Source organism: Ipomoea nil, unplaced genomic scaffold, assembly GCF_001879475.1.
Source record: "Ipomoea nil cultivar Tokyo-kokei standard unplaced genomic scaffold, Asagao_1.1 scaffold3142, whole genome shotgun sequence".
NCBI classification, from domain to species: Eukaryota; Viridiplantae; Streptophyta; class Magnoliopsida; order Solanales; family Convolvulaceae; genus Ipomoea; species Ipomoea nil.
Window position 1 is genome coordinate 487,480 of NW_017619570.1, and position 65,301 is coordinate 552,780.

The 65,301-nt window shown below is 37.5% G+C and overlaps 3 protein-coding genes across 3 annotated transcripts; all 3 read right to left on the bottom strand.

Moving 5' to 3' along the window:
* Positions 1-9,507: 9,507 nt before the first annotated feature.
* Positions 9,508-11,287, bottom strand: LOC109166974 (uncharacterized mitochondrial protein AtMg00810-like). Its single transcript, XM_019315873.1, has 3 exons — positions 11,183-11,287; positions 10,074-11,038; positions 9,508-9,763 (listed from the first exon to the last, which is right to left on the bottom strand). The coding sequence occupies exons 1-3, from the start codon at positions 11,285-11,287 to the stop codon at positions 9,508-9,510; spliced, it is 1,326 nt and encodes a 441-aa protein (XP_019171418.1).
* Positions 11,288-26,762: 15,475 nt separating this feature from the next.
* LOC109166975 lies at positions 26,763-28,397 on the bottom strand. The gene has a single exon (XM_019315874.1). It carries the CDS (start codon positions 28,395-28,397, stop codon positions 26,763-26,765), a length of 1,635 nt encoding a protein of 544 aa, XP_019171419.1.
* Positions 28,398-34,739: 6,342 nt separating this feature from the next.
* Positions 34,740-44,148, bottom strand: LOC109166954 (beta-galactosidase 10). Its single transcript, XM_019315857.1, has 19 exons — positions 43,860-44,148; positions 42,809-42,904; positions 42,592-42,704; positions 42,241-42,307; positions 42,030-42,122; positions 41,563-41,706; positions 41,000-41,088; positions 40,515-40,620; positions 40,277-40,364; positions 40,056-40,174; positions 39,627-39,794; positions 38,991-39,199; positions 38,378-38,487; positions 37,963-38,072; positions 36,824-36,931; positions 36,363-36,473; positions 36,051-36,262; positions 35,605-35,941; positions 34,740-35,107 (listed from the first exon to the last, which is right to left on the bottom strand). The coding sequence occupies exons 1-19, from the start codon at positions 44,130-44,132 to the stop codon at positions 34,997-34,999; spliced, it is 2,664 nt and encodes an 887-aa protein (XP_019171402.1). The 5' UTR covers positions 44,133-44,148; the 3' UTR covers positions 34,740-34,996.
* Between the last annotated feature and the right edge of the window lie 21,153 nt (positions 44,149-65,301).

Sequence of the window (65,301 nt, forward strand, 5' to 3'; positions counted from 1 at the left end):
ATTTCAGAATGCAAAGTTCAAAGATGATTTCTTCAAGCTCAGAGAACATGTCAAGGAAATTTTGAAGAAAGACTTTGGTGTGAAGAAACCCAGAAGGTAATCTGAAAATTCTCTTAAGCTGATATTCTCTATTTTCGAACCTCTGTTGCGTTTTTCTATAAATTCGAAATATATCAATAATAATTTCTCATGGTCTATTTTGAGTCTTTAATTTTATTTGTTTAATGTAATTAGACTTTCGTGAATTAAAAGACAAGAAATATGTCAAACGCATGACAAAATTAAAAATTGATGATGATTAAAATAAAAATAATTCAAGATGCGTTTAGGAGCTTGTCTAAAAATTTAATTCACAAGTTTCTTTTGATTGTGTCTAGAAAACCATTTGTTAAACTCATCTTGGCTTTGTCAAATAAAATTGAGCAAAAAGATTATTTTTCAAAGACTTAAAGCCAATGACTAAGTATAGGTTTTGACATTATCAAAAGGGGGGAAATTGTTAGGAATAAAGTGTAATGGTTTTGATATGCCAAATTTGTATTTGTAGATCCCCCAATTTTATTTCATAGGTCTAGTAGAGTCTTAGACCATGATCGGGAAATTATTTAATTATGAAAAGAGAAAAACAAAGGAAAATGGATGAAAATAGAAGAAGAAGATATAAAGCCGAAAATCAAGAATTTGTCTGGAGAAAATGACAAATTGAAGAAGAAGATGAATGATACAATAATTCACGTCAATGCTACTCAAAGAAGATATCCCAGAAGAATTTTCGTGAAGAAAATTAATGTTGGAAGAATGCATGAAATTGACTTGGAGATCAAGCATCTATGGAAAGAAAGAAGTACATCAAATGTGATTGGAGATTTAATCAAAAGCTGTACGGACGAAGTGGATGATGTTTGATATATTATTTGAAATGGCTCAAGTTCGAAATTCACCATCAACAATTTTACAAGGTAAAATTTGAGAAGTCAAATTAAATTAATCTAATCAATTGAAATTGGGAGCAAGTTTCACATGGGAATCAATTTAAGATGGGAGCCAATGTAGAATTGAAATTGGCTCGGGGATGCAATTTCAAAATTGGGGACTGATTCAAAGAAGACATGGATTTCAAATTGAATTGAGATTGGGAGCCAATTTCAAAGTCAAAGTCAACAATTCAAATTGGGAAGCAATTGAAAGCACCGGGAGCAGTTGAGGTTGTAGTATTGAAAGCACCGGGAGCAGTTGAGGTTGTAGTATGGGATGCAATTTCAAAATTGTTGCACCGGGAGCAGTTGAGGTTTCAAAATTGTCAACAATTGAAAGCACCGGGAGCAGTTGAGGTTGTAGTATGGGATGCAATTTCAAAATTGGGGACCGATTCAAAGAAGACAAGACATGGAGATCAAATTGAATTGAGATTGGGAGCCAATTTCAAAGTCAAAGTCAAGAAGAGCAGTTGAGGTTGTAGTATGGGATGCAATTTCAAAATTGGGGACCGATGGAGATCAAATTGAATTGAGATTGGGAGCCAATTTCAAAGTCAAAGTCAAGAAGAGCAGTTGAGGTTGTAGTATGGGATGCAATTTCAAAATTGGGGACCGATTCAAAGAAGACATGGAGATCAAATTGAATTGAGATTGGGAGCCAATTTCAAAGTCAAAGTCAAGAAGACATGGAGATCAAATTGAATTGAGATTGGGAGCCAATTTCAAAGTCAAAGTCAATTGAAAGCACCGGAGCACCGGGAGCAGTTGAGGTTGTAGTATGGGATGCAATTTCAAAATTGGGGACCGATTCAAAGAAGACATGGAGATCAAATTGAATTGAGATTGGGAGCCAATTTCAAAGTCAAAGTCAACAATTCAAATTGGGAAGCAATTGAAAGCACCGGGAGCAGTTGAGGTTGTAGTATGGGATGCAATTTCAAAATTGGGGACCGATTCAAAGAAGACATGGAGATCAAATTGGGATGCAATTTCAAAATTGGGGACCGATTCAAAGAAGACATGGAGATCAAATTGGGATGCAATTTCAAAATTGGGGACCGATTCAAAGAAGACATGGAGATCAAATTGAAAATTGGGGACCGATAAAAAGAAGACATGGAGATCAAATTGAATGAAAGCACCAGGAGCAATTCAAAGAAAACATGGAGATCAAATTGAATTGAGATTGGGAGCCAATTTCAAAGTCAAAGTCAACAATTCAAATTGTGAAGCAATTGAAAGCACCAGGAGCAGTTTGGGAGCCAATTGCAAGTCAAAGTCAATTAGGAGCAGTTTGGGAGCCAATTGCAAGTCAAAGTCAATTAGGAAGTCAAAGTCAATTAGGAGCAGTTTGGGAGTCAAAGTCAATTAGGAGCAGTTTGGGAGCCAATTGCAAGTCAAAGTTAATTAGGAGCCAATTACAATGGAGAAATTCAAATTGGGTGCCAATTACAAGCCAATTGAATTGGGTGTCAATTACAAATGAGAAATTCAAATTGGGTGGAAGTTCAAAGCCAGTTTGAAGTCTGAGAACACCCAGACGTGAGAATGAAGAAGATGAAGCAAAACTTACAGTGAAAAATATTCTCACAAGGAAAATACTAGTCTAACTAGTATGGGATTAAAATAAAGATTATTTTTGAATCCCAGAGATACAAGGACCACTTCAGAGCTAATCAGAGAAGTCATTCTATACCAAAACTGAGACCCAGATATTTCCATTAAAACAGAGGAATATCAGATGAAGTTTGGGAGCTCATTTACATGGAGATGAAACTCCATCAACGGCTAGCTTATCTCCTTCTGACATTTTTGCAGAAGATAAGATAAGATCTCTGACAAAAGATACAAGATTTCAAAAATGAGAGCGTCTCTTTCCAACGGACAGATTCTCATTACCAGCTATAAAATGATGAAGATATGAAGACTTGAAGAAGCACGGAGCAGAGAAAAATATACAAGAGCAGAAAATTCGAATCCATCAAAGGATCGAATAGAGCAATTAAGCTTAAAAGAGCAGAGAGCTAAAATTCTAAGAGCTAAAATCTTCAAGTGTGAGAAAAAGAACTCAGAGAACTTCAAAAGAGAAATATTCTGAGAGTTCTTAAACAGAGCAAAGCAGAGCAAAAATATCAAGTGCTTTACTTGATATATTCAAAGAGAGAAAACACTCAGAGCTATCAAGAGAAATCATTCCAGAGTGTTTATCTTCATCAAAGAGACCTGCGCATCATTGAAGATCATCTACAGAGTCTCAGAAGTTGGAAGCTAGACAACACTTGTTTTGGAGCAAAACAAGAGAAGGGAGGAAAGTAGCACGGAGCTGTGAAATCCTGGATTGTCACACGGAGCTGTGAGATCCGAAGCAGCAGTGTCGAAGGCACTGGGCGTGATTGGTGTGGGCTTGGTGATCAAAGCACCAGATCACGGATACGTTTCTACCGGAGTGTGGAAGACGGGGGGAAAGTAACGCGGAGTCGTGAAATCCTGGGATAGTAGCGCGGCGACGTGAAACCCGAAGTAGCAGTGTGGTGTCACTGGGCGTGATTAGTGCGGGCTTTGTGATCAAAGCACTAGATCACGGAAATTCATTGTATCTTGGAACCAAGGAGTGGTAGATATAGTGAATTGGCTCTTGGAGAAAAGAGCAAGTGGAGTAGGAGGATTACACCACCTCGCGAACCACTATAATTGTCTTGTGTTCTTTACTGCTTTCTTTACTTACCGCTCTTTATATATTCGCTCTACACGAAGATATTCTGCTCACAATCTCACACACACTTTATCGTTATTTAATTTCCGCTGTGCACCATACTCTAACAATCTAGTTATGAGTTTTGGTTTATCTCTGTCTTAGCAATTGTTGTGCTGTGCGAAAAAAGTTTGAAAGTCTATTCACCCCCCCCCCCCCCCCCCTCTAGACTTTCACCTTACCTCTTTTGGGACCAAAACCCAGCATTAGAGAGCATACAACGAGCTCTTCCCAATAGAGTCCTATTCAAACGTTCGGCAACACCATTCTGCTGGTGTTTCCAGGAAAGGTCTTGTGCCTGGCGATTCCATTTGCCGCACAAAAGTCATTGAAATCTGACTCGCAGAACTCCAAGTCATTGTCTGTCCTGAGCTTCTTGACTTTTTTACCTGTCTGAGTCTCAACAAGTATTTTCCACTTCTTGAAAATAGAAAATTCCTGATTTTTATGTTTCAGGAAATAGACCCAGACTTTACGAGAAAAGTCATCAATAATAGACATAAAATATCTACAGCCTCCCATAGATTGGAATTTAGTTGGTCCCCATAAATCGGAATGTATGTATTCCAATACATCTTTGGTACGGTGTGTAGCAGTAGAGAAACTAACCCTCTTTTGTTTCCCAAAAACACAATGTTTCCCAAAAACCCTCTTCTGGAACGAGAAGCTTTCATGAGAACAAGAGAGCCTTTGATGACTTTCAGAACTCCACCTTCAACTATGTACTTGCACCCCAGACTTTCCAAGGTTCCCAAGGATATCAGATTGCGTTTCAAATCAGGAATATACCGAACATTGGTAAGAGTCTTGATAACGTTATCATGAGTTTTAATCTGAACACTTCCAATTCCACTAACCTTGCATTGGGTATCATTACCCAGCAAGACAACATCACCATCAACCGGTTCCAGATACAGTCTTCGTGAGGACACATGTGGAATGCACAACCAGAGTCCAGAATCCACTCGGTTTCACTCTGTTTGCAACCGGAGCTGACAGATAACATAACATCGCCTTCTGAATCACTTTCAACAACACTAGCTTCAGCGGACTTTTCTCTCTCTTGCTTGTTTTTCAACTTAAAGCATTCAGTCACATCATGACCATGATTCTTGCAGTACTTGCAGGATTTGTTGGACTTACGTCCTTTGGACTTGGATCTAGAATTTTTATTGCTACTCCCTGATTCAAGTGAACGTCCCCTTACAGTCAAGCATTCACCTTTATCCTCAGACTTAATTTCAAAGTCAAACTTTTCTTTGGACAATAGGTTTGACTTAACACTGTCGAAAGTAAGGGTATCACTACTATTACCATATAGCATAATTTCTTTGAAATGCTTGTATGATTTAGGCAGAGACACAAGCAATAAAACAGCACGATCCTCATCGTCAATTATGACATCAATATTTTCCAAGTCCAATAAAATAGAATTGAATTCATCCAAGTGAGATTTAATAGAAGTACCTTCCGTCATACGGATTGTGTACAGACGCTCCTTCAGACATAGCGTGTTCGCCAGAGTCTTGGCCATGTAAAGTGTATCCAACTTGGACCATAAATCTGACGCAGTCGTCTCACTTACTACCTCACGAGAACCTCTTTAGACAGGCACAAAAGAATGGTTGAATGTGCCTTGTCATCCAAATCTTCCCAAGTTTCATCTGTCATCCTCACAATAATTATTTAATAACTTGAATTATTTTGAATCTTGGCTTCTTGTTGCTTTAAAGCCTTCTTTTAGTTAAGCCTAATGCTTCGTAACCTAACAATTAAACCTTGCTTTCACATGTTCAGAAAAATGTTTTACCCCCCATTCAGTATTGATCCTGAGCTCCACTTTATATAATTCGCAACCTAAGCTCATAGTTTTGTTTTCATCTTGATTCTCACATGTGTCAATCATTACAGGGTGTTTGGTTGAATGTAATTGAGTTGTAATTAAATTGCAATTCAATGAAGACCTCAATATTTACATTGTTTGGTTGGACGGAATTGCAATTTCACTGAATTGCAATTCTCTCCTTTTGTTGAATTGTAATTCATGATTCCCGTGAATTGCAATTCAAATGCTTGTGGGAAAGGAAAAAATATAAGAAATGACAAAAGTATCATTGGTTATTATTATTATTGTTATTATTATTGTTATTATTATTATTATTATTATTATTATTATTATTATTATTATTATTATTATTATTATTATTATTATTATTACTATTATTACTATTATTACTATTATTACTATTATTATTATTATTATTATTATTATTATTATTTGGTACGTAGGGAATACCCCGACCGACATACCTTCGTCTCTTATTCTTGTTTATGTAGGTTACAGGTCGGACTTTCTTAGAAGAACCCGGTCGGTTCCCGACCGAGCATCACCCGACCGAGGTCCTCGAATCCCGATCGATAGCCCTTAGGCGAGAGAGCCGAGAAGAGACACGTGGCAGCACTACGCGTTAACAGGCAGGGCTCCCGGGAGGACGACACGTGGTTGCTACGTGGGTGACATGCCGAACGGCCGGACTTGTGTCTCCGGCATAGTGGCTATAAATACCCGCAGTTGCAACAGTGTGAGGGACTTTTGGACGATCGATAGGCTATTCTCAGAGCATCCCGACCGCAGTCAGTCGGCCCTCGAAATAGCCATTGTAGATTGTATTTAGGTCCTTACCCTTGATCAATAAAAGAGTTTATTTGCTTTGATTGGTCATGAGTTAGTATATTTACCGCTTACGTGGGAATTAACACTATTATTATTATTATTATTATTATTATTATTATTATTATTATTATTATTATTATTATTATTATTATTATTAGTATTATTAATTGTTGTTATTGTTGTTATTGTTATTATTGTTGTTATTGTTGTTATAGTTGTTGTTGTTGTTGTTGTTATTGTTGTTGTTGTTGTTGTTGTTATTGTTGTTGTTGTTATTGTTGTTATTGTTGTTGTTATTATTATTATTATTATTATTATTATTATTATTACTATTATTATTATTATTATTATTGTTATTATTATTATTATTATTATTGTTGTTGTTGTTATTATTATTATTATTATTATTATTATTATTGTTATTATTATTATTATTGTTATTATTATTATTATTATTATTGTTGTTATTATTGTTTTTATTGTTGTTGTTGTTGTTGTTATTGTTATTATTGTTATTATTGTTATTATTATTATTATTATTATTATTAGTATTATTATTATTATTATTATTATTATTATTATTATTTGGTACGTAGGGAATACCCCGACCGACAAGAACTCTCTGATTGCAACCTTATCCCGAACAAAATGGTAATCAATCTCAACATGCTTGTACCAATAATATAATACTACTAACATTTACAACCTACTTAAACTCAAATGCAGAATTGGATATCATTCCCCTCACAAATTTAAACATATATTCTTCCAAGTTTCTTTCTTAGAATACATTCTCTAAACCACTAACTTCCTCTCTTTGTTTTTTTTTTTTAATTATTTTATTTTTATTTTTATTTTTTATGAAAGAAAACACTTCCGCCTCTAAGTCATCCGAGTTCACCAAACTCCTTTAAACTTCTTCACAATGTACACAATCAACTTCAATAACATCCTGAATATTAAATAGCCATCCAACTTCTACTCCGTTTGTGGTGGGATGTGAAATTTCAAAAAAAGCCACATAATAAACAGATGTTTAATGCCAAAGTTACTGAAAGTTTGAATTGTCTACGTTTAAAACAATTGAATGACAAAATTTCTTAAAATTGACAATTGAGGACAAAATTGCATAACAATACATAAGTGAAGGATTAAAAGTCTGATTTTCCATAATAACAACAACAACAACAACAACAACAAGAGGACATTTTATTTTGAGTTAATCACCATTTTACTCCCTCAATTGTTTCCCAATTATGAATATAGTTCATAGTTTTCAATTTCAATCAATTTAATCATTGAATTGTTTAAAATTTCGTCAATTAAACCCTTTTAGGAACCAAAATGGTAATTTCCACATTTGTAAAATTTCGTCAATTTGGTCATTGAAAGGGTTTAATTGACAAAATTTTAAACAATTCTAGAATCAAATTAATTTAAATTGAAAACTATGAACTATATTGACAATTGAGAAACAATTGAGGGACTAAAATGTTGATTTTTCCTTTTATTTTTATATATCATTATTATAACAATCAAATTAGTGTAAACAAAAGAAACTGATGGCATTTCTTTATATTCTTTGTTTTTTTTTCTTTTTAAAAAAACAAAATTTTTACAACTCTTTTCTCTTTTGTGGTAAGAAATACTCGTAAAATATAATAAGATTTACTTAATTTGATTTTTTTTTCTTCTTTTCAATCATTAAAAAAATTTGATAATATTATTTTTTGATCATCACCCTAAAAAATATGGATGTCATATTAGAATTGTCCTAATAATGACTTTGCTTCATTTTGCTTAAATCAAACATTGTCCTATGTAGCACACATTTTAATTTTCGATTCGAAAACTATATTGCTCCCATTAGAATACATTTTTTTGTTTTTTGGGAAGAAATGGGAGGGGATGACCATGAAAATCTAGTTACTACTCTTAAGAGTAGTCAACAAAACACTATCATTCACCAGAAAATCTCTAATGCTATCTGGGGGAGCATTAAACTCGATTTAGTCGCACTGCCCTCGAGGAGCAGCCTTGGCCAACCAGTCAACTGCGCTATTGAACTCGCGAGGTGAATAGTCAATCTTAGCCACCCAGTCCTTAGTGAGCCATTCCTTGCACAACATCGTGATATGGTCACACGAACCCAATGGCTCAGGGCCCTTATTGAGCCCGTTCACAACTTGAAGAGAATCGCTGAAGATATGCAGCTTCTTCGTACCAGTAGCCCACGCCCATTGAAGACCCATATATTCCATTGCACTGTTCGTCTTCGTTGTGCAGCTGAAGCCCCCAATCTAGGTAAATTATGCCGTGGAAACGTGTTCACCATGCTTGGTGAACACGGTCCCAAACGGCATCGTTTTTACCGGAAAAAAAAAATTTAGTTAATGTGCTGTTAACGACGTTTTGCATTCTATGTTCAGATTATGAATTTACATTTATTAAATTATGAATTTTTTGTTATGAGCTTATAAATTTATAGTTATGTAATTATGAATTTTCTGTACATTCATAATCTCATAACAGAAAATTCATAATCTCATAACAGAAAATTCATAATTTTATAACAGAAAATTCATAATCTGATAAAAGAAAATTCATAATTTCATAACTGCACATTCATAAATCCACGCATGCACATTCATAATTTATGAGTGTTGAAGAAACTTGCGCGAAGAGGAAGTGAAACCCCAAAATGTTAATATGAAGAAGAAAAGTCGCGTTGTTAATTAAAAAAAAAAATAGTGGAAGATAACTGTGCCGGTAGACACCGTTACTGTTTGGGACTGTGTTCACCATGGATGGTGAACACGGTTCCATGGCATAACGATTGCCCAATATAGTAGTCGCCATCATGAGTGCGCGTGACACACCACCACATCCCGTAAAAAAAATTATTTTTGGCCCCTTGAGGTAAAAGAACTACCCAGATTTTAGTCGCTTGATGCAACCTCTGATGCAGTGTTCAACATCTTCTTCCGGCTCGTTGCAGTTGGGACATTATATTGCGAAGAACTGGTGAATCCTCTACGTCGCCTTTCATAGTTTGTTATTAGTCTTTTATGTTTAACAAGCCAGATGAATTGAATGCACAGATTCTATTGGGGACCTTCAGTCTCCAAATCGCACTCCAACTCTCCACAAGCAGATGAAACGGAAAAGCGCCCATTGCTCTCCGGGCTCCAGAAGATATTATCATTCACTCCATCGCTTCTCCGAACCCCTTCAAGCATAATTGGGTTTGGCATCGCAAATTCCTTTCCAAAGATTAGATCCTTCAAGCAGAATTGTGTCCACTTTTCAATCAAAGACGTAAACAAGTTCTGAGTCACTCTACCGTGGATGGACGGAACACTGTGGAAAACTCAATTGCTCATGAGTGTAAAAGTGATAATCAGAGAAAGGAGGATGGTGTGCATTATTGATGAATTGAGAAGAGTACAAAGCTTAGCTTGAAAAGGAAAGAGAACCACTGTTATATACAAACTGCAGTGGCAGTTATAACAGAAATGGGAAGGGGAGAAAAGACAATAAAGTCCTCCTTGATTGAGAGCATCCATCATCAACTAAGTATGCTGAGTATGCTTCATCACCCCCCCCCCCCCCCCCGTAAGCTGGAGCATGAACATCTTGAAGGCCCAGCTTAGAGTGGAAGTTGTCAAACAGCAATATTGGCAGTGCCTTGGTGAAGCCATCAGCAAGCTGTTTTTGTGAAGGAACTGACATTAGCTTTATAATCCCTTCATACACTTTCTGCTTAACAACATGACAATCTATCTCAATATGTTTAGTTATTTCATGAAAGACATGATTCTCCCCAATAGCAATTGCAGATTTGTTATCACAAAATAGAGTAGCGGGGCTGTTAGGCTTGACTTTCAGATCTGCAAGCAAATATAAGAGCCATTGGACCTCACAAACAGTGGATGCTAGGGCCCTATACTCAGCTTCAGAAGATGATCTAGAGACAGTAGCTTGTTTCTTTGTCTTCCAAGAGATTAAGGACTTGCCAAGATAAATGGAATAGCCTGTAACAGACTTTCTGGTTTCTGCACAAGTAGCCCAATCAGAATCAGAGAACCCTTGTAGCTTTATTTGAGAGTTTGCTGGATAAAACATCCCTTTTCTAGGAGACCCTTTCAAGTACCTCAACACTCTGTGAGCAGCCATAAGATGAGTGTTTCTAGGCTTGTCAACATACTGGCTTAACTGCTGAACTGCATATGTGATTTCAGGTCTGGTGTTTGTCAAGTATAACAGCTTCCCAACCAGTGTTCTATAAACTTCTGGCTTATCAAGTGGTGTTCCCTCAAGAGAACTGAGTTTCTGGCCTGCAGTAATGGGAGTCTTTGCAGGTTTAGCATCCATGAAGCCATACTCCTTTAGGATTTCTAAGGTGTATTTTCTTTGGCAAATGTTGAGACCATTAGTAGATCTGAATGCTTCAATCCCCAGAAAGTAATTCAGATGTCCAAGATCTTTGATCTTGAATGTCTTATCCAAGAACTGTTTCAATCTATCAATCTGTGATGAGTCTGTCCCTGCAACCAATATGTCATCTACATAGATGAGAAGAGCCATAAATGAAGTGTCTGATGCTTTGGTAAACAGAGATGGATCTGCTGTGGACTGTTGGAAACCATTATCTTGCAATGCCTTAGTCAATTTAGCATTCCACTACCTGCTAGCCTGTTTTAGGCCATATAAAGATCTAAGCAACTTGCAAACTTGGTGCTTATTATTTTGAAAACCATGGGGTGAAATCATGTATACTTCCTCATCTAGATCTCCATGCAAAAATGCATTATTGATGTCTAATTGTTGGATGTCCCATCCTTTTGCAACTGCCACAGCTAGGAAGGTTCTAATTGTTGTCATTCTAGCCACAGGAGAAAATGTTTCAACATAGTCCACTCCTAGCTGCTGAGTGTCCCTTTGCCACCAATCTAGCCTTGTGTCTTTCTATGGAACCATCAGCTCTATGTTTCACCTTGTACACCCATTTGCAACCAATTGGGGTTTTTCCTGGTGGTAGGTCTGTAAGCACCCAAGTTTTATTTTCAACCAATGCATTTATTTCACATTGCATTGCTTTCCTCCATGCCTCTTCTTTAACTGCTTCATTATATGACTGTGGCTCTTGTGCGGTCAGAATGGAGGTTGCACAGACCCTATGGCTTGGGATAGGCCCTCATAGGATATCACCTTGTTGATTGAGTGTGGCGATGACCTGCTGTGGTAACTGCCTGTACTCAATGAATGGCAATAGTAATCTTGCAACCTTGCAGGTATGTGTCTTGTTCTTTCTGATCTTCTTGGTTCTGAGTGTAACCTTGCAGGTACATCTATTTGAACTGCTCCATCTTGTATCATTGTGTTACCATGTTAGGAATATATTGTATAAGTTTTGATGAGCCAAATGTATTTTGTAGACCCCAATTTTATTTCATTTGAGTCAGTTCTGGTTCACAAAGTATAGTGCACCACTGCCATGAAGCTTACATGAAGTCTACGTGAAAGCAGTTTGAAGGAAGAATAAATGAAAGCGGGATCATAGCTTAACACATTTATGAAGCATCAAGTCACCAAAGGTTGAGATGGTAGAAGACTTGTTGAAGCATGCCTAATGTGAGATGATCTACAGTTTGATTCCTATTGGAAGCACATTTGGTGTAAAGATGAATTGCTATCGTGAAGTAGCAATATCATGATAGTATTACTATCATGAAAGAACAATTTTATATCATGATAGTTAAAATTATCGGATGATGATGTCACTACTATCGGGTGATGACGTCACAGTGTGGTATGGCTAGTGGAGAACACGTCGAAGAGACAAGACAAAAGAATTTAAGTCTTGGATTATATCAATGGGTTACTTAGCCGAGATGGAAGAAGCCTTACCAAGCAAAGCAAATGGTCCACAATTCGATTCCCACCTGAAGCAATTTTATGAAAACATGATATTGGTCCATGATATAAAATGAAACATGATATCTGGTCCATGATACAAGGTGGAACATAATAGCTAGCTCATGATATGAAATGGAACATGATATATATAGTCCATGATACAAGGTGGAACATGATATATACTCCATGATACACTATTGGGACATGACATCATCAAAAGGAGCTATGACATCATGATAGAATTAGACAGAAACATTTTTTTGAAGCTCTGTTTCTGCAGAAGAAGTCGAAGGAGAAGAAGAAGCTGATATACGAAGGAAATCTTTTTAATACTCAAGCAAGAATCAGCAGATAAATTATTTGATCAACTTGGCACATCAGATCAATAATTCAACAAAAGTCATGCCAGAGAAATTCAAATTTGGAGGCTACCCATTCCAAGGAAAAGCTTTGTCAGATTAAAGAGGAGCAACGACAAATTTATTCAAATCTTCTGACAGACGGCGAAATGACTTTGCAGACCAAGTTGGCAAAATTATTTGATCAACTACAATTCAAAATGGACGATCAAGATCGAAAGTTGATCAACGGGCAAATAGTTTTCATTGGCTATAAAATGCCCAAGCAGACTTGAAAACAAGCACGGATTTACAAAAAACGAATTCTACAATCATCAAGTGGTATATTGAGCTATATAAGATAGAATTCAAGTCTGAGAGAAGAAATCTTTGTATTTCATTGTAAATCTTCTACTGAGTGTAGAAAAGGGGTAGAGTAACTGGAGAGAGTGAAAAACCCAGTTGGAGTGTAGCTTTGTGCATAACACTCAGTTGTAAAGGGTAGAGTAACAAGGGGAACTTGTGAAAACCCGGTGAGAGCGTAGCTTTGTGCGTAGTTCTCGTGGTGTAGGAGTACAGCTTGGTGCGAAGTACTCGGGAAGGCGAAGTAACAAGAGGAGCTTGCGAAAAACCTTGGTGGAGTGTAGCTTTGTGCGAAGCACTCGGAGAAGTGTCGTTGGGCACTTATTCACTATTGTATCTGGGTTGATCGAAGAATAGTGAATTTCCTCCTTGAAGTGAAAGGAGAAGAGTGGACTAGGAGGATTACACCACCTCTGAACCACTATAAATCTCTCTCTCTCTATTTACTTACTGCTCATTTAATTTCGTGCATGCTTATACCAACTGTGAACTAACCCGTTACGGTTTATTGCGTATCTTTATCTGTCTGGGTTTGATAGTTTCCTCGTTTGCATGCAAGTGAAATTTTATATACATCATCCTACATCTATATTAAGTGTTTCTAACGTGATGCATGTATAGAATCTCTCTTTGAGCACTACACAATTAAAGCATAACACTTTGCTGTTACATTTTCCGCTGTGCACACTCTAAGTTGTTATACTTGTTTATGCTTGTTACTTAGAGTTGAAGTTACCAAAGTGTTGTTTGCAAAAGAAGTTGAAAAAGCGAGAGAAGTCTATTCACCCCCCCCCCCCCTCTAGACTTCTCGCCACCCTTTCGGGACCAACAAGTGGTATCAGAGCCAGGTTGTCTATTTGAGTCATTTCTTGACTGCTAGGCAGATCTCGAAACTTCAAGATGAAGGGAGATATGGTTCTCGCTCAAAATTTGCTTTTCTCACTTGATAAATTTGATGATTGGAAAATACGTATGCAGGTGCACTTATCTGCTTTAAATGACGAAATGTGGGAAGTCATCACAAATGGCCCTATCCAAATTATGGAAGCTAATACCGCTACCCCACGTGATCCAAATGCTCCACGATATATTCCAAAGCCAAAAATGGAGTGGACAAAGGAAGATAGAGGACGAAATAACTTGGACAATATTGCCAAGGACATTTTGTTCAAAACGGTCGATGACACCATATTCCCAAAGATTCGAAAGTGCACCACAGCAAAAGAAATATGGGATACTCTGATTAGTATCGGTGAACGCGACGAACAAGAAAAAGACAACAAACTAACCATTGCCATGAAGAGGTTCGAAGATTTCAAAATGCTACCAAACGAAAGCATCACCGACATGGAAGCTCGATTGATCAAAATACTTGGAGAAATCACGGATCTGGGAAAGACCATTACCCAGAAGGAAATATCGCTCAAAGTGTTACGCGGACTACCTACAAATTGGGATATGAAGGTGACCGCAATGCGCGATCATAGAGATCTAAGGACATTATCTACGGATAAACTCTTTAGTGATCTAAAGGCGTATGAGTTCGAGATGAAGACACGAAATGAAGAAGAACGTGATGAACGAACATCCGCACTGATGGCCGAACAACCTTCCTCATCAAGGTCAGTCGTAAATAAAGATTTTTTATCTGACGAACAATTTTCCTTATTTGTTAGGAAATTCAAGAAGTTCATGCGAAAGAACAAAGGATCACGACAAGGAAATTCTTTTCGAGAGAATAGAAGATCAAGAAGGGAACCGGTCGAAGATAACACAAATGTGTGTTACAATTGTAGAAAGCCTGGACATTTTATGGCCGAATGTCCACATCCCAAGGTGAACAAAAATTCGAATACTTCTAACTCTCCACAGGTTGAGTACAAGTCGAAAGAGAAGAAATTCAAAAAGGACAAATGGAAGGCACTAATAAGCGATCCGTTAGAAGCAAGTGAATCCGAAGAGTCATCTAGTGACAAGAGTGATTCATCACAAGAAGATACGGCGCTACTATGTCTAGTGGGCAAAACATCCGAACATGAGGAATGCTATATGGCGCGTGAAACCGACGAAGAGGTATCTTCTAGTTCTTTTAGTTCCTTTAGTTCCGTTGACACTTTTTTCGAGACTCAAGAATCATTTCAAAGTCTTATGGAAGATTGTCAAAAGGTCATGGACACTCATACTCAAATCAAAGAGCGCAATAATACGTTAATTCTTGAAAATGAAGAAATGTCACAAAAATTGCAAAATGCTCTAAATGAAATGAGTAATTTGAAAGCCGAAAATGTTCGACTTCAAGAAGAGTGTAAAGCTAGAGAGGTTAGAGAACATAACCTTCGGGAAGTAATCGCATCATTTACGCATTCATCCAAAATAATGGATAAAATGGTAAGCATGCAAAAACCCGCTGGAGATAAAGCCGGACTAGGCTATGATCCATCATGTTCTAAAACCCCTCAAAAGTTGACTAATTCTACTACTACTTTAATCAATAAAGTTCCAGTGGTAAAATTTGTGAAAAGTCAACATAGCACAATGAGACAAGGAGTTGGAAACAAAATTAATGCCCAGAAAATTGTTGCAAGGCCGAATCAACACAATGATATCTTGGCAAGACAACAAAATTTTAAAAGGCAAAAATTTGTATCTCAAAAGAGAACCAACGAGTCTAGTGCAATAAAACCTCATAGGAATATGGGAAGAATTCCGAGAATTGGGGCTGGGAGATTATATCCCTCAGAAGACGATTGGTCGCTTGAAGACAAACCATGGACCAAGTCCAGATTTGCTCTATTTCATAGAATCAAGCAACTATCAGCTTCCCAACCCGCACCGAATCATTATTCGAAAGTGCATTATGATTATAAAGTTTTCAATGGTTACAAATCACCTACCTACTCTTGGATCAGTGGGATCTAGGTGGATTTGGATGCCAAAAATTACTAACACAAAATGACCCAATCAAGCATGGGTACCTAAAAGTAATTAATCTTTTTTGCAGGAAGTTTGGTATTTCGATAGCGGATGCTCTCGACATATGACCGGCAATAAAGCTAGTCTAGTTGAGTTCAAAAGTATCGAAGGATCAAAAGTAGTTTTCGGTGGAAACGATCGATATGGAATGACAAAAAGGAACCGGCGCAATTGTGAAAAATGGTCTACGAATTGATGACGTATCTTATGTCGAAGGATTAAAATTTAACTTGTTTAGTACAAGTCAATTTTGCGACAAAGGATATCTCGTAGAATTCTACAAAGGCAAATGTCAAGTCAAAGACGAATCCACGAAAGAAGTCGTACTCGCCGGATCAAGAAAGAAAAACATGTATGTTGTAGTTGGGAATGGCACAGAAGGCTAAATCATTTGAATTTCAAAACCATCAACAAGCTTGCCAAAAAGAAGTTAGTCGAAGGACTACCCAATATTGTGTTCAAGAAAGATCAAGTATGTGACGCATGCCAGAAAGGAAAACAAATCAAAGCATCATTCAAAGCCAAAGCTCAAGAGTCAACATCAAGACCCTTAAGTCTACTGCACATGGATTTATTTGGTCCAGTAGACCCAGTAAGTATAAGTGGTAAGAAATATACTTTGGTTGTTGTTGATGATTTTTCTAGGTACACATGGACAATATTCATAAAGAAAAAGAGTGAAGTTGAATCAAAGTTGCCGGAGCTGCTAAAGCAACTACAAGTCGAAAAAGATATGAAGATTGCAACAATTCGAACCGATCGAGGAACCGAATTTGTGAATGGCGTGATTCAATCCTATTGCAATTCACAAGGGATTCTACACCAACTATCTGCCGCACGAACGCCGCAACAAAATGGAGTAGCTGAAAGAAGAAACAGGACACTCAAAGAAGCTGGACGTGTCATGATATCAGCCGCCGAACTACCAAAGAGATTTTGGGCAGAAGCTATCAATACGGCGTGCTATACTCAAAATCGAAGTCTAATCCACAAGTCATATAACAAAACACCATACGAATTATGGAAAGGGAGGAAACCCAACCTCACATATTTTCATACATTTGGGTGTAAATGTTTTGTACTTGTTAATGGAAAGTCCTATTTAAAGACTTTTGACGAACGTGCGAACGAAGGAATATTCTTAGGATATTCATCCACCAGCAAGGCGTATAGAATATTCAACAAATAAACCATGGTGGTAGAAGAATCGATTCACGTTGTGTTCGATGAAAATCACAACAAAAATGGCAAAGATAGTGAAGGTAATTGTGATTTAATTATTTCTAACGATATGTTGGAAGATAATGTGTTGCAGGAAGAAGAATCAAGTGATATGGGTACTCACCAAATTGAGGCAATATCCTATGTGATACCCGAAATATTACGCACACCTACAACCGAAATTGCACCCAGAATTCAAGAAGAAGGAACTCCAGTAGATGAACCCGAAGATGCAACCGTCAATAATTCACAACAAGTGGAATCACAACAAGTATTCCAACAAGAAGGAAACTCTGAGAATCCAACAAGTTTCCAACCAAATCGAAAATGGCTAAGAAGTCACACACATGACTTAGTCATTGGAAATCCAAGTGACGGAGTAAAGACGCGATCATCTACTAGGAACCAACAACAAGATGCAATGTTCTCATGCTTTCTATCACAACTGGAGCAGTGGAGCCAAAGGAAATTGACGAAGCATTAGCCGATCCAAGTTGGATAGATGCCATGCAAGAAGAATTAGATTAATTCAAGCGCAACGACGTATGGAAACTTGTTCCAAGACCAACACACCAAAATGTAATTGGCACTAAATGGGTCTTTAGGAACAAAGCAAACGAAGACGGCATCATTGTTAGGAATAAAGCAAGATTAGTTGCGAAGGGGTATTCACAAGAAGAAGGCATTGATTTTGATGAGACATTCGCCCCTGTCGCACGACTCGAAGCAATCCGGATATTCCTAGCATACGCAGCGCACAAGAATTTCATCGTATATCAAATGGACGTAAAGAGCGCATTTCCTAATGGCTTACTTGAAGAAGAAGTTTACGTCGAACAACCACCCGGTTTTGAGGTAAAAGACGTTGGTGATCAAGTCTACAAACTAAAGAAGGCATTATATGGGTTAAAACAAGCTCCGCGAGCTTGGTACGACACCTTGTCAATGTTCTTAATTAGTTGTGGATTCACCAAAGGTCTAGTCGATAAAACCCTCTTTAGAATTCAAGAAAATAATCACATTTTATTAGTACAAATTTATGTGGATGATATTATCTTTGGAAGTACTGATAAATCTTTATGTGAGAAATTTTCTAAGCACATGCAGAACAGGTTCGAGATGAGTATGATGGGAGAATTAAACTACTTTTTGGGACTGCAAGTCAAGCAACTTGAAGAAGGAATTTTCATAAATCAAGCCAAGTACACAAGAGATCTTATCAAGAAATTTGGCATAGATGGGAAATCCTCAGTCAAAATTCCCATGAGTACATCTCAAAAATTGGATAAAGATGATGAAGGAAAAGACGTCGATCAAACAATGTATCGAGGGATGATTGGATCGTTACTATACTTAACCGCAAGCAGACCAGACATATCCTACTCGGTTGGCGTATGTGCAAGATTCCAATCAAAGCCCAAAGAAAGTCATCTGATTGCAACCAAGAAGATAATTTGATATCTCAAAGGAACAATCAATGTGGGATTATGGTATCCCAAAGAAGGAGATTTTACACTAACTGGTTATTCAGATGCAGATTTTGCATGGTGTAAAATAGACCGAAAAAGTACCTCAGGGACATGCCAGTTCTTAGGGGGAAGATTGGTCTCTTGGTTCAGCAAGAAACAAAACTCCATAGCTACGAGCACAGCCGAGGCCGAATATATTGCAGCTGGGAGTTGTTGTGCACAAATTTTGTGGATGAAGCAACAATTGTTGGATTATGGGATTAAATGCGAAAATGTTAGTATTTTATGTGATAATACTAGAGCAATTGCAATAACCCAAAATCCTGTGCTCCACTCGCGAACCAAACACATCGACGTCCGACATCACTTTATACGAGACCACGTCGAGAAGAAAGATTTGAAAATCGATCATGTTCCCACAGAAAATCAAATTGCCGACATTCTCACAAAACCGTTGTGTGAATCTCGTTTTGCAACTCTAAGGCACGAAATGGGAATGATCGAAATGAGCTAAGTATTTCGAAACTTTTAAATTCAAAAAATGTGTGTACGTGATTTGCATGAAATTTGTTACCTATGTGTTCAACGTGATTTAATTTAATTAATGTGTTACAATTTTATTTGTGTACATGTTAGTAATTTCATCTTACGAACTTAGGTACGTAGAAATTGATTAATTGTTTAAAAGGGATATAAAAGTTAGGGGGAATGCATCATGATAGTAGAGGGATTATATGACTTAGGGGGAATGACCTGATGATAAGCTATGCTAAAAGTTGATAACAGTGCATGCAAATTGATTTGTCAGTCTGAATGATCAGCAGCTTTATTTTAATTTTCACCTGCTTAAGTCAATCTGATGTAATTTCTTAGAAATGTATCTGGCATCAATTTTGATCTTATCTGTTTAAATTAATTTTATTGGTCGATCAATTTTAATTCTCAGATTTATCAGATGTCGAAATTAAATTGTTAGCATGAACAGATTTATTGCACTAACAATTTTGCGTCGAAGAAATTTTTGCTCCATGAATATCTACAGGTGGCAGCGAATTAAAGCTTAATTTTTTGCGCTATGTACCCACAAATGGAGTATTAAAATCTGAGTTGGCAAATTTAAATCAGTGAAAGTTCGAAGTTGCCCTCAATTGTTCAACAATCTCTTTCTATCCACTAAAGGGTAAGATGGTAATTTTGCTAGGCAATTTATTTTGCCTCCAACAAGAGAGAAGAAGAAGAAAGAAGATCAACTCCTTCTTCCTCATTCTCACCGCCGGCCACATGCAAGAAGAAGAAGAAAAGCTTGAAAATCTCTCAATTCAATCAAACCCATCCCAAATTTCCCACAAAAATCCCTTCTACACACAAATACCCATTACCCACCCTCACCATTAACCTTGAAACCTCTCACAAACAAAAACCCACTCCCCTCAACCATTTTTTTTCGGACTGCCGAAACCCCACCCAAAAACCCCACCTCAAAATAATCCTAATTTGTGTTCTATCAAGATGGAAGGAGCTCAAAATCCAATTGGAGCCGAAGGATCGAGGAAAACAACACGGGTGATTCGCGGGATGATCTTGGACCTTGAAGATTACAACAAGTTTGTCCAAAACAGATACTTGGGGGTAAAAATCTTAACCTCTCTTGAAACTAGTGGGTTGTTGAATTTTTGCTCATTCAAGTATGATGGTTTCTATCTAAATGAAGTAGTAGAATTTTATAAACATGCATATGTCGAAAATGGTGTTATAAAATCTACTGTTGGAGGAATTGTGTTGACAATTGGGTTAGATGATGTGAGAACTAAATTTGGTTTGGAGGAGAAGTTATTGAAAGTTGAAGATCACGGTTTTGACTTGAATGATTTTTGGAGTGAAATTAGACACGAAACCGCACAAGTCGCGGCGTGTAACAATGGATTTAAGGTGATGTTGAAGCATGAATTTGGTATGCTACTAGATATTGTGCATAAGACTATTGAGTGCAAATATTCTAGTAGAAATTATTTTACAAAGAAAAATTTGCCTTTGATGCATGCCATTGTGAAAAATGTTGCCGTAGATTGGGGAAGATTTATATATGGCCGAATGGTTGATCAAGTTAGGCTAGCAAAACCATTGGTGAATGGATGGTTTCCAAATGACATTGGGTATGGTTTTGTTATTGGGGAATTGTTGAAGTCTAAAGGTGTTGCCCTATCCAAATCAAAACCCATACAAAACCAAAATTACCTATTTCGAACCCCAAACCCGGTTGATCCTTCCCTAGCCAATATCCGAAAACGAAAACCGGCAAACACATCAACACATTCCTTAACCAAAAAGCCTCTTTCTATCCGAGCATCTAGCCACGGGGAATCAAATACTCACGGGAGGGCTAGTGATGATGCTTGTAGCCATCTTCTTGTCACCCTTCCCACACCCCAAACCCGAATGAAGAAGTGATTTTACTAAGCAAGGTTGGGAGTGTAGATGACATTCCAACTTATGGGGCAAGTAGTGAGTTGTTGAAGGAATATGAACGTGTGAAAGTTTGGAGGAATTGGAGATTAAGTGATCACAATTCGGTTGCTACATCAATAGGGCCGAATACTCTAGAGTTAGAGGAGTTTGCTCTAACGTGGATTGGAACAAGAAATCTTGCTACCACGACAAGGCTATCGGTGATTAATGAATGCTTTGTTAAGAAAGTTGCCATTAGTCGGGGCAAGAAAGTGGCTCAAGAAGTTCCCGAAAATGCCGTTGAGACAATAGATGGATTTGCTCGTGATGAGATTGCCCGAGCATTGGTTATTTCAAGGGAAGAAGTACACGGCACACATGGGGAAGCATCACATTTGAAGAAGACCGAAGGTGGAAGCTTGCAAGATTTGGATCCATTTCCTTCGAATATTGGGGATGATAATCTTAGTTTTGATGCTATTTCACCTCACACGGCTACGGATGTAACAAATTCCGTGAATGAAAATTTGGAAGAAATTGTTGGTGATGAAAACCGAATGGAGGAACAAGAAAATGTGCTACAAATTGAGGTGTCACCATTGCCATTAAGTCGTGCCGAGCCAATTAATTTAGCCACTACCGAACCAATGGAGCATACACTCTTGTGTCTTGACAATGCACCATACGTGGAACCACCATCCATGCCGAGACAACCACGAGAGGAACCACACAAGGAGGTACATTCTTCATCCATTAATATTGATGCTTTGAAAGAAAATATTATTGGAGATGTACGTAAGGAAATTCAAGAATTGAGAGGAGATGTCTTTCAAGAGTTTGAGAAAGTCCAAAATCAATTTGGTAATGTTGATACCAAATTAGATGACTTTCACAAGAAAGCTTATGAAAGGGCCGAATCCTTGTTACTTGGACAAGGATTAATGCAAGGCGATATGGCCACAATGTCTACTAAGCAAGAAGAGCAAAATAGGGAAGTCTTGAAGATGTTCCTTGACTTTGGAAAGAAAGGAACGGAGTGTGAATCTAGGCTACGATTAGTGGAGAATCAATTGAAAGCTCTACTACACCAAGTTGGCGTGAACAATGATCTCTTAATTGGAGTCCAAAGGAGCCAAGACAAAGCTTCGGCGAGTTTCCAACACTATGTTGATGCTGCCGAAAAGGGGGAAAGAGCTAGAGGAGCCCCAAGCCATTTGGTGAACCACTTGATTGGACCGTCGTCACAACGGCCACTAGTTGAGCTTATTCGACCTCCAGGAGCACCGAGAGGAGCCACACCCACACCGAAGGTTCAAGGCCGAGGAAAAAGGAGGATAATGGATTATCTTGTGACCGCTCAAAGCTCGGACTTTCCTAGCCAACAAGAATGCCAAAAATCATCACCTTCAAGATCAATTTATGAAGAAAACAAATTAAAGCTTATACGAGAGTTGGAGACATTCTTTGGGCACACAAGTAACGAAATGGTGGATGGAAGATCATTTGAAGAATGCGTTGCTTGGTACCAAGCCGGAGTGTTACGGGGTGACAATATTCAAGAAGCTTATGGAAATTATGTTACCGAGCAAGTCACCGCACCATACCAACTCGAAGGAAAAGAACAAGACTTCAAGGAATTAAGGGCACACGTGAATGCCTTAATTGGCAAGAGGTAAAATTTTGAAGCCTCAATTTTTTGGTATACATAATAGCTAGCTTGTTTGAATTATGCCTTTTGGTACATAATATAAATTGCTAGCATATGGTTTATTTCTTTATTGTGTCTAGTATGTTTATTGCTTTAAAGTCTCAAGATTTTAAATTGGACTTAGTAATTGCATGTGAGGTGTATAATTGAGAAATAAAATTGAAAGGGGGAAGAAAAATTAAAAGATAAAAATCAATACGCAACCCCGCGTTATAATCTCAATATACGTTTAGGACCGTCCAAAATTAAAATCTCTAGGTCTTAAATGTGTTAAACCCGTCAAATGGCTAGTCGCAATAAAATTGGACAAAAAGATTATTTTTCAAAATTGACATAGCCAAATGACTTGGGTATAAGTTTCGGCATCATCAAAAAGGGGGAAATTGTTAGGAATATATTGTATAAGTTTTGATGAGCCAAATGTATTTTGTAGACCCCAATTTTATTTCATTTGAGTCAGTTCTGGTTCACAAAGTATAGTGCACCACTGCCATGAAGCCTACATGAAGTCTACGTGAAAGCAGTTTGAAGGAAGAATAAATGAAAACGGGATCATAGCTTAACACATTTATGAAGCATCAAATCACTAAAGGTTGAGATGGACGAGATGGTAGAAGACTTGTTGAAGCATGCCTAATGTGAGATGATCCACAGTTTGATTCTTATTGGAAGCAATTTTGGTGTAAAGATGAATTGCTATCGTGAAGTAGCAATATCAGGAGATGATGTCACAAAGAAAATATCATGATAGTAATACTATCATGAAAGAACAATTTTATATCATGATAGTTAAAATTATCGGATGATGATGTCACTACTATCGGGTGATGACGTCACAGTGTGGTATGGCTAGTGGAGAACACGTGGAAGAGACAAGACAAAAGAATTTAAGTCTTGGATTGTATCAATAGGTTACCCAACTGAGATGGAAGAAACTTTGCCAAGTAAAGCAAATGGTCCATAGTTTGATTCCCATTTGAAGCAATTTTATGAAAACATGATATCTGGTCCATGATACAAGGTGGAACATGATAGTAGTCCATGATACAAGGTGGAACATGATATATAGTCCATGATGCAAGGTGGAACATGATACACTATTGGGACATGACATCATCAAAAGGAGCTATGACATCATGATAGAATTAGACAAAAACATTCTCTTGAAGCTCTGTTTCTGCAGAAGAAGTCGAAGGAGAAGAAGAAGCTAATATACGAAGGAAATCTTTTTAATACTCAATCAAGAATCAGCAGATAAATTATTTGATCAACTTGGCACATCAGATCAATAATTCAACAAAAGTCATGCCAGAGAAATTCAAATTTGGAGGCTACCCATTCCAAGGAAAAGCTTTGTCAGATTAAAGAGGAGCAACGGCAAATTTATTCAAATCTTCTGACAGACGGCGAAATGACTTTGCAGACCAAGTTGGCAAAATTATTTAATCAACTACAATTCAAAATGGACGATCAAGATCGAAAGTTGATCAACGGGCAAATAGCTTTCATTGGCTATAAAATGCCCAAACAGACTTGAAGACAAGCACGGATTTACAAAAAACAAATTCTACAATCATCAAGTGGTATATTGAGCTATATAAGATAGAATTCAAGTCTGAGAGAAGAAATCTTTATATTTCATTGTAAATCTTCTACTGAGTGTAGAAAAGGGGTAGAGTAACTGGAGAGAGTGAAAACCCCAGTTGGAGTGTAGCTTTGTGCGTAGCACTCGGTTGTAAAGGGTAGAGTAACAAGGGGAACTTGTGAAAACCCGGTGACAGCGTAGCTTTGTGCGTAGTTCTCGTGGTGTAGGAGTACAGCTTGGTGCGAAGTACTCGGGAAGGCGGAGTAACAAGAGGAGCTTGCGAAAAACCTTGGTGGAGTGTAGCTTTGTGCGAAGCACTCGGAGAAGTGTCGTTGGGCACTTATTCACTATTGTATCTGGGTGATCGAAGAATAGTGAATTTCCTCCTTGAAGTGAAAGGAGAAGAGTGGACTAGGAGGATTACACCAACTCTGAACCACTATAAATCTCTCTCTCTATTTATTTACTGCTCATTTAATTTCGTGCATGCTTATACCAACTGTGAACTAACCTGTTACGGTTTATTGCGTATCTTTATCTGTCTGGGTTTGATAGTTCCCTCGTTTGCATACAAGTGAAATTTTATATACATCATCCTACATCTATATTAAGTGTTTCTAACGTGATGCATGTATAGAATCTCTCTTTGAGCACTACACAATTAAAGCATAACACTTTGCCGTTACATTTTCCGCTATGCACACTCTAAGTTGTTATACTTGTTTATGCTTGTTACTTAGAGTTGAAGTTACCAAAGTGTTGTTTGCAAAAGAAGTTGAAAAAGCGAGAGAAGTCTATTCACCCCCCCCCCCCTCTAGACTTCTCGCCACCCTTTCGGGACCAATAAGTGGTATCAGAGCCAGGTTGTCTATTTGAGTCATTTCTTGACTGCTAGGCAGATCTCGAAACTTCAAGATGAAGAGAGATATGGTTCTCGCTCAAAATTTGCTTTTCTCACTTGATAAATTTGATGATTGGAAAATACGTATGCAGGTGCACTTATCTGCTTTAAATGACGAAATGTGGGAAGTCATCACAAATGGCCCTATCCAAATTATGGAAGCTAATACCGCTACCCCACGTGATCCAAATGCTCCACGATATATTCCAAAGCCAAAAATGGAGTGGCCTGGACAAAGGAAGATAGAGGACGCAATAACTTGGACAATATTGCAAAGGACATTTTGTTCAAAACGGCCAATGACACCATATTCCCAAAGATTCGAAAGTGCACCACAGCAAAAGAAATATGGGATACTCTGATTAGTATCGGTGAAGGCGACGAACAAGAAAAAGACAACAAACTAACCATTGCCATGAAGAGGTTCGAAGATTTCAAAATGCTACCAAACGAAAGCATCACCGACATGGAAGCTCGATTGATCAAAATACTTGGAGAAATCACGGATCTGGGAAAGACCATTACCCAGAAGGAAATATCGCTCAAAGTGTTACGCGGACTACCTACAAATTGGGATATGAAGGTGACCGCAATGCGCGATCATAGAGATCTAAGGACATTATCTACGGATAAACTCTTTAGTGATCTAAAGGCGTATGAGTTCGAGATGAAGACACAAAATGAAGAAGAACGTGATGAACGAACATCCGCACTGATGGCCGAACAACCTTCCTCATCAAGGTCAGTCGTAAATAATGATTTTTTATCTGACGAACAATTTTCCTTATTTGTTAGGAAATTCAAGAAGTTCATGCAAAAGAACAAAGGATCACCACAAGGAAATTCTTTTCGAGAGAATAGAAGATCAAGAAGGGAACCGGTCGATGGCATGCATAACACAATAATTCCAAAATTCCATAGGTACTCCAAACTGAAATATGAGAGCCCTAGCTACATTCAAGATATGTTGATGCTTTCTTTCTGCCACCCCATTTTGTTGGGGTGTATAGACACAAGATTTCTGATGCACAATTCCCATCTCATTGCAAAAATTATTCATTGAAAACTCAGTCCCATTATCTATCCTTATGGCCTTAACCTTAGTGGAAAATTGAGTCTGAACATAGTTGTAAAAATTCTTGAACAAGGTCTTTACCTCTGATTTATTTCTCATGAGATGCAACCAAGTGAATCTACTATAATCATCCACAATTGTCAAAAAATAGTGTTCTCCATTTATAGATGCAACAGAGAATGACCCCCAGACATCCATATGTAAAAGGTCAAAGCATTTTTTATACCTGGAACTACTGATTGGAAAAACAGATCTTCTTTGTTTTGCATAATGACATGTTTCACAAACAAAATCAGATGGTTTACAGAATTGACCATCATTTGTTCCATTCAAGGATGATATCCTACTCACAGGATAATGTCCTAACCTATAATGCCATAAATGCAAAATACACCATTACATTTCATCATCTCATCAATCTGATAGTTCTTTCTCTTTGGTGGATCAGTGATCACATATAAGCCATTCCTTTGTTCAGCAAAACCATCCATCATCCCAAAAGGACCCTGAATGTTACAGGAATCAGTATTCATTATGATTTTACAGGCCCCTTGTTTGGTTAACTTGCTAGCAGAGATAATATTGAATGTGAATGAAGGAATAAACAACACATTGTTTAACACTAGGTTTAACTGCAGTCTGATATCACCTATATGTGTCACACTTACTATTCCTCCATTGGGCAATTTCACAGAAACTCCACAAACTCTGTGATACCTTTCAAAATAGTCTAATGAGCAAGTAATGTGATCAGTAGCACCTGAATCTAGAATCCATATAGCAGAAGAAGATATGACATTATTAATGTGGGGATCAGAAATGAACATGCCTTCATTAGATCCTGATTTCTTTTCATAGTTGTTCATTGTTATGGCTGCATTTGAGGAGGCTGGTTTCTCTTGGTTCTGACCATGTAATAGACTCACAAGTCTCTGGAATTGCTCAGCAGATAGCCCTATGTCCCCAATCTGATTGACAGCATTGTTCTGAGCATCTTGGCTTTGCCTGTTTCTAGACTTGTATCCTGGTATCCAACCAGGAGGATAACCATGCTTCTTAAAGCATTTCTCAACAGTATGGCCACTCATGTTGCAGTATGTGCACTTGGCCACATTCTTTCCACCATTGTTGCCAAATTTCTTCTTGTTATTTGAAGCAGAGAAGGCCACAGTTCCACTGTCTTCTGTGGACTGTCCTTGAGTGTTCTGGACTGCATTGGATTGAACCACTTCAGTGTTCCTTTGATTGAGAGATCCATTTATTTTCCTTTCCACTTTCAGAGCCATATTAAGGACTTTCTCCATGGTTGGGATTGGATCCATGATTAGGACTCCTGATTTTATAGATTCAAACTCATCATTCAATCCCTCTAAGAACCTGATAACCTGATCATCCTCTTTCTCCTTTTGTATCTTGCTTAGCAGCTTGCATGAACATCTAGGGTTACATTCACACACTGGCAGAGGCCTCATTGCCTTCATCTGCTCCCATAGAGCATTGCACTTTATAAAATATTCATTTATAGAGTTGTTACCTTGAGTATTCTTGTATATTTCATTCTGCAGTTCAGCTATCCTATGTGGATCAGTTTGTGAGTATCTATCTCTGAGCTTGATCCAAATATCTTCTGCCTTCTCATAATAGAGGACTGTCTCAGCGATGGTGGAGTTAACGGATCTAAGGATCCACGGACACACAATTTTGTTGCATCTGGTCCAGGTAGCAAATCTGGAGTCTGACTGTTCTGGACAAGGTACTGAGCCATCAACTAGACCAAACTTGTTCTTCACTTGCAAGGCTATCTTCATAGATCTGCTCCATGAAGCATAGTTGAGCTCCGTCAGAGGAGGAGAAACGAGAATCAGGTTAGGATTCTCAGTCACGTGAAGGTAGATTGGATCATTGACTTCATCTCCTCGCAGATTCGGACCTTGACTCGCCGTGTTCTGATTTGGAGATGTGTTTCCGATTCCGGCTGAATTAGTTCCGGTGTTCATCGTTATGACGGCAGCGTAGCTTCGGCGAAGCTCTGATACCATGTGGAAAACTCAATTACTCATGAGTGTAAAAGTGATAATCAGAGAAAGGAGGATGGTGTGCATTATTGATGAATTGAGAAGAGTACAAAGCTTAGCTTGAAAAGGAAAGAGAACCACTGTTATATACAAACTGCAGTCGCAGTTATAACAGAAATGGGAAGGAGAGAAAAGACAATAAAGTCCTCCTTGATTGAGAGCATCCATCATCAACTAAGTATTCTGAGTATGCTTCATCAAACACCCAAGTACACAACAATTACTATGTCAAAATATCAAAAAGAGTTCACATGTAACTAAAATTGAGGTATCTCAATAAAAAATACAAGAAAAACTTATGAATCCATACACTATAGTTTCATTGCATAACTTTTAAGTTTTCTTCTGAATGTTCAAGATAGAACTTTGAGCATCTTCTAAAGGATTTTAGAAGGAATGATATTTGAATAAGATTTTCAAGATCTCTTCATGGTGATCTCTAAATAAGCTTCAAAACTTTGCAAGATGTCTTCATAAGTTTTAAATTCACGATGTCTTCATAAGTTTTAAATTCACGATGTTTTCTTTATGACTGAGAGTAGGTTCAAACTCTTGTAATATTATCTAACTAAACAAATTAAATAATATCAATATCATCTATAAAGTGTACAAGACATAATTATGTCTAGAATCTTGCTCTCAAAGTATATTTGACATATCAATTCATGCTATGTTATTAAATATTCAGTATATACGATTGTCAAATGGAGATTCCCTACACCTATAAAATTCTCACATGGAAAAGAATGGAGAAGGGATTTCATTGTTGGAATTTGTCCATTCAAAGGACATTGTTTTCGGACAAAGCATGTGGTTATTTTCACTTGGTCTCCACTTTTGTAGTTAGTGTGTGGGTGGAGTGATTTGAGCACCTCTTACCTCTACACTGTAAAAGAGGCAAGTTTTTTTTGACCAAAACACACAAAAAAGGTTCTTCCATCTTTCTATGTAAGAATTAATATATATATATATATATATATATATATATATATATATATATATATATATACACATAATATAATATAATATAATTCGTGTCTGCCTATTAAAGTCTGAGCAACAGTGAGGTTCGCCTATGTGATTGTTAGTGCAAGCTATCCGTAGTTGGTCTGTATAGCCTGTCGAAAGCGTGTCTGGGTTCTAACTGCACCGTTACCGGGCAAATAACACTTTTAAGGTAGTGTTATTATAACACGACACATATTTTCTTTCAACCATACACCAGTAGTGTTCGTGCTTCTTAAAAGGCTTCCAGATCGCGCGTTGACGTTGCATTTTTCCCAACAGTTATAAGCGTTAATCGTGCAACAGTCAACCTTTAGCATTATGGCACCTTCTGTCATACCCGATCTATCAAAAATCACCGCACTTGATGTGAAAAATTACAGTAGGTGGGCTCAAAGAATGCATATTCTCTTTGAACAATTAAAGTTGGTTTACGTGCTATATTCAGTTGCACCTGAACCTACTCCAACAGTGTTCTCTCCTTTTGGTGCTACAAAAGCTAACCATGAATCTGATTACACTCCGGGTGAAGAATCAAGAGAAAGCAGTCCTGAAATATATTACATTCTGAGTCAAGAACCGCGTGTAACTCTGATGCAGTTTAGAAATGACAATGCGACAGCCAGAGGATACCTTCTGTCACAAATGAATGACGATTTGTTCGACATCTATGTCAAACAAGACTCGACAAAAGTCATTTGTGAATCACTGTCAGAAAAGTACGGTGCCAATGAAACTGAAAATCAAAGTGTCAGAACCGTCTACAACAAAAGGAGTAGAAAAATCAAGAAGTTCAAAGGAAGGTGTTTTGCGTGCGGAAAGCAAGGACACCGAGCACACCAGTGCTACCATCACAAGGCAAAACTAGCAAAAGTCAATCTGACAGAATAAGATGAGTATTGAGTCTCTTTAAATAAGTAGTTATTTTTGTGTAACTATATTTGCTCTAGTTCTAAGGGTTCGCATGAAGTATGATTGTCTTAGTACTGAATTCTAGTTGAGTTGTCTAGATTTTGATTACTTTGTAGTACTTACTTCTTTAGTATGTTGAATACTAATGACATTGATTGAAATAATCTGTGCATAGATATTGCTCAAATTTTTTTACTAAGATTATTTGTATACAAAATAAGAGCATACATCATAGGCTTCAATTGTAATTTAATGAGAACATGGAAAAGTCATCACTCTTGAATACTCTGTCTAGGAAGGTGGTTTTTAAGTGAACTTCGGTTTCACCACTCGACCTGGGAGTACTAAAGAAGTAGGGCGTTGATCATGCAGGCTAGTTAGAGTGCCACTTGATCTTCACTTGAAATGATGTTGACTTTCATATGTTGTTAAACAATCAAAGCCTTGCAATAGAAATTGTTGAAGTACTGCAATAGTAATATTGATCTGCATCCTATGAATGCTTTATATGAGTTTTAATTTCCTCAAGGGAATGGAAAATTGTGCAAGTGGCAACTCTGAAGTCTCATTGTTGAGAGATATTTCTGAATAAATATGAGCTCGAACATATTCCTTGTGTATGAGATTAATTTCTTATAAGAATATGATGTGAAATTTATGATTATGTTGTTCAACTTGATGTAGCATGTGGACAACATTATTTCTATGGCTTACTGACAATGAGCATTTGTATATATATTATTTAAATTCTTGGTTGAGTCATATTGAAATACTTATAATTCCTAGTTAAAGGGTAATTATGATCAGTTGAGATAACCAAGTTTGTTAAAATATATTCAACTGTTGAGTATGTATCAGGCAGAGTGCGAAGCTTCTATAATGCTCCACAAAGCAAATCGGCAAAACTCAGTCTACAAAGGAGCTAATGTTGGGCACCAAAGATCAGTCTGGGTAAGAGATCAAATACATTTTACAAAAATATTTGTAAGTGTTGCATTGTGGGGGTAATTAACTCCTTATATTTTCATCAAAAGTTTCTCTGTGGTATTGAAAATAATGGTGAAAGAGAATGTTTCATGTTAAGCATGAAAATCTCAAGGGATTATTTACGAGTAAACGAAGTACTCGTCAAAGTGCATGTAAGTTTGATCAAGAGAATCTACTTACTTGAGGGCTAATTATGAGGATTAGTCGCCGAATCATTGGAAGGACTTAAAGTCCAAGTGGTAATGAATTCGTGGTGGGTCCCACTTCTGTGGTCAAATGAAGCCATGAAAAGAGTTACAAAATAGTACACTAGTTGGTCATTCCTACAGTGTGTGTACTTGTGACTTGTGAGGTTGAGCTACAGCTCTTAATGAATTCATAACTCTTTGAGAAATGATGGTTTTGTTGAGACAAACCTAATGAATTCACCGCATAATGACATGAGTACAAAGTGCTCTTGGTGACTTATACTCAATTGGGGTGGTCTATGTTGATGTATACCTAAAGAGATCCCTAACTTGAGTAGAAAAGGGCTAACCGCCTCTTATGAAAGATAATGGGGTTATCCCAAGAAGCTGAGTGGCTAAGAAACATGGTGATAACCGTGCAGTTGTGGGGGTGTCCAACACCTCCACCACATTGTGATTCACAAACTGTCGTTTGCGTTGCAAATAACAGTGCCTGTGATAGAAAGAAAAGACTTACAACTGATTTATGTCTTTAACTACTCTATAAGCCTTTAATGGTAGTCTATACTAAGATAGACTTGATAGAGTTAGAAGTCTATATTGAGATAGACTTGATAAGACATAAAAATCTGTAATGCAGTAAGACTTGTCAGAGTTAAAAGTCTATGTTGTGATAGACTTTGACAGGGTAGAAGTCTATATTTGAGACAGACATAACATTCTTTAATACTAAGGGTGTTCATAAGAAGTCAAAGAGTTTGACTTTTGTAGAACCTACTTTTTGAGTTGGTGTGTGTATTCGAGTTCAAAATTTATCTAACCAGTGAGTTCAAGATTCATATCACTCTCGGGAAGAAAATTACTCAGTGTCACTACGCGTCAGTTCAAGTTCTCAAACACTGACATTAAGATCAGCTCATTTGTATTGCTCATACATTGTTTCCCTCTAGCATTTTACTTTGAATGTGTGGGGGATTGTTGGAATTTATCCATTCAAAGGACATTTTTTTCGGACAAAGCATGTGGTTATTTCCACTTGGTCCCCACTTTTGTAGTTAGTGTGTGGGTGGAGTGATTTGAGCTCCTCTTACCTCTACACTATAAAAGAGGCAAGCCTTTTTTTTTTGTCCAAAACACACAAAAAAGGCTCTTCCTTCTTTCTATGTAAGAATTAATATATATATTATAGAGTTAAATCCACTTTTGGTCCTACATTTATTGCGTGATGGATACATTTTGCCCGGTTTTATTAATTCAGCCACATTTTGCCCATCCTTTTTAAATGGTGGACACTTTTGGTCCACCGTTACATTTGTTGTTAAACAGCTGTGAAGTTGGAGGGCAATTTTGTCCTTTCAAGTCTTTTCATTTTTGTCCTGCTTCTCATCTCCCCCATTCATGGCTGACTATTATGCTCCCGACGCCGACGCTCCCAAACCTCACCACCGCAACAACACATAATGTTAACCCTATTAACCATGTTTCTCCCCCCGTTGATTCCTTTCCCCCTTCCCTCCTCCGCCTCTCCTTTAACCAGAACCACGGCTGCTTTGTTCTCGGAACAAATCGCGGCTTCTGAATCTATAACTGCAATTGGCTCCAACTTGAAATAGAGTTCCCATTAACCCTAGAACAAACAAAATACAATAAAGTTAAAACCTCAATTCCCCAAAACCAATTTCAACAATCAACAAAAATCGACGATGAGTATACGGACTGGGCCTTCAATGTTGTACAGAGGAGCTGCAAAATCCTTGCTTTCATGGACCAGAAATGTAATCCAGCTGGGCATTCTTTCAACTTCGTAGTCCTCAAGCTCGACACATTCTTGAAGGAAGAATCAGATGTTGTCGACAAACGGGCCGGTGGGAAAAATGGGGTACCCCGCCTCTGCAAAACTGTGGAGACCGAAGAACTTCAGAGTTTTCTTCCTCTTCTTGAAAGCTTCAAGAATCGGTGGCGACATTTTTCCGGCTTCGGCTTATGTGATTCAAGATTTTACTGTTCTTAAAATCTTTACATGCAGAAAGAAGAAGACAATCGTAATTCGTAAATGGGTATTTCCACACGTCACCACCGCCGCCGTGTATATCCGGCCGTACCCCCAGTCGGGGAGGATCTTCTGGCCGGCGACGGAGAAGGAATTTTGCGATTAAATGCTTGAAAAAATATTACGCCGTAATTAATACTGCGACTACACACAATTTTGCTATGTTACAATAAATAATTAAATGCTTCTATATCCCCTAATATTGTTTACCTGTAGTAAAAATTAACCAGTGTTTGCCTTGGTTGTATTTCATAACAGTGGCGGCAGCAAGGTTTTATCCGACGGCATCAAGTCGCAACTCAGATCGGATATTGCAGCGATAGGGTCAGAACTTGATTCTGGACCCTAGAATTTACAAGGCTCGGGTCAACATCATCGCCGACTCCGAGGACTCTGTTTTCGCTTCGTTCCAGTGCCAACACAGAGATCGACAAATCCACCATGAAAGTGACATCGGAGTTGGGAACACAACACGGTAACTCAACCAAAATGACCGAAGTAATACAGACGAAGAATAACACGTGAAAGGACAAAATTGCCCTCCCACCTCACGGTTGTTTAACAACAAATGTAACGATAAACCAAAAGTGTCCGCCTTTTAAAAAGGTTGGGCAAAATGTGTCCATCACACAATAAATGTAGGACCAAAAGTGGATTTAACTCTATATTATAATATATATATATATATATATATATATATATATATATATATATATATATATATATAATTCGTGTCTGCCTATTAAAGTCTGAGCAATAGTGAGGTTCGCCTACGTGATTGTTAGTGCAAGCTATCCGTAGTTGGTCTGTGTAGCCTGTCAAAAGCTTGTCTGGTTTCTAACTGCACCGTTACCGGGCAAATAACGCTTTTAAGGTAGTGTTATTATAACACGGCACAGATTTTCTTTCAACCATACACCAGTAGTGTCCATGTTTCTTAAAAGGCTTCTAGATCACGCACTGACGTTGCATTTTTCCCAACATACCTACACGAGTGCATATGCGAGACGGGAATGCAAAGGCGGGCATTCCATGCCTCACCCTTACCACATTTCCATTCCTAATCTATGATAGAGAGGAATGGATTTAAATTTCATTGTGTTTTACCTCATATTCTTCTAGTTTACAATAACCTTTGTGAAACCATAGAATTACATCTTTATACATGTTTCTTAAAAGATCTTTACTCGCTCATCTTGCTCAACTCAAAGACAAACCAACTATGCTTGTTAAAGGGGACAAATGCAAACACAGATACTATCTACATATTGGGCTGTAACTATTGCTTGGACAATCGACTAAAAGAACAGTAAAAAGAAAATACAACATAATAATAACATAGTTTTTTGCTGAATATAATATAAGGTAATACGCATCCTTCAGCTACATTGGACTTCAACTGCAAGTATTTTTGTTGTGTTGGGGCACAATCCCATATTAAAATTCCCATTAGAGAGTTCTACTGCACACTTACTCTGGTTCATGCAAGCCTGCAAAACAACAGTTATAGAACTCAGAAGTCACTACAGAAAAAAATGGAGTTGCTAGACCTTGTTAGTATCAAGCGCCGGGCAGGATGCTGGAGTTGGCCTTTCAATGGCCTAGCAATCCCCCTAGTCACCGATTGATGGACTTGGCCCTTTACCAGCCTCCGCCAACAACTCTACCCCCCCCCCCCCCCCCCCCCCCCCCAAGCTACACAAACGCCAAAAGCTATAGCTCGTAGCGAAGAAATAATTTTATTTCCTTAAAGACCGCAATCACATTTTCGAGAGGCAGGATGCTAGACTTGGCCCTTCACCAGCCTCCACCCAACAATCCTCCTAGCCTCCAATTGATGGACTTGACCTTTTACCGGCCTCCGGCCTCCGCCCAACAGAACAATATAACACTTGGATTATAACAGAGCACATCAATATGTCATAATCGTTGTACTAATAATGCTTGACTGCTTGTAGAGTAGTTTCAGAAAGGCATACTGTCATACCTTGTTGATCAATGAGACAGAGTTTGGGTCATGGCAGTTTCCTTCAGTATAGGAGCCACATGTGCCGGTAGGAGTTCCAAAGCTGGCAAATGTAACCGAAGAAACTCGAGTATTCGTTGGGCACTTCAATTTAAGAGTTGGCTTTCCTATGTTTTTCTCAATTTCACCATGTTGTAGATGTTCAAGATCAAGGGAAGGGTGATCTTCTGGAACATGAGCACAGATGCTTGAGACTTTTCGGAGAGAGAATTTAATTTGTGTAGGGTCTCCACCTATTTCTTCAAAGATCACCAAGATGTTTCCTGCTGGCTTGAACCATGACCGTGGCACATGGTACCTAATTGCATAAAATGGCCAAGTTTATCATTCTTCGGGTGAGACTAATATAAAAAAAAAAAAAAAAAATCATGCTTTGAGCGTTCTTTAATTGTTACACCTGGTCTTACCATCTTTGTGTGGGTTCTCCACAACCCTTGTTACACTTGTTAGGGCTGAATTTGCCTCTGTAGTCACATTGAAGAACACATTTATCATTTTTAGAGCTTTTCCTGGGCCAATATCGACCAATTTCTTCTCCATTCAACCAAGCCATGCCTTTCTCCATATGGATCATGTCAAGTCCAACAGGTTCATCTCCAGGTGGAGCATTAACCACAGCCTGCAATATCACAATTGATCATATATCTTTCTTCTCACACGAGCATATAGTTAAGGATTCAAACACACTTCAGAGGCAAAGGATTTGAATTGCTTCTTACCTTATACCATGTTAGGGGTTGTCCTTTTGGTGGTGCTGAAGTTGGTACCCACATTTTACTGTTCAAACCATATCCCTCATATATCCTCAGGCTTTCTCCTTTTAACCCAATCTGCGTATTAATTAGAGATGAAGGGGCTATATTTGAGAGCATTTTGCATCAAACATCTAGTGCTTCATCTTTCATTGAGGAACTCGATTTATAAATCTGTAGTAATGACTTCCTAACAAATTATAGAAAGTAATACATTGATCCATCAGATCAACAACAAAAAATGACAGATGGCCTTTTATGTCAACAAATTATTGCTGTCAAAGAATGGTTTCCTAGTATGAAATTACGATTAGAAGTATGCCTACTCTGAATTAACAAGAAAATAAAAGACATTTTTTTTTTTTTTTTTTGCATTTATGACAAACAATGGAAACCAGCACAAATGGGTACACGGGAAAAAGGAGTACCTTGTAGGTCCAAGTGTTTGAAGACAAGTCAACTGTCCCATTCTTGAACCCCTCAACTTTTACACTCGTTAGACCTGCCCCAACCCATTCATAAAATGATCCAGCATTCTATAGAACAAAAACAGTTAGCTGTAAGGGTAATATAGAGAAACTAAATAGCAACATTCATCAAGACAAACTGATCGAGTTTCAGCAATCGATTATTCCAATCAATTCATAAAAAAAAATGAATCAGCTATATTTTCTTCTTCTGATGCAACAAATCTTTTCTAATATCTGGGGAACTAGTTGCCATCTTAATAACAGAATATGCCACCATTAAAGAAAAAAAAAAAAAAAAGTAGCTTTAAATTGCATTATCCTGGTAACAAGAAATCTCAATTTTATTGGTTCTCTACAAACCATTTGTTAGGTCCAATGCATGCTTTTCACATCATATATTAGCAATTCTTAAAAAGTTCTATTATTTATTTACTTTTTTCTATCTAATACCTTGGTAGAACTACAACTGGACATACTGCAAATGGTAAATGAATTTCAATCATACTGATCCATTACTACGATAAACATGTCCAAGAGGACACTTTAATTATGACTCAATGCAATGCATGATGAAAAGGAAACTATTGCATTAGGTCTAGTAAAAAATTATTTCCATTCCCCCAGGCCCCATCCTACCCCTTTTTTGATTAGTTTGCCATAAAAGTATAATTCTCCTATAAAGAGCTTCCTCTTGACTCAATGCATTTTGTTAGAAGAGATTGAGGGAGGTTGAGAGAATAGCTCTCAACTACTCATTTTGAACTTGAAATGAGTGGTTGAGAGCATGGATGACCCTTCTGCTAGCATGTATAAATACGTATCTTGTACAGTTCCTTGATCATATAGTTCAATACATACACATTTAGTAGTCTACATATACGTTCTACAGATTTGTTCTAAACTTTCATGATATCTCCATTTGGAAAAAAAAAAAACAAACAAACAATACAATAAGCAAAAAGTAAACCAGCTATAGCAATTTGGAATGGCACTATAGACTGGATGGACATATGGTTTCCTCATCTGTTAGGCATTGACTTAAATGTTATATGAGGGAGTACATCTACATTATATGAAGAAAGTTTTCAGTAACATACTTGTAAGCCCATGGTCATGCTTAGTAGAGAAATTTCATTCTTCCCTGCCTTGAGGGAAATAGGGCTTCGCAGTTTAAACGATGGTACTGAACCATTTCCAGATGCAGTAGCTGAGAGAACCAAGCACAGTGCAAGTAAAATTATTTCATCATGTTAAGAGTCCCACATCAATAAAATAAGAGAGAATATATGGGCTTATAGGGCCATGGGTTAGGCTAGCTAATTGGTTGGATTCAATCTTTTAGTGTGGTTTGGCTCATGTTCATTATAGCCTAATTGAGTAATCGGATTTTTTATTTGTTATTTGTGAAAGAATAAGACTAAATGGCAAAATTAAAAGAATAGGACTAAATGTGGCAATGCCACAATAGTCAAGGACTAAAAGTGGAATTTGCTCAAGATAAAAAATCTTCACCTTGAAACATTTTATTGATGAAGACATGCAGAACATGGCCCTTTGATTCAACCTGAAGGATAGCATTGCCTCCATTTATGAGTGATTCCTCATTCTCATCAACAAACAAACTGCCAATAACTGAAAATTGTAAGCACTTAAGCTAGTTTCAAATGCAAATAGTTGAAATACAGTAGGACTAAAATATTCGTGGCAAAGAAACTAATAAAAAGTGAGAAGCATATTGAAGGACATATGCTTAATTGGTCAAACGAATCTGGAATTAATTCTCAGCATGTTTAGTTTACAAGCTACTCCTTTTGAGGTCTAATGGCTGGTCAAAAGACTAGTCATTCAGGTAGTATATTAATAAGCATGCAAAAATTAATGGGACAAAGAGAAAACGAGGAATTAAAAAAAAAAAAAAAAAAAAAAAAAAAAAAAAAAAAAAAAGATCACATACATTCTTAAGCAAACTGTAAGAATAGGTCAAGTTGGTCATCAGTTAACTAATTTTCATGATCCCTTATATTAGACTTCCCACTTAATCTGTGTCTTATCAAATATGTCTGTGATTTTGGCTTAAATGAGAATGATATATAAGCAACTCCAAAATCAGACAAGTCAGACAAACCTTGTTGTGTACCAAAGGTAGTCAGTAGTATCTTTTGTAGTGTTGATGTGATCTACAAAGCCACGCCTTATGAAATCAGCATTTCCCCAAATTCCAGCTATTTCCTTAAAGACTTCCCACTGAAGACCTTTCAGGCCCCTAACTGGTGATGCTGATGATGGCTGCAAATCTGATGGTATCATCTCAACTAAAGAAGTTTGAGAGCTGACCTGTTAAAATATAAAAATTAGATTCCAAATCAGATAATCAATAACAAATCTTCTTCTTGCACATCTTTTAGCTTATAAGATTTTAGATTGCTTATAAATTGCTCCATGTGTGTTGAAAGTTGAAACATTCTTTGTTATCCATTCGAGATTTCCTTTTTACAATTGATTGTGTACAACATTCAGACGAAGTGGTCTCTAGCTTCATGTGTTTCATAAGAAAAAGTTGTAATTTCTGCAGAAATCCTTTTGGCAAACTACAGGAAATGGGAGAAGGAGACATATGCTTCGTTGATGTTCACTCATAAACCCGTCAAAAATTTATTTTCCTGTCAATCGGGAACTTTAAACTAGACGTCAGCTCTTCATATAAACTACTCAAATAGTAACCTGATTTAAAATGGTTTGAAGTACAGATATTTAGAGGTACCTTCGCTGTGTTGAACACCACATTCCTGCAGTCTGGTAAAATGCTGACAGACCATGCTGGCAGATTGTATGACATTTTCCTAAATACTACCACCTTATCATTTTTATCATCTGTATTAGCAAGGAATGCAGCACAAGATCCTCCTGATGCATCTTCATAGACATCTGCCTACAAAATACTGATCTTTCAGTGAGCTTACACCAGTGACAGATAAGGACTAATTTCTTCTTTAGTAGAGTCTAGTTTTAAAATTATTCCTTGACTATTCCACACTCCACCATAATAACAATAATAATAACAAAAAATAAATAAATACATAAATAAAGAGACAAGGTTAAAGCCTCTTGCCTTGTAGAGAGAGAGCAATTATAGAACATATATTCAAAGTTTCAAACCCAAAGGCAAAAATAATTAGAATTTAGAAGTCACCTCTTGTAAAGGACCTAGTGAGAGCAAGGTGGGCTCATTATTCAGCAAAGCATGCTCACACAACTTTATTGCTTTGTGAAGTTGTTTAAGGTGTTCCCACTTGGGAAATCTTGCTAGACCTGGAAGCCACATCAGACAAATAGATAATATCATAGTCTACCTAAAAATGAAACATTTAGACCTTATGCACACCAAAAAATCATTTAATATTTTATCTTTACCATATTCATCTATTGGTGCTTCATAATCATAACTTGTGGTAATGAATGGACCACCTGATGTGCGACCAAAGTTTGTTCCACCATGATACTATTTAATGAATGAACAAAAGTAAATAATAAGAGTTGAACATAAAAAGAGCAAAATTCCTCATCAATCATTTGAAGCACCATTAAATGAAACACAAATACTTATACATATTAAATTAACTTAAGGAAATGAAATAATTAATAAATTTACCATGTAATAGTTTTGTACGCTTCCACCTTTCTGGAAAAAACGAGCAACAGAAAAAGCAATGTCCTCGGGAGGCCTGTGAGGATCACTGGCCCCAAATGTCTTAAACCTGAAATTTTTCACATTATATAATTGAAGGTATGTGCTGGTGAATATAGCAATTTAGACAATTATGCTTCAATAATGCTCTGAACACTTCCACTACTGTTGACAGTAATGTAATAGCAATTTAGATCTACAAATTGACTTAATTGTAAGGAATTTAGGATTCTCCTCGTTGGTCAACCCACAGATAACCCAGAAAACTGATGTCAGTTTATAATTGATTAACCATCAAATAGAAAGAAAACATGGATGAACTGACAGTTTTATTGTTTTCACATTTGCTCCCTACTTTTCAAGGGTTTAAAATGATGAAATGTTGCGTTAAACCAATATGTTACTACCAATAGGAAAAAGGAAAAAGAGAGATAATATGAATGACTTACCATCCAGGCCAATTCTCTGTCCAAATCTTGGGCTTGTTTGGAGAGAGTGGTGTGAATTGATCACAGTAAAACAAGTTGCAAGTGTCAATCTGCAAAGAAATATGTCTATAAATGTTTTGAATTGAAGTGGATTATCCCACATAAATATTAATATCCTTTTAAATGCAAGTCAGAGAGCCATTGAAAACTATTCATTTTTAAATGAAATGAAGGGAATAAATGGCACACACATGTTAATTTACAAAATGAACACTGTACCGTACTAGTAGATAAGCACATGAAAGAGCCAGGAAAAGCTAATTCCACGATGTAATCCATACTATGCAGAAGGCAAAGTAATGTTACAATCTATAAAATCAAAGAGTTCCTTCATTCTTATTATGAGTACTCATATAGACATTCTATCTTATATTAATGGATAACAATATTTGGGAAGTGAATGAATACACCTGAATGCATATGAACTGAAGATAATAACAACATTTTGAACTACGACCGAACAATTAAACAAATATGTTAGCCAGAAAGTGCCACATGGAAGCAGGGGTGCAGCAAGTACTAACCACTTCGATGGGAGCATCAAACTGCTCACACATTATCCAAGGGACACCGGTATTTTGAGAAAGAGCCATTTTTGCTGCCCACAAGGCATACCTTTTACCTCCTTCTCCATATGCTGCTTCATAGAAGCCATATTCATTTTCTACCTGTAAAATACATAAGATAGATGCATGAAATTTCAAGACATTCGTAAATCAGGAGTTACAACTTAAGCAGGCAAGCAAAAGATCATTTGAAAGAGTAAAGTCAATTATCCTGAATTAAGTGGCTTTCCTTGCCACTTATCATCACAAGTAAAGCCACATAATATAATACACTTACCCTGAAGCATTTGGAAGTTTTCTTTTAAAGCGTAAAGCATTAAAAATATTAATTAAACTAGACACGACTCCTTTTACATGTTATATATAACTCAAATAGAAGACCACTGATTTAAACCCTACTGTTGAGAGCTGAGAGCTACAAGTACCTGTGCCAAGATGATAGGGCCTCCCTGAGATGCAAAAAGTCTCTCTTGTTTCATCAGATTTACTATGAAGGTCATAAAATTCTGCATGTAATACTGGAATTTCCATTCCAGATTATCAGAAAGAATATATGATCCTCTGAACAAATGTACTAGTAACATATATTCAAATTTGATTTAGTATCTAATAGCTATGCTTCAATGATGTACGCACCTTAAATGGTTCATTGTCCGTCCGAAAAATGGTACCTGGCACATAATGAAGCCAGACAGGTATTCCACTGCATTATTAAGGCAACAGTAAGGTTCTCTTCAGCAAAACGTAATATTTCAATTTTCAAACATTGTTCACAGAGTTTTGACAACTTCAGAAGCAATTAAATACATGGATCAAAATTTTAAACCTTAATTCATGCAAGGTCATAATTTTGTTTTCCTTTCACAACTATCAGAGACTGGGTGATTGAGGATTAAATGATTAATATACATAATCACTGATCTCGTAAGTCTGTTGAAGTATAGAATGAAGACATTAGACCACTGGTCGTGATGCATATTGGCTTACCCAAAGTTCCACTCTGCAGCAATGAATGGTCCAATTCGAAGAATCATATACATACCAGCCTGCTGAACAATCTTGCAAAACTTGACAAGGTCATACCTTCCACCAAAGTAATACTGAAATGTTTGACATTGCAAGGAAAAACATTGAATTATACATTAAGAAAGGAAAGAAGAATGAAGAAGACTTTGTGAATTTCTATGTTAAGTTGCAGCCTCACTTTGCCTGGAAAAGGCTCATGACCATTCCAGAAGACGTAAGTTTCAATAACATCAGCTCCTCCATCCTTTGCCAGTTGAACAAGTCCTGGCCACATCTAATGAATTCCCAGAGTCATCAACTAAAAAATCAGGAAATACTGAAAAGAAAAAATAATCTGAATCTTTTGAGTCTTCGATCAAACTTTTTTTTAAAAAATGAAATTAACGTGGAGGAAACATAACAAGCAATTGTTTCAAGCTAACACTACACAAGGTATAATCTTGCACCAATGACAATGTAGATATCAACAGTTTCTTTCCTTTTGCACTTTAAAATTAATTCCAGAACAAAAGCAAGAGAAGCAACAATAAATAAATAAAGTAGTGCAAGCTGGCAAGTTGCAGTTATTGTCTATTCTTCAATCTGTTTTTTTTTTTTAATAAAGAAACTAACAGCAGCGTACAAGAAAAAAAACTAACACTCTGTTGGATTTTCTGGTATAATATATTATATATTAAGACCTTAATTATGTAGTGCAAGTTGACTAAGACTAAATAACTAGAAATTGTTAGTCAATATATGCCCAATATAAAGCATGTATTGATGGGATACAGAATATACAGTACTCATGCTGCTCAAAATAACCCCAATACAGCATTATGTAGTGAGGGGGCTCCTTGTGCATAATAAGCAAAGGTCTAGCCTCTGTGATCCAGTTGAGTTACCATAATTTACATCCTCCCAGATGCTCTGTCGGGCCGGGGTGTGGGGGTCCTTGGGGTTGGGGATACAACCTTTTGGAAAGAATACAGCATTTAAAGTTCTGAGTCAGAACAAAACGGCTAATGTTACTTGCAAGTCTACCGTTCAAGAGGCAACACAACTGAGAAGACATGGCTGGAGACCAACATAGCTTCCACTTCCACTACTACAAGGTTAAATTTCTGGTAAACTTGATTTAATTAAAGTTACACTACATTGATATCTAACAAGCTCTACTAGTGCTAATTTCAAGAGAGAATTAAAATGAAATAATACTGGAACCATTAGCTGTTGGCGGTGGCACTTACGGCGGGGACGCTGCGGGGATAGTGAATGGAGGCGGAGATGAGCAGTTTCCGCTGGCCATTGATGATCAGAGACCGCCGATCGTACGTCACGCTGTAATTACTGTTGTTATTAATAGCTGCACTACTCGTAATTGTGGTGTTTGCAGCTGCTCCTCCGCCGGATGTGGCACTAGCTCCCGTAAGAAGTATGAGCAATGGCAGTAGTATAACTTTGCATTTGGATTTCCAAGAAGAGCGGTGGATGGAGGGCTTCATTGTGAACGCTATCGCCATTATTGGCTCTGAGCTTGCTGTTATATAGAGATTATTAAACCAGTAAATCGAAATTTTGTTAACGGCTGGTAACTGAATATTTATGCTAGATCTCCGTCCAAATAACCAGTGAGCTAAGCTGAATATTTATATAATTTTTTTTTGAGAAAAAAAAAATGGTGTATATCAGATAAATTTTATCCATTATCCCGCATCAGAATTAGAGTAGCTGAGTCCAATTTTAAACTATTACTATAACGAGTGCATTCTACTAATTACATACTATATTTTAATATGTATTAATTAATACTAGTATGATACTCGACGACCTATAAATTTGTAGTAATTAATGTTAATTTTTTTTTACATTATTAAAGTATATTATGTATATTGTAAATAATGGAATTGACAGTTACATACGTTCATATGAAAATAATTATTATATAAATAACTATCCAGTCTTTTAATAGACTATTTTTATATATGGTAAATAAAAATTCTTAATTGCACGAAGACTTTTGCGATATTCCAATTTGTCAAATAATTTAAAAATAATTTATTACATTATTTTAAACCTTTTAATTGGTTACATTTAAATTAATATATATAATTAAATTATTCTACCCAATTATATATATCATTCCTAAATAAATACGATCTTAATAACTATATATGATGTACGATATATATGTATATAATAATATATAAATATAGTATTATCCTATTATACCTATATGTAATTATGGAATTGATAATTACATACATTCATGGTCTAATCTTATATGAGAGAAGTTGAGGTTAATATATGGTTAGTTAATAAATTTTATGAAAATATATATGGTTAGTTAATAATTATGAGTTTGGTTTTACAAAAATGCCCCTAAGTTTTGGAGGGAAATTTTTTGTGCCAACCATTTTGCTTTAATATATATAGAGATAGAGATAGAGATTACCACATATATTTTCATGCATAGTTAATAGTTACATAGTATACGCTCCTTAGCGTGCTCGCGGTGCGACGGCCTCTTGAGGTGCCTTATCCTTTCGACCTTGTTCCTGTCCTTCTTCCTCTTCTCGACCTCCTTGGTGTTTTCGAATCTTGTTGCCCGGTTCATCAGCTCGAAATAGTTCTTAGGCGGGTACTAGTTGAGGTCGCGGTGGAAAGTGCCCGATCTCAAAGCATTGGTGAAAATTGAAATAGCTAATTTTCTTTCGAATTCTGAGACCCCATCACCTCCCTCTTCCACGTACTCGGGAATTCAGCAAGGGTCTTTGAGCTCTTTTGCCTTATCGTGCACAAATGAGCAAAATGCTTCTTTTTCTAAATGTTGCCTGCAAAGTAGGACAAGAATTGCTTGGTGAGGTTAGTGAAAGTAGCGATTGACCCTTCCGACAATGACCCAAACTAATCTTGGGCCTAATCATCCAAAGTGGTGAAGAAGCCTCACGCATGATAGCATCGTTAGCTCTTGTCATCATCATAATTGCTCAGTAACGAGTGAGGTATATCCGAGGGTCTAATGCCGTAGTATGTGTTTTATAATTGTAGGAAAGTGGAACTCTTTGGGGAGGCGCTCAGCCATGACATCCTTAGTGAACTTTGTGGACAACATGTCTCGGGCTTCCGGGGATCCGTCCCGTGCGTCTATCTTCATCTGGAGCTCGTCTATTCGCCTCTATAGCTACTCGACCTCGTCATGGTGAGAGCTTGAAGCCCAATCACTAGTCTCTACCGACCATTTCACCCTTCAAGCTTGCTCTCGTCGCAGCGGAGCTCGGAGCTTGCGGCTTGGAGACCTTTGTAAAAATGACACCTCCAAGGGTGGATCATTCGCGATCGGTCTTGGCCCTAGGCAATCTTGAGCAGGTACTCGGGCACCCAACTGCCCCAAGGTGGACTTGGTTCGGGTCAGTCGCCCTCTATCTGCTCCTCGGTGCTCTCTCCAGTCTTGGCAAGTACCACCTCCTCTTCACCTATCAAATGGTCGAGGTGAGTTAACCTCTCAAGGAGACCAGGTGCTCGACTCTCCATTCCACTCCTTAGGGGGTGGGGTGAAGGTTCATACTCCTTGAGACGCTTCCGCGCCGTGTGGAGGGGGTAGAACACCTCCCTAGAGCCCCTCCACAAGGCGGGCTAGCAAGGTTGCAGCTTGTTGTTTAGTCAATCCTGTAGATCCCTCGTCGACCTCATAGAGAGGATTTGTTGGATTGCGCTCCCATTGAGGTCGTTTCCGCTCGAAGAGACACGAGTATTGCGCGGATCGCGAGAGTTGGACCTCGACTTTGCCATAGTTGATAGGTAGCACGCTTGACCTTGTATGTCGAAATCTCAACGAAAACACCAATGCTGGATTAAATTGACCCGAGTAGCCCAACTTAAATAACTCAATCATTAAAAGGAATGATAAGGGAATAAGATAAAGGTATTGAAAGGACAAGAATGTGTATTAAGATTTGTGTAATACTATTACAAGTAGATTGGTTGTGTCTTAATGAGACAACATTGCAATAATTTATACTAGGCTCGAAACATGCAACCACCCCGTGCTGGGTGCCCAAGGCATTGGCCGAGGCCGGCCTTGGATGCAGGGCGGGTGGTTGCAATTTGACTGCATTGAAGGCTGAAGCATAGGTCAACCTTAGGCGCGTTGGGCACCCAAGGCCTTGCCCGTGGCCAACCTTGGAAGCACGCGCCCCAAGGTTAAGGTCGGTGCTATAATGGTTGTTACCCCTCGGGTAGTTCTTGTTGTTCTCCTCGGATCAGTTCGCCCCGAGCCCATTTCTAATATATCCATCACACTTTTAAGAGTTTCTAAAATTCACTAGTGTAGTTTTGGAGTTAAACTTTTAAATGTCATATGTAGTGTGCATTTTTAGAGTTTTTTTATTATAAATATTTGTTAAATATCATAGTGTGCATTTACCTATGCATTTGATTAGAAACTTGCACAACATAAATTTTAAAAGTGTCATCCTCACCTAAAAAAATATTTAACCAAAAAAAAAAAAAAAAAAAAAAAACAGAACAAACACACAAAAAGTCTAAAAGTACAAATCTGAATTTTAAAAGTGTATAAACCTATACATTATACACACATGTTAACATGATTTTCAATTAATTATTAAAACTTCTACATAATTACAATTATGCCATTGTTATTATTTTTTTGAGTACTACTGACTCTATTACAAAGTAAGGGCTATTATAAGGTAGTATTTGTTCTATATCACCAAGGTTTGATTCTGTGACATTTTCTTAAGAAGAGTCACAGATGTGTCATCTGTGTACAAAAGGCTTGGCATGCCATCATCTTTTTAATATTGTATAATACCATTGATTTTTGAATAAGTCTTATATTAAATTATCTCAAGTTGCAAAATAAAGTTGGTGATAATTATGAAAATACCATCGCCTTTTTAAAAAAATTTGATTTGGTTCGTTCAATTTTTACAGATGTAAAGCAAATGTTGGTTCTCAATTTTTTCTTGGGGTGTGTTTTCATGGAATCCTAATATATATATATATATATATATATATATATAATTGTACACTTTAGTTCCTGGCAGTGATCAGACCTCTACTTATTGTTGAAAACAAATTTTAATTTTTAAGTATCACTTTTTATCTACTAAATTAATGTTTTGGAGTACATAAATTAATTTTTCCAGTGAATATGTTTGATCAAGAAAGTCCATTCTCATCTGTCGGTGTAGGGGACTTTTTTTTTTTTTGAAGGGAAAAGAAAAAAAAGTACGGAGTAGGGGACTTTAATAGCTTCCATATTTTAAAGATTTTGTACACATGACGATTGGTGAGTAACCATCTAAATGCAGATTCTTATTAAGAGTATACATTTTTAGAAGAAAGTACGGAGCAATTGTTATACCCTGCACCACGGTGCGCGCAGCACTGTGCGTCCCACGCCTCTCAAAACGATGTTGGTTTGGAAGGCGCAGAAGGGAGTTGACGTGATTATGTGTGTTTGTTTATATCATTATGTGTATTTGTTTATACAATTATGTGTATTTTTTTATACAGTTATGTGTGTTTGCTTATACAATTATGTGTATTTGTTTATACAATTATGTATATTTTTTTATACAGCTATGTAAAACGACGTCGTTTTGCATCAGGGCGCACAATGCAATGCGCGCTCTGGTGCACGATATAAATTGCCAAGTACGGAGTGATATTTTCTTAATTTATTTGTTGGAAAGGAATTATTGGACAGAAGAATTTAATACGGGTATGCTTGGAGGTCGGGCAAATATAACTATGTGGACCATAGTCTAAAACGACGTTTATTTTATATTTTAAAAAATTCTTTGCTCCATGTACCATGTGCATGTTATAATAATGGATATTTTAGAATAAGATAATGTATTTTATGAGTTAAAATAATGTACTTTATATATTAAAATAATGTACTTTATATGTATTAGAACAATAAAATTTCTAGAGTAAGATAATAGATTCTATGAATTAGAAGAATATACTTTATGTGTTAGAATAATATATTTTATATGAGTTTAAATAATGTAATAATAATGATTGATGTAATATGAAATCCATCCTTGATATAAGGATTGCAAGTCCTACAAGCCCACATGGATGTGGCCCAAAATTTTGATATGAAAACTCAACGTCAAATTTGTGTCCTGAAAATTCGTTAGCTATATCTTTTATACATTTGCTCCCAAGTCAACCGACACCGTGGTCAATCATTATTCATGGATCACTGTTAAAAAATACATAAAATATATTATTTTAACTCATAAAATACATTATTCTAACACATAAAGTATATTATTCTAACCCATAGAATATATTATCTTATCTTAGAAATTTTATTATTTTAACACATAAAGTTTTTTCTTTTTGGGTATACCCAGGATTTTCACCGTCGGACACAATGGCTAATCTCCTCTCTAGATTGTAGGAACCTCTTTTGGGTGGGACAGCTGGCCTAGAGATTTTAGACTGCTTCATACTCAAAGTCAAGAATCGAACTCTTAACCTTTGGTTTTAACACATAAAGTATATTATACATTATTTTAACTCATATAAAATATATTATTCTAACATATAAAGTACATTCTTCTAACTCATAGAATATATTATCTTACTCTAGAAATTTCATTGTTCTAATACATTTGATGGATATATTAGAAATGGAGCAAATCGACATGAGAAGAGGAGCAAGGAGGACTTAAGCGGACCCGGGGCTCCGAGGTTGAGCCCCGTGCTTGACCCGGATCGCCCTAGGGTAAGGCCTCGACCATGAGGCCACGAGTGCTCGGGCACGAGGCCTCGACTATGAGGGCTTGACAACAAAGCCTTGGCCACGTGGCCTCACCCGGTCAAACCACGGGTCCAGTCTCAGGATCGGACACGGTCAAGGGGCGTTGCAACCATTCCCATCGTATTAGGGAGGCAGTTAGGGGGCATAAATAGCTTCATTATTGTCTCATTAAGACATCTCCAAGATTTGTTCTAATCTACAATTGTAATAGCATTACATTCCCTTTGTAATAGCATTACAACTACAAATTAATACAACATTTGGTCTCCGAGACCTATAACACTTGTTTTCCTATCATTTTGCCTATTCTATTATCCATTTACTATTTCCACTACAAAAAAAACACCGGAATAGCGACGGACGAATTCCGTCGCTAAAGTGTTTAGCGACGGATATCGTCCGTCACAAAAACCCTCGTCGCTAGAATTTAGCGACACAGTTTTTTTTCGTCGTTAGTTTTAGCGACGGAAATGTCCGTCGCAACACGAAATATATTCATCGCTATATGTCTTCCGATGACGGATTTGAAGAGAAAATTTGTGAGCGAATAACGACGGAATTTTCTGTCGCTACAATTAGCGACGGAAATTCCGTGGTTAAAACAGAAGATTATCCGTCGTTAATTTTCTACTACAACGATCCAGCGACGAGATTGGCAACCACCTAGCTACGGATTTTTACGTCGCTAACAATAGTGACGGACCGGTCCGTCGCTAACTTCCATCGTTAATATAACGACGAGAAATTATCATCAGTATTTTTTATTAATATTTGAATTGAATGTCATTTAGGTACAACTTAGTGACAGAAATATCCGTCGCTAAATTTAACTACAGATTTTTGCGTTGCTATATCGTTGCCTTTTTACCATATTTGTCCGTCGCTAAATTCTAAAAATTAATAAAACAAATATACCCGCTAATTAATATAAAAAATATGCATTAAGCCTATAATATAATACTTGAATAATATAATTATAAAATATATTATATTAAAGCATTCAAAGTCAATAACAATAACATAAGTAGAGTAGTATAATGTTACATCATTAGAACCAGTACCAAATATATTAATAAAGATAATCTAATCATCTCCTAAGTTTTCATCATTTGAATTAGCTGAATGTTGAGCTTAAGTACTTGAAGTGGATAGCATGCCGTTGCGACGCAACTCATCCATCAAACTTGCAATCTGAGCCTGCATTTGAGTTTTTTCAGCTTGTAGAGTAGCAGATGAACTATAGCTATTCTCGGTGATAAATGCGGATGACTTAGTCCCTAAGCCATAAATACGTTGTTTTTTTTACCCCACCAACAACATCCACATACATCTATGACATGTCTATAACTGGTGGCTCAGTTGACCCTTTCGCCTCTAGCATTGCAGCATCACGTTGTGCTTCTCCAAGTAGCAATGGTCGTCGATGGTAATTGCAATACAACCAAGCGTCGGGGATCCACCTGCTGGGAGCATCGTCCGAGGTACTTTAATTTATTTCTCTGTTTAATTTTTGATTTTCGCATTTTTTCTGGTGTACTTGTGTCTTGGTGCTCGCACTGTCATTTTCGTTGCGGGGGGGGGGGGGGGGGGGGGGGGAGGGGGGGGGGTGGTCGGTGGACGCCGGATTTAGGGCGAAATTAGTTGCTAGGGTTTTTTTACAATTTTTTTTTAGGTCTCTATAGCTTTGTTTCTATGTGTTCACGGGTCTGGGTTGCTAGGGTATGACCGGAATTACATCCGATTGTTTTCATCAACACCTTCTCTATATTCAGGCATCTAATTTTAAGGTTTTCTCGTTGTTGAGCATGTGTTGAATTTTATTGTTTTATTTTTATTTTGCATATCTGTTGGGTTCTTGTGTTTTTTTTAATCAATTTTTAGTGAATTCACAAATAAAGCTAATTTTTTTAATTTCAGTTACTCGTAATAATTTTAAATTTCAAGGTATATATTCTTATAGGAATATCTATCAGGCATGCACTTCTGCTATGATATTATTTTGCCTGAGTTGTTGTGTCCAGTATGTTGGCATTATTTTGTTTAATTTCGTTATGTTATTTATCTGTTGTTTTTGGTCCAGTTTATACGCGATTCATTTCGTGCAGGGGTTGTTATTTTTTTGTTTACATTTTGGGTGCTCTAGCTTTGTTACTGTCTGTGGTACGATTAGCTATGTTTTGAGGTTTTATTTCTGTGGATGGAGATACGGTTGTTTAGGTGTGCGTATGCGAGTAACAGTGTGTGCATTATTATTGTTTCTCAAATTTCGATTTTTTGCTATTTTTGCTATTATGTTGCTGTAAATTGGGGTTTTTTGTGCATCATATATGTGTGTGCATATTTTGGTCTGGGTGTATGCTCATTCTTTACTCTAACTATTCATTGTCGAATTCTCAATGTAACCATTTAACAGAGTTAGTACTACACACACGTTTGCAACTTGTAGCACACACATACCCCTTTGGCCCCTTCATAACACACCATCCGCGGTGATGTAAAATACACGCACAGAATTAAACATTATTAATTGGTTATAATGGGACTTTGCCTCTGTATTGTCTTAATTTCATGGTATTAAACGCCAGTGCACAATCATTGCTATTACCGTACACACACCCAACTCTGGATGTAATTTTCAATGTTGTGGGCTCTGGGTAGGTGTGTGCATGCTCTGGATGTGTATGTGTGCTTGGGTGTATGTTATTGTTCTGGTTTTTTCAGGGCGGAAGTCCAAGGTTTTGCGGTGTGATGATGAGGTGCCCCCGATGTTGAGGTGACCCCTGATAATGGGTCAACGTGGGAAGAGGCTCAAAAGCAACATAGAGAAAGCAACCTGGAAGGCGGAAAAAAAAAAAAAAAAAAAAAAAAAAAAAAAAAAAAAAAGAAGAAGGAAATGACGTGTGCAACATGGGATCTGCCGGCCCATGACAGCCGTAACTGTCCAGACAAAATAGCACTACCGGGAGATTAGAATACACTTATTAAAATAGCATTCATGTAATATTCTGATTTATAAGCTTTATGAATAGTATTTTAAGACCACAGATTGTTTACCAAACTATATAATACATGAATAATTACATGGACACAATTATCCAGCCTAATAAAATAGGAACACTTTTACTGTGTAATATAGCTAGTTGGTATGTGCGACAATCCAAAAATTTATTTTATAAATCCGATTTTAAGAAAATCCAAAATAGCCAACTAGGAGTGGTGGAGGGTAACACAGCTGGGAAATACTTGGGCTTCCCTTCACTTGTGGGACAAAGAAAGAAGCAAATACTGGGTTTCTTGAAGGAGAGAATACTTGCGAAGGTCAGGAGTTGGAACGCGAAATATTTGTCAAAGGCAGGACGAGAAGTTCTGCTAAAGAATGTTATCCAAGCAATGCCATCTTATGCGATGATGGTTTTTTTGTTACCCTCAGGTATGTGTAAGGAGATTGAAGTTCTCATGAATGAGTATTGATGGACGGGCACAGTTAATAATGGAAAGGGAATAAGGTGGAGGTCATGGGCGGGTTTGTGTGCACCTAAGGCTACAGGGGGCATGGGTTTTCGCTCGTTACGGGAAATGAATTTGGCTTTGCTTGGGAAACAAGCATGGTGTTTGGTCACCAATTCCACTTCTTTGGTAGCAAAGGTGTACAAGGCCCGCGTTACTTTCCACATTCCTCCTATTTTGAAGCAGTTGCGGGGATTAATCCCTCCTTTATTTGGAGAGGGTTACTAGAGGTCCGGAGTATCATACAAGATGGTTGCAGGCGGAGTATAGGGAATGGCCATGACACAATAATAGGCCAACATGCGTGGCTCCCAGTGCAGGATGATCCATTTATCACAACTGTGGTGACTGATGCAATTTTCCATTCGCCGGTTGCAACGTTTTTTAATGACCAAGGTATGGGATGGGATGTAGATCGCATTCATTCTATTTTTAATGCACATGATGTTAGTCTAATTATGAACATACCAATTTCTATCAGAAAACCACATGACTCGTGGTTCTGGTATTGGGACAAGAAAGGCAAATATACAGTAAAGTCATGCTATAATCGCTTAAAGGGCGAGGTACATGATGTTAGACCGTGGTCAAGGTTGTGGAATGTGTTCGTTCCGCCAAAGGTCAAGCTATTTGTTTGGCAGTTGGCTTCGTCTTATCTCCCCACGCGGGATGCTCTACAGTCGAAAAATGTCCATTGCAATTTGGTTTGTCACATGTGCAGGGGTGAAATCGGAGAGTGCTTTCCATATGTTTGTCCAGTGCCCGGAAGCGGCGAGAATATGGGATATACTGGGTATACCGGTTGTTAATGCACCGCATGGTAATGTTATAGATTGGCTGTTTCATAATGTCTCAATTTTGCCTAATGAAATTCTGCCTATATTTATTATGGCTTGTTGGGGTATATGGCAATGTAGGAATGATTGCATTTGGAATGGGGTACAGTATGCGACAAACACACTGCTATTGCGTTCTATAACTTTCTATCAAAGTTGGGCTACTGTGAATGCGCTGGAAACACCAATGAATACGCAAGCCAGAGAAGGAAAATGGGAACGTCCAGCGGCAGAGAGGTTTAAGCTCAATTCGGATGCTTCTCTAAACCATGCGGATAATGTGATGGGTTTAGGGTGGGTACTCCGGGATCATGATGGTACTTTCATGGCGGCGAAGAATAAGTGTTTGTATGGAATCTATACAGTCGAGGAGGCGGAGGCTATTAGTTTGAGAGAAGCCTTGAGCTGGTTCAAGGACACTGGGATGGGTGGTGTTGATGTTGAGATGGATACACAAGTGGTTTTTTATGCTTTAACTAGTCCTTCATTTTCTTCTTCGTTCGGCCTTTAGTATATGATGTTAAAGAATTGGCGTCTGGAATAGATGATGTCCAATTCAAGTTTGCAAAGCGATCTGCGAATGGTGCCGCCCACATTGTGGCAAGGGAGGCCTGTTCAGAGTCAGGTTGTGGGGAATGGTTTGATGTCCCACCAGCTTTTCTTGTAAACTGTCTTATTGATGATTTAATGCATTAATCTTTGATCCTCAAAAAAGAATTTTTAAAAAGAAAGCGGTATTGAATAAATTATTTTGCGCCATTTTAAATTTAATTCGACACTAAGAATGGATTTAATCCCAATGTCCTGATTTTTCAGGTACTTTGCGTGCCACGTTTCGAACTGAGAAATCTATCTGAGTGAAACCGGGAGAATTCTGAGAAGCCTAAACCAAGTGTTCATCTAGAAATCATTTTGGGAAGATTTTATTTTCTACCCGAAACTATTTAAAATAGCAATTCTAGCCCTTGGTTCATGGAGTATGGTGGACCACTAGACATCCAAAGCCTTTCCTGATTCATCTTTTAGCCAAAGAAATTACACTTTTGCCATCAACCAATCATATGAAATCCTCCTAGGGTTTTGAACCCATATAAAAGCAATAGTATCTCCTCATTTTCTCCTGATTCATTCCTTCCTTCTCACATTTTGGAGCTTTGCAAACACAAGAGGGAAAACGCATATATATGTCCTTTCGGAGTAAAAGAGAAAGCAACGGACATTGCGATCCGATATCATGTAACGCGGCGTATTCTCACGTTACGAGGTTGAAAACTGCCCGCCAGGCTTGGAATCCTGGTCAGGGGGTGTGCACACTGATAGTTCGATACATGATTCCACATAGTATGAGTAATGGAACCACGAGATTGGTTCTGTGGGCGTGATGAGAGATTGGCCGGCTATACGCCGTACCCAATGGGTTATTTCACACTAGGGTGAAGCCCGGCCTCGCCCACGAGTAAAGAGAAAGCGAGTCAAGAGACTCAAGAGAAAGAAAGCGAGTCATTGAGACTCAAAGAATGTGAGTCAAGAGACTTAAGCGAAAGAAAGCGAGTCATTGAGACTCAAAGAAAAGAAAGCAAAGCAAGTCATTTATGACAACAAGAAACCTCCACAGAAAAGTATTCTTTTGAAAGAGCGTATATGTATATCTATACTACCTATAGCACGGGATTGCTTATGTATGTCTTGCACTAGATTGCATGAGTAGTAGCACGAGATTGCTTATAAATATATATTGCACTAGATTGCATGAGTAGTAGCATGAGATATGTCTTGCACAAGATTGCATGAGTAATATATGATAGCATGAGTTTGCTTATGACATATGTCTTGCGCTAGATTGCATGAGTAGTAATATGGGTTTGTTGATGAGATATGTATTGCACAAGATTGCATGAGTAGTAAATGACAGTATGAGTTGCTTATGAGTTATACGTCTTGCACTAGATTGCATGATTGATAGTATGAGCTTGTTTGTGAGTTATATGTCTTGCAAGTGAATGCATGATAAGTATTTGATAGCATAAGAAACATATTTGAGTTATATGAGAAAGCATGAGATACTTGAATATTTGGGAAGTATTAGACTAATCATAAGATGAGAATGTGATGAGTTGTTTAAGGGATAAGTATGCTTATATGAGTATTAGGTTGCAAGCATCTAGAAGGAGAAAATTTCAATTTTGGTCCACTGACTATTGCACTTGTGTTAATTGCAACACTTGACTTTCAAAAATGTTAATTTAGTACCTTGACTATGCAATTTATATCAATTTTGGTCACGCCGACTAAATTGCCGGCCAAATCTCACCGGAAAAACTTAAACATTCTTAAATTTTTTATTCATAGGGGCAAAACAGTCATTTTACGTTAAAATAAAATCAAAAAATTATTTGCTTCTTCTTCTTCCTCAACACCTCCGGTGCCAACATTCTTTTCTGCCCTAAGCTCTCTTACCTTAGGCAAAATTCACAGTAAATGTATTAATAATTGATGGAATTTAGGATCAGATTAATATTGCCAGTGAGGTTTATCAGATTGTACGATTTCTTGTTAATTTCAGTCGGATTATTGATTTGATTAGAGACTTCAAATTTCGAAAGCTCTATTTATCTCCAGTAGTCCTGTGTTGAGAAGGAATGGAGATGAAAGTGTGCGAATTTGTATGGTGAGGCGATGGTGCGACGAACGGCGGCAGCAGAACGAGCAGATTGGCGATCTCGAACCTGTGTATTCCACCGGAAAAGGGTTGGGCGCAGGTGGGTGGGTGGGTGTCGTCGCTTCTGTGATCTGAGAGGGAGAGAATGGTTGGCTGTTTTGGAGTCTGAGAGGGAGAGAAGGTTGGCTGTTTTGGAGTCTGAACCCCAAAACCAAAAAATGACATGCAAAACAGCCATGGATCAATCAATTTATTATGAGAATATAAAAATAGGAGAAGCTCACCGGAAATTGACATAAAGATTCTTATTAAGTGTCACCGAAAATTTAAAAAGAATCTTTATGTCAATTTAACACAATAGGAGAACGAAGGTTGTTGGTCGCCGGAAATGGAGAAACTCATGGGAGAAGAAAGAAAAATGAGTAAAATGACTAAAATACCCACATTAGTTGATTTATTAAACTTTTCCGGTGAGATTTGGCCGGCGTGACCAAAATTGATAGAAATTGCATAGTCAAGGTACTAAATTAACATTTTTGAAAGTCAAGTGTTACAATTAACCACTGTTGCAAAAATCGCGCCAAGGCGCCGATTAGGCGCCCGGCTAGGCGCTCTAGGCGGCCGCCTAGGCGTTCTAGGCGCCCGCCTAGGCGCTCTAGGCGGTCCCCAGGCGCCTAGAGGGCGCCTAGCGATTTTTTCAACATTGCAATTAACACAAGTGTAATAGTCAGTGGACCAAAATTGAAATTTTCTCCATCTAGAAGCTAATGTCAAGTATATTTAAGTGTATAGATTTGTTTGAGCAAAGAATGTGGAACTTTTGTTTTCCAAAGTATATATTGTACTTACTTTATAGGGTTGAGTGGCGTTATACTTAGTTTCGTGCTAACGGGTTTTATTTGCTATTTGTTGCTTATTAACCCCTTTCAGGTGGGCCCAGTTCGTAAAGTTGAGAGCACGAGTTAGACTAGTGTAGCTAGATAGCTTGTAGTCTAAACTCTTTTGTTTTTATGGTTGTCGTAGTTTGTCCTTTTGATGGTGCTGGACACCGGGGTTTTATTCCCCTAGCTTTTCGATGGATGTTATGACTTGAATGTTTTTAGTTTTACCCTTAGCATGTGCAATCACCTTGGAGGGTGATTGTGGCGGTGACACTCCTTTAAGATGTTTATTAAGTTTAATTCCACTGCTTAGTTTATCTTAAAAGGTTTAGTTGGTTAAGCAAGTTTAAGAAAAATGGGGTGTTACAATATGGAATGCACACATTATACCAATTCGCGAGCACACATTATACCAATAAGCGTGCACACATCTTTAGATTGGGTGTAATTGTAATAGTGTTGGCGAAAATAAACGGGCTAGTAATGTGACGAATATGAATAATTGCAGAATGAATGTCGTGCACACAGTACCGGGGAAAGGAACATGAGCTCCCTTAAAAATAAGTCGTGTGCATGCTGACAGGAAAAAGACATCCAACACATAAATCACAAAAAAAAAAAAAAAAAAAAAAAAAAAAAAAAAAAAAAAACCATTTGAATAATAGCCACATGGTGTAACATCCAAACTTTTATTTTTATAAATCCAATTTTAAGAAATTCCAAAATAGTCATTTTCACTCCATTAAATTTTTTTGAGATAAATTGGTGTTTGAATAAATTATTTTGAGTTACATTTTAAATTAATTCAACACCGAAATTTATTTTAATTCCAAAATCTTAAATTTTCGGGTACTTCGCGTACCAAGTTTTAAACTGAGAAACCAATCTGAGTGAGACCGGGAGAAATCTGAACCAAGTGTTTGTTTAGAAATCATCTTTGGAAAATTCTATTTTGACCCCAAGTTATTCAAAAATCATCTTTCTAGCCTTGGTTCATGATATAAGGTGAACCTTGACTATTCCTACAAGACAAAGCATTTGATGAGATATTTTAAAGCAAGCAATTACATTTTTACCCCTCAACCCTAGCAACAAAAGAACATAATTCTACCCTAACTCTTATTCATTTTCTTCATCTCCATTGGCAGCCATTTTTCCCCTCTCACGTGAATCTCTCTCTTATTTATCCTCCTTCATCTTCCAAAAAACCTAGGTCCAAGACTTGGTAAGATTTCATCTCTTCTTCTCCATTTTCCTTTGATTAGCTTGTCTATGAGATAGATTATCTAAGCTAGATGTGTTTTTGGGTTTTGTGTTGGTAGTTGCTTGAGAAATGGAGATGGTGAAGAGGAAGACCTAGCTTGAGGTTGGAGATGGAGGGATTCTTGAGGTTGAAGCTTGAGGTATAACCCATGGACTCACACTCTTTATTTTGGCTCTGTGAAGCTTAGTTCTTTAATGGAAATGTGTAGAAATGGTAGATTCTAGTTGTGTTTGAGCTAGGAAGTGATCTATTACTTGTTTATGAGGTGTTGATGAAGTTTTTGTTGTGTTAGACATGCTTGAAATGTGTTTTTGCATATGAAAGATCTATCTGGTGCACACACAGAGTGCCGGCCCTAGCCGCGGCCCATCTTGGGGGCCGTCGGCTAGAGCCGGGGCCAACCGGGCCTAGGGCACGACCCTAGGATAGGGCCGTTTCCTAGGCCCGGTCATGTAACGGCTTTAGGGGGCGGCTCTTGAGGAGTCCCGCCCCAAGTCCCTGAGTATTGTTCTGAGAAGATTTTTGTGCAGTGGCCGGGCCCTTGTGGCTCAGCTACGTGTTGTTTCGGGCCAGGTGTCATGGGCCCTTATGGTTCGGTACCTCGGGGCCGTCTCGACGCACGTTTTGGCTTTGATTTCGTTGAATTTGGATTAAAAATGAGCATGTTATGGTGAATTTAGTGATGAATTTGCTACACAGTAAGAGTTTTGAAGTTCACTGTGAAAGAGAAATGTTTTGCCTTGATTGCCTAATGTTATTTTTGTATTGAGTAGAGAAGCATGATCATTTTGGAAATGTGATTTATTAAGAAAGTATGACTAGAATGTGTCGTTTGATCAATGAGATTTGAAGCATATTTTGTTGATAGAAATATATGGAATTTGTTATGTTGCAAATCGAGTATGTTATTGTATTCTTGAGAATTTTACGATCTTTATATATGGTTTGGGGCATGTTGTAGAGTATTTTTGCATCTCCAGTATATCATATTTCAAAAGTGCATAAGTGGCCAACGTGAGCCTAAGTATTATTTTCCAAAGAAACTCTCATTCCACGTAGAGCATCTCTATCTTATCTTTGTGAATAAATTGAGAAGTATGTGCATGTCCTTTGCATAAGTTAAGTCTTACATCTATGAATTGCATGAGCGACATATCTATATATACATATATATCTATAGTGAGGAAAACCTTGTTTTGGAGGACCCGTTTGGATTATGTCCTCTCGGATGATTTTTATGGACATTGAGGTCCCAGTACATGTAACGCGGTGTATTCCCACGTTACGAGGTTGGAAACTGTCCGCCAGGCTTGGAATCCTGGTCAGGGGGTGTGCACGCTAAAAGTTCGATACCTGATTCCACAGAGTTTGAGCATAGAACCAAGAGAATGGTTCAGTGGACGAGATGAGTATTAGGCCGCCTAGACGTCGTGCCTAATAGGTTCGTTCATGCTACGATGAAGTTCCTACCTCGTCCATTTGCAAAGAAAGCGAGTCATTGCGACTCTAAGAAAGAAAGAAAGAAAGAAAGAAAGAAAGAAAGAAAGAAAGTGAGTCATTGCGACTCTAAGAAAGAAAGAAAGAAAGAAAGCAAGCGAGTCCTTGTGGCTCTAAGAAACCTCCACAGAAAAGTATTTTATTTTACAAGCGAGTGTATGCGTATACTTATAGTTTGCACATGTTTGCATAAAGAGAATGTTGCACGAGGTTGCATTTGAGTGTAGTACTTGCACGAGTTGCATATGAGTATGGTATTGCATGAGTTTGCATAATGAGAATGATCAGCCGAGGTTGTTTATGAGTATGATCGTTAGTTGCATTTTGAAGAGTTGTATATTCAGTTTGTATGATGAGAAATTGAAAGCATGAAGTTAGTTTCCTTTTTGTTTGTTAGTACGAGATTACTTGTGAGCATGAGTTCGTTGATGATGTTGTTGTGATGTTTGTGTTGGAATATCTTTGTTGTTGAGTCTTTAGTATTGAAGCAGCTTGTTGATACTATATGTTGTAAGCATATAGAAAGTCTGAAATATATATAAATTGCTTTGGTGATGAGATTGTTGTTTATGAATGTGGTAAAATGTTCTTCCAAAGTATATTCTATAGTACTTTACAGGGTTGAGTGTGGTTATACTTAGCTTCGTGCTAACGGGTGTTTTCCTATTTGTCTATGTGTTGCTTGTAAAACCCCTTTCGGGTGGGCCCAGCGTTGCGAAGTGATCGAGTTAGACTAGTCTATTAGTTTTAGATGTTTAAACTCTTTATGTTTTGTTCATGACTTTATCTACCGGATTCTAGACATATGATGTTTTGATGTGCTTTGATGATGTAGACATCGGGGTGTGTTTATCCCCCATATGCTTAAATTAAGTTTGATGCTTTGATGATGTAGACATCGGGGTGTGTTTATCCCCCATATGCTTAAATTAAGTTTGATGGATTGTTAGTTATTTATTTATTTTCTAGTTCTATCCTTAGCATGTGCGATCACCACGGATTGGTGATTGTGACGGTGACACTCCCACTAGCTTTCTTAATAAGTTATTTATCCGCTGATTGAATTGTAATTTTTTTTTTTGAAAGTTACTGGCTCTATTACATTGTAGTATCTGTTCATATACTTTCTCAACCTATTGAAACACAAAGAACCAATAACGCCTCCACTGAGGCTTGAACTCGTAATCTTCCAAATGGAAGTCCAACCCGGGTACCATTAGACCACATAGTCCTGGTAGAATTGTAATTAAGATTTAGGAAAAGTGGGGGTGTTACAGATGGATTCAAAGATTAGATAACAATAGAAAAGCATACCATGTTAACTTTCCTAATATTCGAATACGGCATCAACCGACATTCCATCATCAACCTTTCACGGAACAAACTAACCATCTTGTCACGGAAGTGGGAAATATCCACAACAGTATTAAACTAACAAGAAATAAACCAAACCACAAAACCAAGAAAACATTTTAAAAACCGGCAATCCCATGAAAAGAAACATGAAAAGTATAAATGAAGAAGGAATTAAAGAAAACAAATAGTTATTGGTAATTGGGTATCATTGGGGCAATTTATATCCTGAACTACGGTGCGCGTTGCATTGTGCGCCCAGATGCAAAACGACGTCGTTTCAATTTATTTTTTTTTCTGAAATTTCCCGTCCCAGTGTTTGGCAGTTAATTTTTCTTTTTAAAAAATCCATGTTCAAAAATGTACATAATGTTATACTAGAATACCCATAATTGTATACATGAATGTACATAATTATATAACAAAATATACATACTCTTTTTTAAAAGATAATACACATAATCTAACATAATACATAATAAACATAAACTTTTAACATAATACACATCAACTCTTAACATAATACACAAAAATTTCCTGATTCGGATGTACATAATTGTATAAAAAAGAATGTACATAATTTTATGAAAAATGTACATAATTGTATGAACAAATATACATAATTGTATGAACAAATATACATAATCACAACAACTTCCTACCGCTCCTCCCAAAACGACGTCGTTTTGGGAGGCGCGCGGCGCACAGTGCTACGCGCGCCGTGGTGTAGGGTATAACGATTGTATCATTGGCGCGCACACCAACATTCAGTAGACACACCTATAAACTCAAAAGAATCCATGAGAAAGCATTTGGACACAACTGGCCGCAAACGCGCACACTGATTCTCAAGGGTGAGAGCGCCTGCACAAATGAATTCCGACGGACGGAGTGTGTGCGTCAACGCATAGGTAGTTCAATCCTACCATACTAATACTTCTTCAATTATGGCCTAATATAGTAATATCCATATGAGCATAGGTAGTTCAATCCTACCATACTAATACTTCTTCAATTATGGCCTAATATCCATATATAATATTGTCCGTAATTAGCCTCTTATTATTTTGTCATAATTACCCTTTCTAATACTAATTTAACACTAATCTAGTTTCTTTAATTTATTAATTTCCTTTGATCTAATCCGTTAATCTACTCAAATCCTATGGTCCATATTTATCCACACGTTTGTATTTTAATGGTGTTTGTATGTGAATGCAACCATATATATGTAGATTTTGGATCCGGTGAGGTCACTATTATTTGGTGAGGTCGTGAGGCTTAATCTGGTTCGTTGATTAATATTATTGTACGGTTCAGATGTGCACATTGAAATATCCCACGCGTTATGTCTGCAGTTGTGTTAGGGGGTATATTTGTCTTTTGTTATTATTGTTTTTATGGTATAAAGATTTGATTAGCATATTTTATGGTTTTGTGCGCGATATTTATGGTCCTAAATCACTTTCAATATTTTTCTAGCCTCTTTAGCTTCCGCCCTTTTTCTCTCTTTCTTCCTTCATCCGATATTAATGTTGGCACCGCTCTTCTACTTCTCCGCTGTCCGTTCTTCTCCGACCATCGAGCTCGTGTGCTTCTCGGTCGTCCACCCTTCTTTGACCATTGACGCTCGTTTATCCGTCGCCGGTGCCGGTCTGTCTCTGTCAACAATGGTGGGTTCAACGATCACTCATTCCAAGCTCAGAGATCATCTTCTTCCGCGTCCAATTAAGGTATTTTCGACTGACCGGTATTTATAGTTTCCTTTATTCGTTAATTTGTCGGATTTGTACCTTTTTTTTTTGCGTTTTCCGACGGGTAGAGCCGTCCCTAGCGTTTTTAAGGCGTGTCCAGTTGGAGGTTTTGGATGCCTGGTATTAGGGTTTTGTGTTGCTTGCCGTTTTTGTCCGGTGTACTTAGTCTGGGTCAATGCCGATGGGTTCTTGGGTTTTGTATGTCTGTTTCCGGTGCTGGGGTTCGGTGTATGGCGGGGTTCAGGGTGTGGGCACTGTCTGGTGGCGATGGATAGTGGGGTTTGTATGGTTCGGGCTGCTACCGGGGTGTGTGTGTGTGTGTTTTTTTTCTTCTGTATTTGTTGAGTTTATGGTTTGTTGGGTTTTCTGTTTTTGTTTTGCGGTTTACTCCGACTGGGTTACTGTCGGCGGGGGTTTGCCGGTGGTACATGTGTTTACTGGGGCGAGGATTCGTTGCATGGTGGTGGGTTGGTAGGTTTGGTGGGGGTGGGAAAGACGTTGCGGTTTGGTTCCATTATGTTTTTAAAAAATGTGGGAAAGAAGAGAAATCATCGGCAGAAACGATGATGAAACTAATCACACGTTTTCTTGTTTCTGACAAACACTATTAATATTAGTAGTTAATAGTTATTAATACTTATTTCATTCCCAGTAAACAAATTTACATGAATAACATTTTGGGTAGTGTTTTAATCTGCGATTTTCGATTTTGGTGCAATGTGTTGTATGAGAAATGGGATTTGGATGTGCATATACTTTGGCCGGGTTGAGTTTATATATATTTTATTCCAGGTGGGGGTCTTTTGTTTGTTTGTTTGTTTTTTTTTTTTTTTTTTTTTTTTTTGTTTTTTGTTGTTTATATTTTTTGGTGTCTTAGGAACATTGGTTGTGTTTTCTTGGTCCTATGAAAATTGAAGAATATAGGATGTTGTTCGTAATACCCATGTACGTAGTAGCATGTGGTTGCCTTGTTACGTTTAATGAAGTTGATTTTTTTTTTTTTTTGTGACATTAATGAAGTTGATTATATGACTCTATAAATGTGTATTTTGATGGTATATTCTTAATTAATCACAAACTGATCTTCATGGAATTGTTCGTTATGGGGAGTCTTGGAGGTCTAATTTGTTAAAACATAAAAGAGTTGAAACATTACGTGTGTGTTGTTGCCAATGATTGCATGTGCCAGTTGTTTATAATTGGATACTTTATTATTATTCCTCTCTTTTTGTTTAAAACATATCAAATTATGTTGATTGTGTTGTGTTGCATTTCAGTTTTTGTTGTTAAATGTTATGTCCCTAATGCACTAATCATTTTCGGTTTACCTTACCGGGGTGCGTTTATATACTAGTGGCCTGTGAAAATAACTCTCTAAGTTGATTATGATCGTTGATCTGGTATTGGTTTGTTTATAGTTTTTCATTGAACTAAGAAATCTATTTTCTATGTCCTTATCTTTAACGCACACACTTGCTTTCATAAACGCACATAACTGCGTCTTTCAACGCACAGACCTTCTGCTTTCTATGCACTCACTGCATAGTACATGAACTCTCTACTACATTGATTAGGGGTTTGGTATTTGTACAAAGCACTTAGGTCACCATTCAAAGTCTGTATTGCCGTGTATCACCTCATGCAATCTGTTTTTCCACTTTTTTCCTCATTAATGTGGGTATGTGCTTTTGATACTTTCGGTCTGTGCATAGCATATCCTGGTTACATTTACCGTTAATATTTACTGATTTTTAACTTTTTGGTAACAACTGTTTGGTTTGGAACAATGCAGACTGCCGATGAAATTTTTGAGGACAAGGCTGGTGTGGTAGTCGCAGCTCTTAATGATATCGTGCAGTTTCTTGACCAACACCCTGGTTGCTCGACTCGTACGGATACTTTCATGCGGGTTATATCAGGTGCACGGAGAATAATTACCTTGTCGGAGACCCCCGCATGTGCAGATCCTGTAGTCAATGTGAATACGGGTCTTGCAGGTACCCTAAGAGATGATGACATGTGGAACAATCCGGACAATTTAACAGGTTGTTGATGTAGTGGTCCAGGCGGCCCTGCAGCAAAATGCAGTCCAAGAATCTCCCAAAATCAACCAAGTACCGATCGAGCTGGAGTGTA

Coding starts and splice junctions, on each gene's coding strand:
- LOC109166954 (XM_019315857.1), bottom strand. CDS start 44,132: ATGGCGATAGCGTTCACAATGAAGCCCTCCATCCACCGCTCTTCTTGG. Junction 39,200..39,626: donor TGGTGTTCAACACAGCGAAG/GTACCTCTAAAT, acceptor ATATTTTAACAG/GTCAGCTCTCAAACTTCTTT. Junction 35,942..36,050: donor GGAGAACCCACACAAAGATG/GTAAGACCAGGT, acceptor TTATGCAATTAG/GTACCATGTGCCACGGTCAT.
- LOC109166975 (XM_019315874.1), bottom strand. CDS start 28,397: ATGAACACCGGAACTAATTCAGCCGGAATCGGAAACACATCTCCAAAT.
- LOC109166974 (XM_019315873.1), bottom strand. CDS start 11,287: ATGACAACAATTAGAACCTTCCTAGCTGTGGCAGTTGCAAAAGGATGG. Junction 11,039..11,182: donor ATGGAGATCTAGATGAGGAA/GTATACATGATT, acceptor GGTTTCCAACAG/TCCACAGCAGATCCATCTCT. Junction 9,764..10,073: donor AAGGCACTGCCAATATTGCT/GTTTGACAACTT, acceptor AGTTTTCCACAG/TGTTCCGTCCATCCACGGTA.